Raw genomic sequence first — 72,089 nt, 5'->3', positions numbered from 1 at the left:
GAGAAGAAGTTCTTTAGTCAGGTACCTGCACGCAGCTTTGCAGGACCAATATTTCTATCCCCAGCAGTGACTGAGCACACAAGAACTTGTCAGCTGTTGTGATTCTCCTGCTCTGGGTGGCCCTAATCAGAGTTGCCCAAGAAGCAATTCACAATTTGCAGCATGTCTTGTGGGCTTATCTGTGCTAGTTTTTGACTAGCTTTGCTGTGCACTGGGGTCACAATAGAGTGAAATGCCATACAGGCTATCTGTACAAGTATGTATCTAACAGGTCTGGCTGTTTATAGTCCCCCAGGTTATGCTCTGTGTTGATGCAGCTTTGCATCGAAGGTGAGTCAATGCTAGCTGAGACATGTCTTACAAACTGTGATCACTGCAATGATTCTGTATGCATTCTGAGTACTTGACTATCGAGTGCTGGTTCCATTTCCTATATGTCCAACTGTTGCTGCATGACAGGGTGAAAGCAGGTGGTTGCCAAGTGCAACAAAATATTTAGATACATACAAGCCAGCCAGGATCCATATCCTGTAATTAAAGTTCCATTGCAGTTCCTGACAGTTCCTCTCTGACTTCTCTTTAACCAGTTTTGAAAAAACACCTGTTCCTCTGCTTACATGTCGGTCTTGCATTAAATATTAATCCTCTCTTACCTCAATCCCTTAGGCTCACATTTTATAATATGGGAATGACTACAATGATCTGTAAAATATAAAAAGAGAAAAAACAGGTTATGCAATATGTGAAGAAGGAAATTCCTCTCTTGATTAGGTCTAGCAGAAATTTAGCAGAACTAAAGAGGCAAGGGATCAGAGGCAAGCAATACAAAATAACTGACTTTTGTCTCTTTTCTTCCTGGAATAGAATAAAAAGATTTTGAAGAAGGAAAAAAAAAATCATGATCACATATTATGTAGGATAATAAACAGGTTTCTAAAAATAGATTTTGAAGTATCAGAGAGAGGGAAAGATATCAAAGGAAAATCTTAGTAAGAACAAAGAATAAACTCAAAAATAAAGTGAAATGAAGTAAAGTAAGACACAATCCTGCTCAGAAGGAATGCTCTGCTCTTTCATATCCTGGTAGATTCAGGAAATAAACATATTAAAGCACATTGCAGATTCAAACTTATGTTGAGAGAAGAACGGGTACTTTCTTATATGGGTGAATCTTTGCCATGTTGAAAACAGCTATAAAACAAATTTTGCGAATTGTAAATATGCAAATTGACTCTACCACTGTGATACATACCACTGGAGTCTTCTGAAGAATGGTTTCAGACTACAGTGTGGTTTGTTACAGAATACAGAAAGTATCTAGTGAATAATTCCAGTTAATCACTAAATTATATTTACAAGGCAGTCTGATCCTTATGAGGCTTGAATTGCAATATCAATTACAGGTGAGGTCTTCAGTAGCTGCTGTTGCTCAACAATTCCTTTAATAGTAGGACACACTATGGTTGTGAGTAAAGAGATGAGACTAAAGCGATGGTAAGTTTTGTCTGTATTTTGTTTAGTTAAAGGTACTTTGACCTTTGTCAAGTCACCTTTTCGTAAGTAAAGGTAAAGTAATAAAATATGATATTATTTACTTAAATCATAGACTTTAAGCTGCATTTCAAAGGATTCAGATATTTTTGTGGATGTGTTCCTACAAAGTCTCTCAGGAAAAAAACAAAACAAAACAAAACAAGGAGCCATTGCTCCTTGTCCTATCACTCCACTCCCTGACAAAGAGTCCCTCCCCAGCTTTCCTGTAGGCTCCCTTTAGGTACTGGAAGGCTGCTGTAAGGTCTCGCCAGAGCCTTCTCTTCTCCAGGCTGAACAATCCCAACTCTCTCAGCCTGTCTTCATAGGAGAGTTGCTCCAGCCCCTTGACCATCCTCGTGGCCCCTCCTCTGGACTTGTTCTAATGTGTTCATGTCCTTCTTGTGTTGGAGACCTCAGAGCTGAATGCTGTACTCCAGGTGGGGTCTCATGAATGCAGAGCAGAGGGGGACAATCACCTCCCTTGACCTGCTGGCCATGCTGATTTTGATGCAGCCCAGGATATGGCTGGCTTTCTGGGCTGCAAGCGCATTGCCGGCTCACGTTGAGCTTCTCATCAACCATTACACCTAAGTTCTCAGGGCTGCTCTTAATCCCTTCTCTACCCAGCCTGTTTTTGTGCTTGGGATTGTGCTGACCCAGATGCAGGACCTTGCACTTTGTCTTGCAGACCTTTATGAGGTTCACACAGGCCCACTTCTCAAGCCTGTCAAGGTCCCTCTAGGTGGCCTCTCATCCCTCCAACATTCAACTGCTCCACTCAGCTTGGTGTTATCATCCTGGGAAAGTGCCTGAAACGTCCAGGTTCTTAGTTATGCTGTACTAGACACTGCGGCTAAAAGGTCCTAAGCAGGAGAGAAAGATGGAGGGTCAGTGTATACGAAATTAGATGCCCTGCTGAGAGATATAGATTCAAATTCTCATCCAACAAAATCTTCAGTTTTTAAGGCTCTGAATTATAGTCTATCAGGATGAAAATTTTGTAAAGTTAAATAGTCCAAAGTGGTTTCTGTCAATCTGATCATCAGAGAAGGATGTCCAGATAACAGGAACGAATATTTTGATGACCCATTTCTTCCCCTGGGCTTGATGTTGAAGTTTCTGTTTTGCTTGTTTCCTCCCACATTATGCCACAACTGGACTGCAAGAAACCATCAGTTCTTTTCTGTCACTGTATGCAACCTTTTTGATGCATCTGGTCTAGTCTGTTTAGGAAAATGAAAACTGAAACATTTTTGAACACATTCTGTATTTCTTTCTTTTTATATAATTCTATAATTTCATCCACCTAGCCCCATATTCAGAAAACTATAAGTATGTAGCTGTCATTCCCTAGCAAATACCTAAGCTCCCCAGCTAGATATTGTCCACATGTGAAGATACCAATTATTGGCAGAGTCCTGAGCATTACTGGTGTGTGCTTGTCACATATTTTGAAATTTCTGAAAACAAAAACAAAACCCACCCTGCAATCAACATAACTGGGCTCAATGTGGTAAGGAAGTTTTGATTACCTGCTCTTCCTTCAATTAGTTTTAAAACAAACTATGATTTGACATGTATCTGTTATATCTGTAATATTTGCATTATATGCTCTTCCTGATGTTTGTAATTATCTTGTGCTGATATTTCCTATTTGCTTGCAGTGTTTTGTGTAATTTATAGAATTCACAGTACTGCCTACAATTCTTGTTTCTCTATAGGCCTGTGAGCATGGTATTATACAATTGGTATAATATAGAGCATAAGAATATCTCTTACATCTTTTACGACAGAGAGAACCCTAGAAATATTGTGATAGTCTCCCCCATTCACATGCTAAAAACTACACATCATGTTGCAGTCTATATTCATATATATATATACATGTATAAGTTTGCATTTCATATATGGAAAGAACAGTAAGGTACTAGGTCTCTGGTATTAGTGGCATTCATTAACTACAGCATTAACAAAATACTGTTAGGGTAAAAGTGGAAAGCTATCTACAGTGAGTGGATCTGGATGCTTCATGTGATGATGAAGAAAACACAGGCACAATGAAATACAAGTAATTATGGATGGAAGACATTCTATTACTAAGAAAATAAACTCTTGCTGAGGTACTTAGTTGCAAATAACTTCTTTTATTTACATTGCTGCTCATAACAGCCATATTTTAGAAGTAGGCATTTGTTATGAAATCTACAGGTATCTTGATATTTGTAGCTATAGAAAGGTGACAGATGCAGGAACGCAGGCTTTGGCAGGCAGCTGTCACCAGCTTCGTTTTCACGTGATCTCTACAACATCATGTGAAAGACAGCAAGGCACTTGTTTAAGGTTTAACATACTGAAAGTAACTAGCATTTTTATTTATTTATTTATTTTTAATTTTCAATTCTTCTTGGTAATAAACGTTACAGTTTTATTTCTTTTGTAGAATTTTACTTGCTAATTATAGTCATTCAAACATGGCCTACAAGCATAACTTTCTGTGTAAATAATATACAGTGGATGTCCCTAAAGGATAGGTGTATGCTAATCATGTTTTGATTAGCGCCCTTCTCAAAGGAAACAGTATGCCAGAAATGCTTGTTTAAGACAAACATTATATCGCAGTGATGCAGATATGTAGGTTTGAAAGGTGCTTGCTGTGCAGTGATCCACAGATATTTGGATGGTTCATTCTCTTCATTACATTTGTTTGAAACAAACTGTTGGCATAATAACACCATGCATTTGTGTGGGGTGTTGCTGTAGTAGACTTCTTATTCTTCAAATACACAAACTCACTCTTTGAATGAAAAATTATTAGTGAGTTAGATATTCTCCCTGGTATTCATTCTTCTGTCCTCCAATTGCCTATACAATCCTAGACAGTACCTGCTTATGCTATCCTTGGAGGTAACATGAAGGTGCTCATCATGGTATTCTTCTCTCTAACCACAGTAACCACTGACTTCTCCCCTAAGTGTGACCTAGACTCTTAGTCAGAAAATCCTTCATGCACAGCCCTGGTTGAAATATCCTTGCTACTAGTAAAGCTTTACAGCTGAAAAGAAAACATTAAAATGTTTTATGGTTTGAATGCTACTGCAATGGCTCTCGTTATATTTACTACTACATTTATTTATTTCCTATTTAAAAGTCAAAATTAAAGCTCTACCTTCCATATATTGTCTTGGTAAAATCTTCATGTATCAAATACTTTTAAGTTTATAATGCGTGGAGTTAAATCAACATATATTATAATTCAACTGTATGTCATGCTTTTTCATAAGCAAATTGAAATAATGTACGTATCAATTAAACAGAAATGTAATTTTGGAACACTTCTCTAGATATGTAAACCGTCTTAGAAAAATCAATTTAGTAATTATGTCTTTGTGTTAGGGAGTGAATATTAGAAAAAAAAAACAACAACAACAAACAAACAAACAAAACACAATAATTATTTTTACTTGCTCTAGAGCAGATACTTTAGATGTAACATAGCTCTGTTTAAGCACAATTTAAAGTTCTTTAAATACAAATTAAAACGTAGTTATAATTGCTGGTTTTGAGACCTGGGGTTTGGCAGGTATGCTGTGTTTTGGTCTCACAATGCTAGAGGAACCTGTAAGCACAACTGGTATTTCCCCATTTCTTCCTGAGGCACTTAGAGATAGGGCTGTGTCCTGAAATGATGGATGTAATGTTCTTCCACTTTGGGTATTCTTTAGCCATTTAAAAGCCCCTGTATGTGATCTCCATGTCATACTGATGGTGCTTTTCTCTTCTTTTCCACTTATGTGAAATCACAGAAAACAGGTCATGAAGACCATCATACTTAGATTATTCTTTAGGGAATGTGTCGCTTAACCCTTTCCTGAAAATCCTCATAGTGGAGTGTAAGCAAGCCTAGGGCTGGAACTGCTCACAGACTGGGAGACTGTTAAGGTGGAGGGATCATTTGTGTATGACCGGTTCTGATACTCTTTTCTGCTTATCAGCTGTTTGTCAGTCAGAAGTAGGGTACTGGGCTAGCTAGACCTGACATAGCCCTTCAACTGCTTTGTTTTATATTCTAATTTCCGGAAGGAATATATTCCTTACTGTTAGAAAGATTTTCCTAGTGAGCAACAAGTTATTCCCTACATCCCTACAATAGCCCTATACTGAAGATTTTTACAGCTTTGTTCAGTGTTCCCTTCTCGTAAACAACCTTATTTTTTTTTTTTTTGCAGACCTTTTGTATAGGATCATGTTTCCCGGACTATATTACTTGTTATTCTCTTCAGGATTTTCTCCAGCTAAACCATGTACCAAAATTTGGGCATAGATCTCCCATTAAGACATTATTAGTGCTGAACACAGCAGAATTTCCTTTCAGGTGTCTCTAAGGCTCTGCTCCTCAGCATAGATACCAAGTATGATGTGTGTTTTTTTGGCAATAGCATGACACTGCTGACTGATGCCCAGCTGATGACACGCACAACACCTACATGCGTTCCTGAAAAATTCCTGTCTAGACAGTTATTTCTCAACAAGTTTGTACAGTTAATCAGATCTGCCTAAGTATAATGTCCTATTAATTTTGAGGATTTGTCCCTGTTTATTCTGCAACTTGCCCAAGTATTTTTGAACTCAGCCTGCTATTTCACTTGCTTGTTTCTCAGGTAATTACTGTTTGCAATTTTGATAAGCGTATTCCTAACTCCAGCAGGATAGTAACAAGAACTGAAGCAGTTATGTACCTAGGACAGATATCCAGTTTGAATTTGAACCCTAGGAAAATACTCTCAGGGTGTATTCTTTTGAAGGCAACATTTGCTTACATAAGAACACTTTCACATAGATCATATTTTCCTTACATAATGTTAAATAAATCAGTAGCTAAATCTCTTAATGACTCTGAAGTACATAACCTCTGCTGCTGTTGCTTATCCTCTCCCATTTACAATATAGTAACTGCTATGTAGTAAAAATAACTTCAGAATATTGTTTCTGATTTTTTAGCTTCTTCTGATATGTTTTACCAGCTTAAAAAAAGAAATTACTTTACCTATTACTTCATCAAAGGCTGGTCCACAATTAGTTTCCTCATTCATTAGAAGGGAAATAGTTTTCCCTGCATGACTTCTGATTAAATTTAATGAAACTCTATCCCGATTTAGAAAGTCTAGAAAAAGAATTGTTTGCAAAAAGAATTTCTTGCACTAACATGACAGTTTTATTTTTAACAAATGATAACATATGTCTTATACTGGAATTTAGATTTGTATTTTTAAGTAGTAAGAAACCTACTTTATTTATTGATCTATGGAGAACAAGAGAGTGCCGTACACTAACTATTGGTAAGTTCTTACTTACAGTTGTGGATTTTTGTCTTCTGATTGTAATAATCTGAAACTATTTTTAATGAGAGAAATATTTATATTTAAAAATATAATTTCTGATGCAGTTGATGGTTGTCACAGGTTTCAGAGCTTTGTGTTGAGATAATAGTTACTAGCATGTATTATGACTATATATTCTTTTCATCATGATTCTATCTTTTAGGAGTCTAAGAGCATGCTAATTAAGTTACAGACAGCAGAATAGGTTACAAGAGCAAAAGAGCCTCTCAATACATTTTAAATTTCCTATCTTAAATCACAATGTATTAAGATTCTAGTCTGTGTTTCATACGTAGCTATAGTAACATATTTTTTGCTGCGTTTTATGTTACTTTAATGGAGTTCAGTGCTATAAGACTATTCATTTTATTCCTGTTGTTCAATTACACATAACTCACATGAACGTTTCAGTTGATCCTGAACCTTTTTTTTTTTTTTTTTTTTTTTTTTTTTTTTCAATGAAAATGAATTAAAGTGCATTTGTGCTGACTAAATGTGCTTTTGGTAATTATACTTAGTTTACTGCTGTGTCTAATAAATTACAGGGATAGTTTTAATGGACGTTTAAGCCTATGAGTACCTTCTACTTTGTTGACCCTGTGGAAGTCTCTTTGCATTTGAAAGGATTAGACAAAAGGTGCTTCCATTTATGCTGTATCATTAATCAGTTAGATTAAGTGAATATCTAACTCTAACTTTATAATAACTACATCTTTTTACATTTTTTCCCCCAAGGATTGACATTTAAAAAGAAAGTAGTAAAATGTTATTATTTATTTTAAATACAGAAGAAAACTGATTTTTACAGTATTTTATAAAGCAATACTACCTGTTCTCACCATTCAAGAAATTTCAGGAGAAGAAATACTTATCTGTGATCTATTTCGTGCAGATAGCATATAATTTTGGGAGCTAGATTTTGATGTAACAGCATTTGTGGAATGGAAATTGGGATGTGCTGGCACTGCATTTGGCAAGGACTCAAATAATGGTAAACTGTAGTTTTGTCCTTGTCTTCCTCTCTGCTCAGGCTTTCTGTACCATTATGTCATCACATACAGGAGAAGGCTGACTCTTCTTTCTTTATTCCTTCCACATACCTCAGTCCTCTTGCTCTCCTTTGTAAATCACTAAGGAAGAAGTTCTCAGCTTTTATATATATATATATATATATATATATATATATATATATATATATATATATATATGTATCAGTTTAACATCTTTGATGATGACAAACAGTTGGACTTAGTATGCCCTCATTAAATTCGTGGATGACACCAAGCCAACCATGTCCTGGGCTCCATCAAAAGAAGCATGGCCATCAGGTCAAGGGAGGTGATTTTCCCCCTCTATTCCACTCTCATGAGACCCCATCTGCAGTACTACATTCAGGACTGGGGCCCCCTGTATGAGAAAGACATGGACTTGATAAAGCAGGTGCAGAGGAGGTCCATGAAGATGATCAAAGGGCTGGAACACTTCTTCTGTGAAGACAGGCTGAGAAGAGAAGGCTCCAGGAGAGCCTGGAGAGAAAGGCTGCTATAAGAGAACTTATAGCAGCCTTTCCTAGAGGAAATTCTTCACTGTGAGGTTGGTGAGGCACTGTAACAGGTTGCCCAGAGAAACTGTGAATGCCCCATCCTGGGAGCTGTTCAAGACCATGTTGGATGAGGACCTGAGCAACCTGATCTAGTGTGTGGAACCCCTGTCATGGCAGGGGGGCAGGAATTAGATGGTCTTTAAGGTCCTTTCCAACCCGAGCCATTCTATGATTCTATGATTATGGTTTCTATTACGTAAGCATATATATTGAACTACATGGAATATACACATTTTTTTAAAGCTGCAGTGGAACTACAAGCCAGAGACCTGTAATTTTCCCTGTTAGTGTAACTTCTCAAGGATGATTCTCTTGAATTATGGAATTATTATCATAAAAAAAGTGGTAGTCCTGTGGAACTCCTGCTATGAGCCTGTGGAGTGCCTGTGGCGTCCTGTATAGTGTTTGACTGTCAAGGACTACCTTGTGCATGTGTTTTCCTCTATTTATAAACATAAGTAATTACTGTTCCAAAGCACAAACATATTTTCTGTCTTTTTTTTTTATAAATTAATTAATTAATTAATATTCTTTTTTTTTTTTTTTTTTTTTTTTTTTTTTAATTAAAGAATAGGACTTAGAAAGCTAACCAGTTCTCTTCAGCCTAACCAGTATAGCCAAAGGTCTGTACAGCCATATGTCCCTCCATAGAATAATATATGTTGTGTCTTTCAAACACCCAGGCTTTTACATATTCTTATTTTCCACGAACAAAAGAGAAAAATGGACTGATACTAGCTATCAGGAACTAATATGTAGCCAGAGCCAAATATTACTCCTGCCGGTTCTTTTGGCAATCAATTCATTCACCTCTGTCCTGTTTGGATTTTGTCAGATGAATAAGACTTGTGGATTTTTTCAACTTAACTTGTGGATTTTTTGTATTTTATTTATTTATTTATGTATTTATGTATGTATTTATTTATTTATTTATTTTAACTGAAGGCATCCTTACTGATCTGGAAGCCATAGGTTTTTTTTCTTCACCAAATGGTGCTGTCAGTGATCATCATTCTGAGATAATTTAATCACAGGAATACGTACAGCAGAGTTCACCCAATTAGTAGCCACATTCTGTCAATTAAGAAAACATAAAATAATGTAGTTATCAGAATTTATTTTAATTTCTCAGTTGTTATTAGATACAGTTTTATATTTGTACTTTCTATGGATTTGTTTACAGTATTACTTTCCTACTCTATGTTGAAAAACAGATTATTTGTCTTTTGATTGTATTAGTGATTAACTGACACACTGTCACTTTCAAATCTTATTCTTTGGATTGCATTAAATGGATAAATTTGAGTACTTAGACATAATTATATATTTTGAATATGAGCACTAATAGTAAATATTGAGCACTAATAATGAATAATTCCTACTTGAAAACAAGCTCTTACAGCTTACTGCTTGATGGATGTACTTTGTAGCATAGTATATACTCATGTCAAAATAGCAATTAAAGATACACACACAAAACAAAACAAAACGAAACAACCAAAAAAGAAAACAGCCTAAAATGAGAATAATAACCATATTCCAAGCTACAGGTTACACCTGAGACAGACCAGCAGAGTGCTCATTGCTATTACTTTTCCTAAGTTCTTAGATGCCATGTTTTGAATTACAGTAATTCCTTTTACTTCTATGAAATGAATGATTGTAAAAAGTATAAAAAACAAAACATAATAATATTATATTTCTGTTTCTATCTTTATATAAATATGGTGGAATAAATTTAATTTATTCCCCTAAGACTTCTGTCTATGCTTAACAGTAATTAGGTACTTTGTCCTGTTGATAAGCCCTATTTGCAATTTTACATTTAAGTGTCTCTTCACTGTTTACATGATTCAGACTGTACAGTAAATTCAGATTTTTCAGAACACAACAATTTAAATTAAGACTTCTAATTTCTTCTTCCAGACTTGGTACTGCAAAAACCCAGGGTCCTATATGTCTCTTATTCAAGTGTAATTAAAGAACATTGAAGCTGCATTCAGAATGTATAGGATATTGCACGAGTGGGATTGCAACCTCGAAAGTGGGCTGGCACATGAGAAATGTTATTTTGCAATTTACAGAAAATTACCACACATGGCTGGTTCATCTTGCATTTAACTAGTCTGAAATAAAATCTAGATGAATAGCTGGTCCAATGAATTGTTATATATGCCTCTTTCTGTTAATACTTTTGGTCGTGCATTATATTTCATTTTTGTTTCTTAAGTTGTCTGTCTTAAACCTGACCCTGCTGAACAAGTGACAAAATTCTTGATGTGTATATGAATCCTCTTTCATTTATATTGACTAGTTCAAACTCAGTTACCAAACACACAAAACTGCAACAGGACAGCTGTTAGAAATACTTACCTCATCTTACCACTGTTGGAAATGGGAGTTGTAAAGGAAAAGGGACTTATTTTTCTTTATCCTAGTCATCAATATATTTATCTATATCTAGGTTGTTTTCCAGACACGTGCCATTTGGCAATCATTCTCCAGAATTAATTGCCACTCCAGGCTCCTGTGAGAACTACTGTAGCTCTGTTCAGGTGTAGTCTTGACAATTTACTAGTAAATAAATGAACATGCCTAGGAGTATTCCTGGGTGCTGCAATTAGTCCACATGGCATGGCACATGCCTGAGGAGCTGACTGCATGCACATTCAGTTTTGGGAATTGTTCAGGGGCTGCTAGTCGGAACAGATCTCATTTGTGCCAAATGGTCTAATAACTTTCTAGCTGTTGCAGCTGAACTGTACTGTCTAGGAAAAAGCACTGACATGCTGAGGATGAGAAAAACTAGCTATTTAAGTTGGACACATGGATGAAGTGTCATTTCCTAACGCTGAAAGTTATACATTAAAATTTACCTTTAGTTAAACATGTTTACAAATCCTTCCATCATTTCTAGAGCTTTTTCCTTTCCCAGTTTATACAGAATTTCCCTTTCTTTCCCTTGTTTTTCTACAGCATGGAAAATGAAATTCAAACGTCATCAATATTAGTAGGATTTTGCATTTAATATTTATGCATGGCTTTCAAAATATAAAACTGGATCAGCCCTTGTGATTAATTATGTTTTCTATTAAGTAAACATTTACATTGAACTACATGGAATATATGCATTTTTTAAAGCTGCAGTGGAACTACAAAACCACCACATACATACCACAACCAACACCATGTGTAGGTTTCTACATGTATAAAAACAATGAAGGTACTCATAAAGATATTTGGCAGAATTTAGGGTTAACTTGTCTTTGTGGGTATCTGGGTGAGCTTATTGGCCAGATTTTGCCATTTCAGTCTGGAAAGTATGAAGCTTTGCTTCTGCAGAGATATCACATTGGATGCAATTATGAAACTCCATAGTAATGGCAGAAGTTAAGAGTTTGGCTTTCCAGAAAAGATATCCTTTGGTCCTTGGCTGTAGTTCCAGCATTTTCTGCTAGATCCTCTTAATTTAATGCAAATATGAAAACATTATAATTTTCTTTATATGCAGAATAGAGTTTTGAAGTCATTCACATCTAACAATTAAAATACAACCAGTTTGTATTATCCTTACAGGATCTTGCTGGCACAACTGTGTATTATAATAACATTACAGTAATTCACAAAGTCTTTTGTTAAATTATCTAATTTTATAAGCTGTACATTATGTTTTTCACAATCACAGCTCTCAAGGATGGCCGGTTTTACAGACTGTTTTAAGCTACTTGTTAACTTTTACAATGTACAGTACATAAAATAATGAAGAATAAATCTGTTTGCAGATTATATTTTATTTAAAACCATGTTTTCAAAAATTTTCATCTTAAATATGAGAATGATTATACACATCTTTGACACAGTTGCAATGAATTACATAAGAAATAATTTGTTAATTAAAAACAATCACTCTTCTGTTGTTCTGGATTACCTGTAAACAGTTTAACAGTTTAACTAGTTTGTTTTTTTTTAGCTTGAAAGTTAACAGCTCAAGATGTGATTTTGAAATGAGAGCTGTCCTCATTCCTGCTAAAGGTAAAGTCAGGTAATATGTTTTTTCCTCCCTGATCAGATGGGTGACTGTGGTGGCCCATTTGTGTTAAAAAAAAAAAAAAAAAACACAACAGTCATCAGAGTGCATTACGTTAACTGACGCATTGCCATAAAGTTTTATGAAATGCAGTACAAATATCCAACTACTCTTAGCTCAACAGTGTAGTCAACCAAAGCACTTAAATGTCATCACAGCCAAATTCTAGCCTAATATAGCTGAGTGAGCAGCAGTTCCTTGGGTTTCAGAAGCTAGTTGTTCTTGGCAAAGGATCATACTGCCACTGAAAACACTTATTTTTGCTTACCCAGAATTCACTTCCCATTGACATTTTCTAATATTTACTTAGAGCTTGCTGAATACAAGAACATCAGTATACTCACTGTAAAAGATTTGTGAGCAATACAATTTGTGCAAAAAGTTTCACCTGCAGATAAATAACACAGTGAAAGAAGTTATTTTTGTAGTCTTATCCAGTTGTGTAACTCTTTAATATCTGTAAGATGATACACATATTTAAAAGCTATAATAAGTCTGTTAATGGATTTGGGTTCATAAGATCATTATTTTCCTTCATGCCTTAGAAGCTGATGAGGAATCTAGTTTCAGTGAGTTTTTAGAGCAGAAAATGTCCAACTGAACTCAATGTATTTTTTACTCATTTTATACTATGTTGCTGACATACATTGTCTTTTCTACAATTTGTACAATAATAAAAAAAAAAGACTCCCTTAAATTGGCAGAAACTCTGGTGGAAGATTTCTCATGTCTTTTGCCTGAGACGTTCCTGAGACTGAAATCTCATTCCTCTTCAAGATTAACGAGCACAGTGTTTTATCTAACATTCTAGAAGAATGAATGTGGCTTTATAACTTTGCACTTCTTTTATTGTTTGTTTTACTTTTCAGCTCTGAGTCATGTAACCTTTAATCTTCTTAGGTATAAGAAACCCGTGAATTTCCTTTAACACTTTCCTATTTAGAAGATTTTTGAGAGATGCCATTACTATACCTTTCTTCTTGCCCTGACTGTCTGTACTTTTATTGCAATATTGTTTGGTTGCACACTACCTTAAATAACAATTACAGTAAATAAGTATTTATCTATTATTGTTTATTGTAATAACTAATACCTTTTGCAATAAATAATTGTTTAATGCTTCTTAATGCCCTTATTTTTATTGCTCAAGTGATACAGAATTAACCTTGCTTCTTAGGTGGAGAAAAGTGAAATCAGTTTTGTTCACGTTTATTCAGCAGTTGTGGCCTGGCTGTGAAATAACTATTTCCAAAGTACTATATATTCAGGAAGTAAATTCTTATAACAGTATCATCTCAAGTATGTTTCTGAACTTTTATACTTACAAAGGCCTACGTGGGATAGTTCCACGCTGGTACATAACACCAGAATTGTTCTCAGGCACTGAGGCCATGGCATTGATTATCTCATTATTTAACTGACTTACCTTCCAAAACATGGTGGCCACATTAAAACTGGCTTATCCTGTTTTCTTAACTGTGTTTGTTAGGACAGAGAAATCCTTTTGTCCTGTGCTGGGGAATTGTTCTAAGCAGCTTTTAAGTTTCAGTGTCTTTGGCTGAGATCTGTCACTTTCAAAATGGTTGGTTGCCATCAAGGGGGCTGAGAGACACCTCTGAAAACTGATTTCAAAGGGCCATTGACCAGATCTGTCTTACCCGGTGAAATTGTGCAGATGCTTGGTGTTCTGGGAAATACCCAGAGCTTGCTTAATATGAACAGGAGAAGGATTCATGCAATGAAACTGTGGCAGACACTTTCACCAAAGATGAAGTAGAAAGAAGTATTGATTGTGTGTCTTCTTTACAGAGCAACCTAAAGGTAAAAGCATTGCGCACAGCCTGGGAGACTGATTCAATAATCACTGTCTGAACCACTTCTCAGTTTGAGCGGATTCAGATTTTTTATTTCCGTATAAGGAACCCTGTCCTCTGGCTGTTTTACAGCTAAGTTAATATATAGCATTTAGCAAGAATCTACGAAAATAATGTAAACATTCTGGGGTTGGAGAGAAATGAAGAATGGATCAGTGATCCATAGGCATAAGGGAAACTGGCATCCGGCATCCGCTCAAAAGACCTTTTGATCTAGTTACAATGCACTGTAAAACACATAAATGGTACTTTGAGCAGTTGGATGCTTCTCAGCTCCATTACTGTCCCTGTTAGCTTTGTGGTTAGAGCATTTTACACAGAAAAAAAAAAGAAAGGCAAGTTTAAATTGCCTCAGGCAGGGAGTTAAACTTGGTTCTCTGACTAGGAAAATGTTCCAACACATTGAGCAAGAAAAAGGTTAAGAGGAGGGTTAAACAGGTACCTTTCTGTCTGAAAGGAAGTCCTGTACCTTGCAATGGTTTGGAAAGAGCTTTGGCAGCATTTTGCAGAAAAAAGGTCAAAACCTATCCTAACTGGAAGAAGGCATGTCCATCACATGAACAATGTTCATGTCTGTCCTGAAAACAGCACATCTATCCTCATTGTTAACTTGAGTGCACATGGGGAATTACCTTTTGAGATGCCCACTTACTCAAGAGGAGAGAAGGCTTTAAGCTGATATTTCTATTTATTTATCTGACTATTAGATTTGGGAAAAGTATGAAACACACACTTAGAAGCACACAAGGAAGGCTTGCATGCCTGATAATTTGAATGTTTTTCCAACACTGCAAGCAAAAAAGAAAAAAGAAAAAAAAAAAAAAACAGTTACTATTGTAACCCAGAAAACTTGTATTGCATATGTATTGAGACTACTCTGTCCTTTACAGCACTACAAATGACTCGCTTCTTGATTTCTGTAGGAAACTTAGGAGCCTGGTTCATATGAATTTCATCTTCTAAGACCATGCCCAAAGGACTGTTTAGTCCATGGTGAAATACAAGCTCTTAATAATGAGCAGCATATAATAATCCTAATGTAATAAATGGCTTTTCCATTGATATGTTTTTGTCTTTCTTCACAGGATACATTTCTTTTCAGTTCTGTTCATCAATGGACCTGTAGAATATTGGTTTAGATTAGTTTATTCTATAGCTATAGAGGAAGAAATGGTAAGAAATTAGACAGTGGTCAGTTTTCCTTTTTAGAGAGCAATGTATTACTGCTTGCTCTAGCAATCCCGCCTTACCACAAGAAAATGATGACTGATTTCTTTGAGCCTCATAGGATTGAAAAAATGAGGGAAGAAAAACCTCTATTTCCTGAGGGCAGCTGTGTTTTTTTCAGTATTAAACATTCTCATTTGTCCCTTTGTTTCTGAGGAAATGCGTGACAGTAGAAGTTAGGACACAATGATTTCATTTGCATTTAACTCAGCCAGCTCTGCATTTAAATTCTGGTTCACTAAAAAGCAACTGGCATTTGTCAGGTCAAACACATTAAAAATAGGACAGAATAAAGAAAAGATAGTCAAGATATCACAAAAAATCATCATGAAAGCCTTCCTGTAAAAGGTGAAATTCATAGCCATTTATTGTGAGCTCCTTTATGTTATTCAAAATCATTACAATTTTTGAGAATATGCAACTTGACAGCATGTCTTTAGAACAGTCTTCTTCTGCCACTTCTGGGTTGGAATATTCTTGTTATAGCAACATCAGGGTAACTGCTAATGCTTCCAGACTTGGCCCAGCAGTCATTATTGGTCATTTCAGTGTCTCCCTGGCTATTCAGTTGATCATACAGACAAAAGATTTTAAAAAGACTGTCAGATTTTCATTTCTCTTTTGCTGCCAATACTTGATCATATCTGCAAAAGCACCTTGGGTACTTTACTGTTCCTTTATTAATGGTCTATTTGCTCCATTACAGGCTGAAGATGCTTTATCTCTATGGCTTCCACTTCAGTCCTCATCTGGAGTCCATTAAAGAAATTGATAAAACCTTGAAAGTCTTTTGTGATCTCACTGTCCCAGCTGCTAACATACCAGTTGAATGAAAAGTTTTATGTGTCTTGAGAGATGTTTTTAGCTATTAATGTACTACCACTTTGACAAAGAGCTTTTATGTCACTTTGAGTCTCATTTTTTTTTGTAAAATCTAAACCTAAGATCTTGTTCCTTTGCAATATGATGTAAATTATTTAATTTCTGTGCCTTGACCTGAGTTTTTTAAGATACAGATTATGCCTTTTTCCTTTCAGAGGTTATACTGACACTATGTATATGAAAATGAGTAGAGCCTACATGAGGCCTGCTACTGAATACATTGTCTGTAGCTTTTAATTGAGAAGAATAAGAGCAAATCACAATTGGTAGTATTAAAATTTACATTGTCAGGGAATGAGAGTGTGTAGGAATGGTCTATAATCTACCTAGGTTTGGGATTGAAGTACATGCACCTATCATACATGGTTCACATGAGGTGTGTGCCTGGTAATAACTGGATAATTTAAGAGATCTCTAGCTTATTTTGCTGGGCAGCTCCATTCCTCTGTTCTTTTCTTCCTGGAGCAATGATTTCATGTGATGCCATACCTCCCTTTTCTGGTTTCCTTGTCTTTTCTAATCCCTACTCTGTGTTTGTAACAGCATCAAAACCTATGTTTTTTCAATCAGTAAATACATGATATTTTTGTAGCGATACAATGTGTCTATCATTTTATATTTTATCTCAAGCCTCCCTGAAATTCCTGTGCATGGTTTCATGTTTTGTTGTCTCTTCAGCCAAAAAGATGCTCAAGCCAGGTGGAGTGTTTCATGACAAGATGAAGTAAAACAGATTGAAATTATGCTTGGGGGATTTTTTTTATTTTATTTTTTTTTAAAGAAAAACTTTTTTTTATAAAATGGCAGAAAAAAAAAGTTTTGTTTTTGCATATTTATTTAATTTAGAGTTTGGTTTAAAAGGACATATCCTTCTAAGAATAAGCATATAATTTCAGAAGAAAGCACTCTTTTGCTCAGAATCCTGCCTTCATTACTCACTCTTAAGTCTCATCAAACAAAGCATCTTTTGTTCGTTATCTCTGTTCTAGTGCATTAGGACCATTTGACTGAACCATGGTCTGCCAAGCAAGCACTATTTGCCTGGCATTATGCAATAATACGGGTACCATCTGTTTTGCAGGATATACCTGCCCCATTGCAGAGCTAAATGACACACTGTACTTCACCTCAGTACCTGAGATTTATGTGACAAAACTTCTGTAATAGTGGAAAAGAAGAAAGACATTGAAGACCAAACTCTCTTTTATGATGTTACGGTTTACCACTGATGGGCAGCTCAGCACCACCACAGCTGCTCTCATTCTCCCTTCTCTGTAGGATGGGGAGAAAAGATGATGAAAAAGCTCAAGGGTTGAGATAAGGACAGGGAGATCACTCACCGTTAACTGTCATGGGCAAAACTGACTCAGAATAGGGAGATTAATATGATTTATTGCCTATCACTAGCAGACTAGAACAGTGAGAAACTAAAAGCAAACTAAAAACACCTTCCCTTTTCTACCTCATCCCCCTGAGTGGTGCAGGGGAAGGGGGAATGGAGGCTGTGGTCAGTCTATAGCGCTTTGTCTCCACCGTCTTTCATGGTCTTTCTCTGCCCCTGCTTCACTTGGGGTCCCTGTCAAGGGACGCTGTCCTTCTCCAACTGAGCCCGTGGGGGCTGTCCACAGGCAGCAGCTCTCCAAGCACTGCTCCCACATGGCTCTGTACCACGGGGTCCATCCATCCCCCAGGAGCAAACTGCTCCAGCACGGGTCCCCCACGGGTGGGTGGCAGCTCCCCCCAGACCCCCTGCTCCTGCGTGGGCTCCTCTCCACAGGCTATAGCTCCCACCTCCTGTCCCCTCCTAAGGCAGGTCTGGGCTCAGACCTTTTCCAGCAGGGACTTCTTCACAGCTGCAGGGGAACTTTTGCTCCAGCTCCTGGAGAACCTCCTGCCCATCTTCTGCATTGACTTTGGTGTTTCAGGGCTGTTCCCCAATCCTCTTTCCCAGCTGCTGTTTCTTAGTGTTTTAATGCTTTCCTAAATACGCTCTCACAAAGGCATAATCAATGTTGCTCATCTCTGTCTAGCAGCAGGTCCCTTTTGGAGCTGGCTGCAGCAGGCTCCGCTCTGACGTGGGGCAGCTGCTGGGCTCTGCTCACAGAGGTCACCCCTGCAGCCCTACTGCTACCAAAACAGAGTCACTTAATCCATTCACTGAATCCACAAGGGGTTTTCTGCATGTGAAGGCAGAAATCTGGCCCACATAGATGTTTCATTGGGAAATATTGCAATACATTTATATATCCCAATTTAAAATAGAATGTTAATGTGAAGATTTCCATTTGTTTTCAATGTCATTTATTATTTCCTTGTATCATATAGGTGGAAACATAAGACTTAAGAAAACAAAGATGCAGACCTTTGCAGCAGAAAGTTAAAATCCAAAGTCATGTAAATACAGGATTATATGGAAAGGTTTGGGAGAAGATGGTGTTAAATCTCAGAGGAAAAAAGATGGGGGTGATATATCCAAAGTGTATGTCCTCTACTTAGCAGTCCAGGATAGACACTGCGACACGAGCTATGCATGACGCTATGAGGACAAACAAACCTCACCTCAGTGAACGTGCAGCCACAAAAGTAGAGTAAGGTGAGCACATTGATCTGATGAGGAACTCCTTGTCTAGTGAGACACATTCAGCCCCTGATGAGTTTGCTGTGGTTAAGCTCAGAAGCCTGCCAACACTGAAAGCCAACTGTCCTGACTGTTAGAAATAAAGAGCTGTAGGTGTAAACATGATACATTTGTCATTTCCGATGGCTGAGTAACAGCTATAATCAGCGCTGTTGGGGCTTCATGATTGACTCGGTCAACTCTTTGGGTACAAAAATTAGGCTGACAGATGAGAAAACATGGAACACAAAGAACTCTTCTGTCAAATTAACTCTGCTTTACTAAAACACTAGGTTTTGATAGAATATGAGAATCTTAGGATGATAGCCCTTTGCTACACATAGTAGTTTTATTATTGTAACAGAAACGTACCAAGAAGTGTCAAAAAGTGTCAAAAACATACAAAATCATATATTGAAGCCCTTCAATATTTACGTTTAAGCTAAATTTTATATTCCCGGTTACTTAGTGTCTGTATTTGTCTAGAGCACAAAGGAGCATTTCACAAAAAAAAAAAAAAAAAAAAAAAAAGACCCTGAAAAAATTCAGATAGGTATTTGTAGGATTTTAAAGCGATTTTAAAGCGAGTTTGTCTAACCCTGGCAAAATAGTAATCAAAAGTTGTAAAACCATTAGTTTCCTTCGAGGGCATTCCACACTTCTTGGGTAGAGGAGCATTTCATAATCCGTTTGCAATGTGTGATTTATTCTAATGTGAGGTCAGCTGGGCTGCTTGTGCTTTGCTGGACTGTGTATTTACCCTTGGGCTCTATTTCACTGAATAAGGAAATGTCGTTTTGTGAGGTGGAGGATTTGCATTCTGGTTATCACAACTTCAGTATGTGCAATTTACATTTGCAGATAGTGAAGAATAACTGGAGGGGAATATAAAACATCTCAGTTAAGAATGTAGCTGCTTCCGATGAAAAGCAAACTTTTACCAAGGACTTAGAGAAAGTGGGGAGCCTTGACTTCTGTCGAAAAAGACGGAAGCTAGTTCTGCTACACAAAGCACTGAAACCTGGCTCCTTCGGTTAAATGATCTTGCACGTTCACTGTTTTCACAACGTCCCTGCCTAAATCACTGCTGGTGGGACAGTCGCGAGTGCTCTCTCAACACCGTTTAACCCGAAACTGCTCACGGCCAGCAAGACCCTACGTGATGAAATCTCCGGTAGCCGCGGTTTCCTCACCTGCCGCTAACACAACGAGCAGTTTTGTGCTGCTGGCACCGGGCACCGGGCACCTTCCCGGGGGCTACGGGGCGAGCAGGTGCCGTGCCGTGCCGTGCCCCACCCTCCACCCCCCCTCTCCCCTCGGGCCACCTCGGCGCTTGCTGCCGCTCAGAGCCGCCCCCGTGCCCGCCTCCCTGCGGGGGCACCTGGGCGGAGCGGGGCCCGTCCCGTCCCGTCCCGTCCCGTCCCGTCCCGCCCCGCCGAGGGCACGGCGCAGTGCTGCCGCCAGCCCGGGCCGTGCCGTGCCGTGCCGGGCCGTGCCGTGCCACGGGCAGAGGACGGGGGCGATGGACCCCGACGGGGAGGACCTGTCCCGGCTGCGCGCCCTCTTCCTGTCCTGCGACGCCAACGGCTCGGGCCGCATCGAGCGGGAGGACTTCGCGGCGCTCTGCGCCGAGCTGCGGGTACGGCCGGAGGAGGCCGAGGCCATCTTCCAGCGCCTCGACAGCGACCGCGACGGGGCCATCACCTTCCCGGAGTTCGCTCGCGGCTTCCGCGGCGCAACCCGGAGGCGGCCCGGAGCCGGCCGCGGAGAGCCGCGGGACGGGGGAGACGACGAGGGGGAGACGGCGGCAGCGCGGGCCGCCGCGGGGCTGGAGCAGTCCTGGAGGGACTTCGAGGTCCGGCTGGGGGACGAGGCGAGGTTCATCCCCAGGTAAGGCCCGTCCCGTCGGGCCGCCCGCAGCGCTGCCGTGCGCCGATGATGCCACACAGCACCCCGACGGGCACTGCTTTGCCCCGGTGTCAGCGGGAAGGAAGAAAACCGGGGGTAGATTTGGGTCATTAAAGCTGGGTATCGCGGGTCTGTCAGTACGAAGCCGGTTGCGTTTCACTGATACGTATTCTGGGGGTCAGCAGTAGCCTGCCTGAAACCTGAGGTGCTCCATGTTACAAAAATACTGGCTGTGGAAAGTACAGAGTAATTTTGCTTAATTCAAAAATTGCAACTTGAACTGGAAAACGAGCAATCTGAGATTAAGGGCAGCTAGTTCAGGGGCAACTGAAACAGATACATGACCATATGCAAAGGGGCTTGTGTCAAACTCCAGCACAGCTGTCTGTGAGATCCACAGGCTCTACTTAAAAGCATGTCAGAACCTGTGTAACTTTTCCACCAATCAAGTCATTTGTACAGTTTGTCGCTTTACAGGAACACCAATCATTGGCAAATTTATTATTCTGGTCTTCATGTAACACACCTTAAATTACTCCCAAAACAATAGTTTGGTTCTAGCTACTTTTAAAATCTGTGTGGCTCTTGCAATGACAAATGTCTTCAAAGAGATGTCCCATAGGTTAAAGAGTTTACTATTCATGCCCACAATCAGAGTAGGTTGCTTTTTACTGAACTGAAAAATAAGCCTCTTGTTTGAAAGTCTGCAGAAGCAATCCAGAACTTAACCTAAAGCCAGAGAGATAATCAACAGGGGATGGAAAAATGTGACTCATGAACAGTGATGGCTTGTGAAAGCATCCATCGCCTTTTGGTAATAAGCGTATCGCTGTCTCTTGGTTACTGTGTTTGCAGCAGCAGAGGTTTAAAGAGTGTGGTTGCTGGTCTAAGAGGACAGTAGGATGGGACGGAACTAACCCTCTCGGGTTTGAGTGTCCAGACATGTAATTTAGTTATATTGTTTTGGGATTCTTAGGCATCAAGTTGCAGACAGAACTAAATGCCAATAATTAAATACATGTGTGCCAGGTGGGCAGTTATTTGTTGTAACATTTCCCATTCATGTTTAGCTTTTAAATACCTTTGAACATCCTTCACAGTTGGCTATATTTGTTAGGTGTGTGCCAACGTCAGCTGAAGAACAGTGTGCCCTTTGTTTTTCCTGTTCTTTCTCATTCCTGTGCTGAAGCACTAGAAGCAGGTCTTTGTTACAGCTCAACTTTTTTTTTTTTTTTTTTTTTTTCCCATTTATGACCCATATCTTTTTTTGTTGAAATATATCTCTGATATATATATATATACATATTTATGTCCCACTGGGAACATCTGGACCAATTATGTGAGTGAGCAATGAATATATTTAAAGTGTTAAAGTCTGGGCATGGAAGAGGTTTTAAACAGCAGAATATAACAAAACCATGTAATGTACAAGCTGGTACTTCAAAAAACATGCTTATTTTTTAATTTAAATATTTTTTTTATTTTTAGTTGTTTATTGGTTCATTTTTTTTATCTGCTTTCTAAGAACAGACCTAGGTTGGCACAGACCTGCCTCTTTAATACTATAAAAGAGCCTGTGTTCTCACATTGTGATTTATCACCCTTCATATTTTTGCTGTAACATTTGTGTTGAAAATCATGAGAAAAGCAATTACAAGAAAGAAACTCCTCAAATGGAGATGAATGGAGTTTGTTGTCTGTATTTTTGTTCTCAGTTTTGAGGGATCTTGGGGGTTCAGTCCCTCAAGATTCTGTGCGTTCTGGTCCTGCTCTGGCAAAACACTGTCACATGCGTTGATGCTGTTGTGGTTTGTACAGCAAAAAACAATGTGCAGGAGATTAAAGTAATGAGACAAAAATGTTACTGAAGTAAGGAGAAAATTACCCAGCATCTGTGGTCTGTGTCATTCTTGAGTTTGATCAAACACCCATGGAAATCAAAAGGAAGATTTTCACTGATGTCAGCACATGTGGTTCAGCCTCTTCTTCTACAAATGAAGTTTTAAAAGCCATAAATAGGTCTCCATAATAGCATGGAAAACCCAATAACACTGATCAATATCCTAACTTAATGGAGTAGCAGGCATCAGATGCAACATTGTTTACTGTAAGGTACTGCCTAGTACCAGGTAATAAAATATGCCTGTACTAAAATGAGCATATTTTGAATTTAGTTAATTTTTGAAAATAAATTTTTATTATGGGATGGACCTTGTCTCTGTATTTTGGTGTCTGGGTGGCTCAGTTCTGTTAGCTTAAACATTCAAGTCCATTCTGGAGTTGTATCTCATGTAGTTAAACAAGGGTAGTAACACTGCAAAGTTTCTTTTCAGCCCCACTCCTTCCATCTGAACAGATTTTCAGGGCTGAATTCAGTTAGGTTTCTTTGTAAGGTGGTCACTGTGAGTCAAATTATTGTTTTTCTTAGTCTCCGCATGTACTCAGTGAGCAATTGTGCCTCTAGCACAAAAAAGTGGAGTCTTTCCAGGCTAGTGACCTAGTATAATGTGTGAAGTCAGATTTTAGTGGAATTGCGTAGAGGGTTGGGTATTTTTTTGGCATTCATTTAATTAAAAAATGCAACTACTCCTTCTTTGTTGTTCATGTTCAATCTGCTATAATGAGTAATTAAACACAAAAAGGTTGCTGTACTTTTGGTTTACATGGAGAGAATAGCCAATGGGGGTATATCTGTGTGAGCTTTAGGAGATCTACTTTATTAGAACTCAGACACAGCCATTGGTTAATTCCTCTAAGAAGTATTTGCAGTCATCTAGGAGTAGACAAAAAAAAAAAAAAAAAAAAGGAATTTAGCTATTTGGTGCTCCAGGCAGTGAGTAGTCCAGTGTATTTCTTGCCCTGGGTTTAGCCTGTGGCTGTGTTACTGGTGTTGCATTCCAGTTTAATATGTGGTCTTCCTCAGGTCTGTTTGGATTTCAGTGGTAAGATGAGAACTTTCCCTCCACTCCCTTAACAGGCATGCACTCCTTTAAGTATGTGAGAAGGTCTTGTGATAGCCACACTTCTGCTTTTCTAACTTGGAACAAAGAATGATCCGATGTCCACTGGTGTGTCAGGATAAAACCTATTTTTATGATCCCTGTAGCAGTTATTTCTGTCTGTAAAACATGGGTAAAAACTTCCCGGAAAACATATTCTGAAATTTAAATTTCAAAGATCTTAAATCAGAAGGAGCAAAGACTTGAACTGCATGTATTGTGAGCCTTCTTGCTTATTGCTGGGATAAACTGAATCCCTTTCAACAATAGCAGGCAGTATTTCTGTGATGTTTGGTATAAACTGTTTGAAAAATGAACTAAATTAATTTCATCATGAATGTAGGTGAATCTAGAGAAGAAAGTTTGTATCCCTGTTTAAGTTAATTTGTTCTGCTTCAAACATAAGCCTCTCCACTGCCTTGATTGTTAATCTGGGGATCTGTTTCTTTTGCCTCCTTTCTATGCTGCCATACTGTGAGATTTTATGCATTGTAAAATTACAAAGTTTCCTAATTTAATTGAGATAACAGTTCACTCCTAAATATGTAATCTGGGCCTGTATAGAAAACGTTGGTCCGGTAGACATCATAAAATGAGAAAAGAATGTTGTTTTCAACAGTAGCAACTTAAACTGTAAAGGTGGATGATGCTCATGGCATATGCTGCTGTGCAACATGAGAGGAAGGGGGCTCTTCTGCAGAAAAAAACTAGTTCAGAACTCATTATGCACTTGCTGTCATGAGCCAGAGTGGATTTTGTGCCAAGGTTAACAGAGAACTCAGCTTCAGCTCTTGTCAGGAGATTGTGTTTATTTCCAGGAGATGAAGAGCCCTGATACTAGCAGTGGAATTTCCTTGGAAGTTGATGTGTGTTTCTCAGAGAGGGAGTGAATGCAAAGCCTGAGGAGAAGCAGCTGTTTGGTCCACCTTTATCACAGTACTGGAGAGGGGATCTGTGCTGTAGGATTTTTTCTTGTTTTCTAATACATCTCACAATGAGGGGTTGGCAAATGAACTCTGCTGGAAGAGTGTGGAAGTGTGGAGGATCTTCTGTGAGCTAGAAGTCTTTCAGAGCTACCTTAGGTTTTCCTACCAGTTGTTTCTTTTTTTCCTTTATCAGAACAGCATCTGTACCAAATAACTTAGGCTCTTTTGTTAGGTTCATTTGTTTTACTGAAATTCTTGTGTCTCATTTTCAATAGACCCATCATTTGGAACATTCTGCCTCTCCACAGACTTTATCTTTCCCTCCTTTCCCACAGACTTTTCCACACGTGCCCCACTACTTGCTCCAAGTTGCACGTCTGTCCTTGGAGAGGGAACAGTATTTATTTCTTGGAACACTAGAAGTCCCATCCCTGCAAATCCACTGCCACTCCCTTGCCCAGACTCTCACCTGGGGTTGAGGATTTGTTCTTCTTTTAATGCAGTTCAATTAGTGAAAGGACTTATAAAGAAAAGGTGATACTAAAAGAAACACTGTGGTTAAGAAATACTTCAAAGTTTATTTTGTATGAATGTTTCATGTAACTGTGTTTCTCCTCAAGGCTTTTACTGTAGGAGAAAGTGTTAGACACTCACCTGGGACAGAAGGTTTTCTGAACAGGGTATTTCCCTATTCTTGGTACTACACACAGGTTATTGATCTCCAGTGTAAGGACAGATGTGTGATGCCTAATCTTTCTCTTGCTCTGACCACTCAGCTCAGATCCTCCTGGCTCAGACAACCTTGCATTTCATCCTTTCATACCCACACCAGAACAGAAGTGCTACAGGTGGTAAGAGTGATTTTTGCAAGATCATCTACACTGGGAAAAGACCATTCAAGGACAGACCATTCCAAAGCTTAGAATCAGGGGCATATTATTATCAGCATGCAGACATGTTTAAGTATAGTGGTGATTGTCTTTGCTTCTACCTGCACATACGAAATCAGAAGCTATATTTTTCAGGTGCCTGAAGGATGTCTGGGTCAACAAATCAAAGAGAAATTTTGAAAGTTGGGCAGTTATGGACCTTATAGGGACCTTAAGTCTGCAGGTAGTAACATGGCTAAGAGAGGACAAAAGTAAAGGCAAAGATCAGAAAAGCAGCAATGGATGTTGTGGAAAAGACATATATATATATATATATATATATATATATATATATATATATATATATATAAAGTCTTTTCCTATATATGTCTTTTTCATATACATATATATATATGTAGACAGAAAGACCTCTTTTGAGTTAATGTAAAAGCTCTTGCTGGAGAACAATTTGATCTCATTTTTTTACCTCTCACTGCAGTCCTAGCCCAGTGAGATTCTTTAGCCCACTTCCAGTCCAAGTGGGCTTCTATCTTGTCCTGCTGCATTGTGTTTTCCTGAGTGCTCTGCACAGGTGGGCCCTGAAATTCTGCTGGTACCTTTGTAAGTCTCTACCTTTCTAAAGCAGACCCTGGTAAATATTCACAAAATAGTGGTGGAAAAAACACTGAATCATTACCATGCCAGGGGAAGTGGTATTATAACATCACTGTCAAATCTTTGATTTTTGTCTGTTTTTGTCTGTTTTCCGAAAGCTTATTGCACTTTGCCTTTTACTTGGTGGAGAACTGCACTACAAATGCAGCCCAATCTGTCAGACTAAACAGAACATGTAACATAACAAACTTTCTTTGCAACTAGATAGGGAATACATGTAAGAAACTCAGAGTTACTCTTCTTTGATACATTCTACCAACTTCCTTTGAGCTGCGTTTGGAGTGTGGACTGGTAGGCAAACTGTCATTCAGCCATTTAAAACAATACTGTGAATTGATATGAATTGGTTTAAATAAAATTATGCCATGTAATATCATCTAAGTATCTGGTATCTCTAATCTTTGTTTTATGTTTTTTTTTTTTTTTTCTTTCTTTTTTTTTCCTCTGCTCTTTCTCCATTCTACTTTGGTATTTTAAATCTATCATATTACAGATGGCATTATCATCAGGGCAGATTTATTTTATTTCTGTAATGCAGTAACTCTATGTAATATGGTATTATGTGAAGTTATTAAAACATTAGTTAGTTAATACAATTAATATAGTTAATAATTTTACAGAGAACCTAAACTAGTAAAACCTTTGAGATGAGGTAAGGTAAAGTGAGACCAGTATCTGGTCAGGATAATGTACTTTTTTGTAAGTACGTTGTGCTTATAAGTGCTTATAAGTGCTTTTTGCTTATACTTCATGGTAGATGGTACAAGCATAGAACCAGAGGGTCCAAAGTGACAGTTTCTTTCATGTTGTATTTGAAAATGCTCTTTCTATGCAATTGTGAAGCTTTACAGCTGTGTTTGTGGGGGGTACAGCTTTTAATCTATTTAAAAAGGGATTTCTGGGTTTCAAGAAACACTAATTTTAAAGGACAAACCTGAGCATTTCATATGAATTTTGTTGAAACTGAAGCAAAGGCATTTTAGTTTCCTTTTTTGTTCAGAGCAAAGACTATTCAGTGTTCAGGAGTCAGCTCAGTAAAGTCTATTTGTGAAATCTCCATTGACAAATAATTTTGAGTAACTAATACATTTGCAGAAAGAAATAGCATGTCCAGGAGAACTGGAGATAAACAAATGAATTAGGCAATATCTATAGCAACTAGTTTGTCCTGCTGCAGTGATGTCACTAATGCTTAGCAAAGCATGTAGAGGAGTGATTTAAAATATGGAAAGAGATGATTAAGAACAATTCTTCTCTTAATCATCAAATACTTATTGTTTGCTGATATACAGTGTATGTAACTGCATCCTTCTAAAATCCAGTGAAAGTATAAAATATTATCACAATGTGCTCTATGCTAATCATGGATGCTTGGAGGGATTAAGTCAGTAAGAGTCTTCCCAGTTCATGAAAATGTATTACTGCTTGCTGAAGGTGTAAGTAATCAAGTAGAGTCCCATCAATTTTGTTACATTAATTCATTTCTCCTGCATTTTCCTGTTGCTGCAGTACTTGTTGATTGATGTTTTTAATTGAGATATCCTGTAAGGCTGCCATAGAAGCACACAGGTGAGTGTCACTGAGAATTTCAGTGGACAACTTCTATCTAAAAAAATCTTGCATGTCCTTTCCAAGATTCTGTACAGTGTAGTTTTGTGGATGTAGCTTTTTTGACCTGAAGTTAGCAAATGACGAACCCTGCACAGGATGGGGCAAGAAAGACAGAGTACCAAGATAACCGTATATTCCTTGTGAAAATAAGTCATGTCGGTCCTTAAATATCCTACCATAAATTGGTAGGCTGTGATTTGGAAGAGTCCCAGGTAAACGTTTGCTCAAGTAATGTATGTTTTGTGTTAACATCGAGTAAAAAGTAATTTTGCTACTGTTTGGTTGCTTTCTAGGAAATAAGGTTATTAGTAGGCATTTCCCTGGCAACAATGAAATCTAATGGAAAAAAAGATAATTCCAGAATACAGATCTTGAATTTATATTTCTTATTCCTAAAAGTTATATGCACTGACCTAACTTGAGCTGAATGTATCTGCCTCAGAAGATTGATAACCTCTGTTCATCTTGCTGTGGCTAGTGCCATTTCTGTTTTACATGCCACACTTCTAAAGGGGTATGAATACATTGACACTATGTGAAGAAGTGACATTCTTCAGCAGCTAATTTCAAATATGAACCGTATCTGCTTTTATCTAAAATTTAAGACTGTTCTGTAAGCATTTTTGGTGAGGTGTTTACACCTCTGAAGGACGACTGCTGAAGTGCCAGGAATTTATGAGATGCAGCATATGTTATCATATCCAGCTATCAGACTAAATGGAATTTCAAGTAAAGGGACTACAGAGAGACTGCATTTTGTAATTTTTGAAGTACATGTACAGTCATACTCCAGCTTCAAGGCTAATCAGCAGTAATGGAAGTGTAGTAGGAAATCTGTGAATGGTATCACTTCGGGACACTCAACTTACTGTTTGTCCAGTTGCTGATAGTTGGAATTCAGTGTTTAAATACAACCGATCTGTTGTACACTTGGAATTTAACTGAGACCCGGAGAACCTGAATCATAAACTTATTCTGTGATATGTGCTGTTATCACAAGCATTCTAAATTTCTTTATTGTGCTGTAATCTTTCAGCACAGAAATTTCACATATGTCTGAATGACGTATTAGTACAGAGTGAAAGGAAGGCAGATTTTAAATGATAATTTTTTTTTCCCCGATTTTAGCATTTTTAATGGTGCTATTTTATCTGAGTGTGGTTGCCAAGGAAAATGTCCCTTAACAGTTTCTTAAAGGTACATGTAGAATACTGAGTAAACATAAGTTTGAGGAGTTCTTTAATGATATGTTGCTTTTACATATATTGTGTCATCTGATGATCAGATAAATCTGTATGTTATTGTAACCATAGGTTTTGTGAACCTTGATATTATTCTGTTTAAATGTTATTTAAATGAAATTGTATGCATACATAGTCAGAGTCAAGTTTACTTTAACTTCTGTAGTTACTGAATACACCTAAAACCTAAGGCTTTGTAAATGAGACCGTTTGCAAGACAGAAACATGTAGGTACACAAAAATGCCTCTGGCTTCAGTAAATCTGTATTTTCTGTGATGGTGTTATGTTCCTGTGTATTGAAATAAGTATCTGCATTTCATCTGGAAATTTATTTTATGGTTTCCTGAAATATTTAATTGTTTAAAATGGAAATCTGAGCTAAAGGAGCAATTCTGGTACAGCTGTAATAAAATAAGTTACAATTTCCATGGGAAAATCATAAAGAAGCAGAGTGCTGGAATGTTGATAGTTTAAACTCGGGAAGTACCTCAGGTGGGAAAACCACACTGAATGTTGATATCATGGTTGTAGTGAATGTGTTCATTAGCACTGCCTTTCATAGAAGAGCAGCAGCTCTCTAATAAGGAGGATCATTAAATTAGAGGTTAAGCTTTCCTGTAACAAGAAAAAGAGGACAGGTATTTGTGATATGTTAGATATGGCGTGGGACTAGAAATTGCAAAACATTATTTCTGTTTACATTTCTGCGACTGGTATGATGTATTTCCTCATGACTAGTCTGCTTCCTGCACCTTTGTAGACCTGCTTTTCCGTTTTACTTTCTTTCTTTTTTTTTTTTTTTTAAATCTGTAAATTCTCAAATACCTGCCTATGTTCTGGTATATTGTCTACAGGGCAGTCAGCTTCAGTTGTCCTTGGAATTGCTAAATTCTGATGTTATAGAATTTTCTCTGATATATTATATATATATATAGATGGGTAGGTATCATATAATTGCCTTATGATAATCCAGTTATTAGAACTAAGATGGCTTTTAATACAAACTGTTACCTGACATTAATAATTGTATGACCAGAAATCAGAGCTTTTTACAAACTAATCTGTGTAATAACATTTTGGTGCTTATGCTATTTTGCATCTTGTCAAAATGGTTTGCTTTGACAATTAAAACTGTACACAATCTACAGGAATAAGTCCAGATTAAGTGGGAATCAGAACATTGTATTCCTGCATTGGGGCAGCCATTAAGAAGCAGTATAAATTTCAGGAAGTCTTTTAATAACTTAAAAGATCTACAGAGACTTTTTATTTTTTCTTTATATATTAGTTGTCTTTCACATAAGAGTTATATGTAAAATTAGCTTCTTACAATTTTTTTTTTCTTTTATTTATGTACTGTTTTTGTGGAATAAAACAGGGCTGTCATTGTTAGGGGTGCAGATTTCAGCACAATTTGTTTTAAATGAGAGAGATATATTTTATTTTTCTCTACAAATCTGCCCACTTATACAATATATCTGAAGACTAAATGTCTAACAGATGGGGAGCATCAGACTTTGTACAGGTCGCTGTCTTTGCTTCTTTGCCTCTGTGGGTAGCTTTTTGCTTTTCTGAATTTTGCAGGCCATGCATATTGCCATATTGCTACAAAGATATTGTTACCTTTATTCAGTTTTCAGCCTAGCTAGCAAACCTCTGTCATTTTACTCCCTGTGGTGGTGTCACAGGACATAGGATCAGCCCCTACTGTATCTTAAACATCCATTTTTACTTAGGTGGTTGGTGTACTTACTCACTTTCACATTTTTATGCAGCTTGCTATAGCATTATACCTCTCCACAGATTATAATTAATATTACAGCCACCAGAAATATCGATTTGTATTGTGGATTACTCCAGTGGCATGCTCTTCAATACATCACAAATATAAGTACAAAAAATTGACTAAAACTAAAAAAGATTTTTGTACAGTAGCTATGTTAAAAGAAATGGAAAGAGTAAAAATAATTTAGAATAATACAGACCTATCTTGCTGAACGTTCAATGTCTGTATTTAACTTGTTAAATTTTAAAAATAGGCAATAAAGGGGAATACCTTCATTTGTAATACATTTTTCAAACCTCTTACAGAACATTGTTCCAAGTAAGTCTGTTAAAAAGGTATCTGTCTTTTTCAGGCAAGAGCAAGTCAGTGTTCTGTATCAGAACATACACATAGTGGAACCAGGATTAATCCAGTCATACGAACATGTCATTAAGAACTTCATCCGAGAGATCAAGCTTCAAAGCACAGAGATGGAAACCTTGGCCATTGCTGTCAAAAGGTATATTGAGTTGTGCTTCTAGTTCACTTATGCAGTTACATTTTTCTCTTTCGCACTTTGTTGGATTAAACTACTGGAAGTCAATGCCAAAATATGCCTGAGTGTTTTCATAAACTGAGTTCTAAAGTTAGCTTATATGCACATGTGCATAAACATTCCCTGTTCATACTTTGGATAAATTCTGTCTGTGTTCTTATGTTTAATGTCTTAATGCATTTTGACTCCTCTTCCATGGCTGTACCTTTGAGGTTTAGCGTACTCTCCCATTACAATTTCATTTGAAAAAATGTATTTTTGCTTCTCCGGAGCTAAGAACAGATTTTCCATGTGTCGGTGCTGCAAGTTGCTGCAAGTAGTTATCCTTTCGAAGTCTCATTATAGAATAACCAGAGGGGCCTTTTATCTTTGTAACTTCATTTTCAAAATGTGATGTGATGTCTTTCATATTAATCATCTGCTGTCAGCTGTTATTTAAAATCTAATTTGCCTGTAATTTCAAATTAATTTGTGATTTAGGTTCCCAACCACACCAGTTTCAAGGTCTGGGCAGTGCTCAACTGTTTCCATCTCTGTCTGTCTGATTTGTTTCAGTGGAGGCCGGCAAATTTTTTTCACATAACTTTTTGTCAAGACACAAGGCAAGTCCTAAGAGAGTATTTACTTTTAAATTTTAGAGCTCAGGATAAAGCAGCAGCTCAGCTCAGTGAGCTGGAGGAAGAGATGGAACAACGGATACAGGCTGCAGAGCATAAAGTTAAAAAGGAAGTGAGTATTTTGCATTTACACAATTTCATAATGACCGAACTCTCAGTGAATTTATGCAGGATTGATGGACAGGTGTGTCTTTGATGCTGATCGACTGGCTCAAAGCCAATGAAAGCAGGGCCTGGATGAAAAGAAAATATCCATGAGATGGGAAATGTATTCTCTTAATACTTCCTCAAAGGGGAATGGCTGCTCAGATGTAATAAACGAAGAAAAAAAATCTCTTTTTCTTTGGTAAGAAAATAGTGATGTAAAGCAGTTTATTACTGAGTCCAGTATTGGAAACAGGTTAGAAAAAACGACATTTCTCTGGACAAGAACGGAATTTAGTTCTAGTAACTAATAGATGAATTTATGTAGAAATTAATACTTAAATATTTTGTTCCTAATTTGTACATCTGACTGAAGCAGTGACCTTTCTTTCCCCTGTTGTTACGTTCTGGTGCTGCAGTCTTATTTTAGAGACTTCTAGAGGAGAGAGGGTGTTTGTGATGATATGGTGTGACAGTTGCGACCTCTTGAAGTTGATGGGATATTCTCTGTTTCAGTGTACTCAGGTTTTAGCTTTTGTTTCAGCCCACTTGCAGTCTTGATGGCAAAGTACAAGAACTCTCTTCCCCTTTCTCATTGAAAGATATATTAAAACTGCACGTCTGTGTAATTCTAAGCAGAAAGCAATACAGGAAATCCACCCTACCTGTCTTGTCTGCTTCATGTTGAACTGTTACTAAATTCACATACTTTGTAGTATATGTAATATGAGCTGTTGTTCATGCAAAATATTCTTATGTGGGCATAAGAAATTCACTGATTAAAACATAAACTCTGGTTCTTGTAATTAATTTGGTAGGATGCACCGTATACTGAACCTCTATATATTTGGTATATATTCTTTCTTCAAAGTATTTGCAGGATAAGAAGCAAAAAGTGCAGTCAGCCATCTTGCTGATTTTAAATATCTTTTAGCAAATGATCTGTGAAAGTAAAAGGTGTTCTGACAGATTTGCTTCAAACATTGTCTTTTTCTATAGAGGAAGAAAAATTCCTACTGTGGCATCAAAATCTGTTGTTTTCCTAGTAACAAAATACAATGACATAAAAATGTTATAGTTCCAACAAAATAGTGTATTGTAATATATTTAACAAATTATAATACAGGCCTCAGTACAGAAAAACTTGCCATTTCCAGGGAGAGTATGCATTTATATTTAGATAACAAGTTTGCTTTGGAAAATTTCTGTTCTGCAAAAAGTAGTAAATCACTGGAAGAAGTCCTGAAAAACTTGTTCAGTACTGTAAAAATATGACCAGGGTGTGTGCGTTTGTTCAATTGGAGGACATCCTCAATCACATACTATCTATGTAAAAGTCTGCTATCTATTATGTGAATGTAGTTTATGTTTCAGGTTCTAAAAAGAACCCTTTGTAGTTTGCAGTGCTTATGCTAGATCTGTTCTTTGGATTTAAGTGCCAAAGAAATGGCCAGGCAACATCGCGAAGAAGTCATCAGTGTTAGTTCTCAGTTTGTTGCTGAGTTGCATGGATTGAGGTTTCACCTTTCACACCCTGATATCGAAAATGGGCTCTAACTTGTTTCCCACAACGTTCTTCTCAGTACACTCCTGAATGTTCCCCGTAGCTCATAGCTCTGCATACTCCACCTACTAAAACACCCCGAGAGTAAATGTAAGATATTTACTTTGTGGGATTGTGCTAAGCCATTAATCTTAGAGCCTGTACTCAGGGCTATTGTTTGCCAGTGATCTCACTCATGCCACTGTGACACCTGCCTTTGCACGATAGTATCTGCAGTGTGAGCCTATCCTCTATTTTGTTACTTCAGGGGAAGCAAATAGTTACCAAGCAATACTTAGGAGTCCAGTATAGGTGCCAGCAGTAAGAGAATCCAGCCTAAACTGATTACTTTGACAGATTATCATTTTAGCACACGGATGTTGGCATCTCAGGCAGGAAAGTACTGCATTTTGAGTAAAGTCCACACATGCTTTTTCTGTGTGGAAGCACAGCCTGTCTTCCAAAAAAACCCCACTCACCTTGGTACCTGAGAATGCTGGAGGGGGTGGGGAGGTGGGAGCTGAATGCATGCTCATCTGCATCATTGGGCACATACCATTCTTTTCTCTGTCAATCCCAAACCCTTCCTGGTGAAACTTCCTTTCACTATTTCTTGGAATTAAAATAATATCCCCAATACTGCACTTGATTTAAGACCAAGTACTATGTGAAACTTTAATGACTAAAGATGTTGTCATCAGCATACTTACATCATACATCATACATACTTACATCAGCATTACTTAATGTGGGCCTGTCATATTCAAACACTTGCAAGCAAAAAATTCAAAGAAAGTATGTAAGTAAGTGATGGTGGCACAGTAGTGCTATTACCAGGATGTTGTGTGCAAAACCATGGAAGACTAGTTTGAGAAGGGTTCAGTGCCTTGACTTGCATGTCTGTGTGTGTGTACACACATCTGTATATGTAATACACACCTACATATATGTAAAAGTAAAATTTGAACACTCCTCTTTTGGCTTTACTTAAGCGATTGAAAATGCTTAGCATTGGAGACTGTGAGATGAAAGCAAGCATGGAATTGACACATGACTTCACTTCCAACTCATTGTTTCATTTCTACGAATATTTCATAAGTGGACTGCAATAATAGAATCAGTGTCAGTGGTTTTTATGAAAGGGGTTTTAGACTTAATGGAAAGACAAAATTACACATATTAATCTAATGGGAAAATGTTTGGCTTTCCAAATTGATGGATACATTTTTTAGAAAACATTTGAAACCTATGTCAACAATGTAAGATAACTTATATTACAGGAGAAACGAAAAGCTGAAGAAGCACTAAATGAGTTGAAGCGCCAATATGATACTGAAGTTGGGGATCTCCAGGTGACAATAAAAAAACTTAGAAAGGTAAGTAACTTGTACTCATGGCTAGAATTTTTAAAGTGTTATAAGAGATGCTGACTTTATGAAATGCCTTCCCCAAGATGGTTAATCATGATGTAGTTTTTTTAATTTAATGTGTATAGGTAAATCACAACTTCAAATCATTTTTGGGTTGTGGTTCTATGCTGTTATATACATTTTGTGAAATTTAGTGAAATACTTAGGATAGAGACCAAATTGCCAAATTCCATTGCTGAATAATTTTCTAGGTCTATGAAGATATTAACACTGCAGTTACCTGTCTTGTTTTTGATACATTAGAAACAGGCTAATACACTACCACTAAGTACTTCTAATTAATAGACTTAGATGAAATTGTCAATCCCAATATACTAATTCACTATGGTACTACACTGCTAGTGTAGTAATAACTAGTGGTTTTGTCATCTAGTACATTTCTTTCAAATGTTAAAAATCTTAAAAATCTTAAAAAATCTTATAGAAGACTACAAAATTTTGGAATAATTCTTGGAATAATTCTCCCTACTCATGCAGCTGGCAATGCTATGGGTTTTAAAAACTTCAATAGCTGTAACACACTGTTGGGGTTATTTAACATAATCTCCATTACATTTTACATAGTTTGAATGAGAACAATTAAGAATGTACGTTAATTGAGTGTTTTTTTTTTTTTAAATCATCCTAGCTGGAGGAGCAATCCAGAAGCATAAATCACAGGGAAGATGTGATTGAACTGAAAAAAAGAATACACGATATGTTGCTGGTAAGAAGTGATTATCATTAGGATATTAATTTATTCTCAATTTTTGCTTTTTGCAATAATTGTTTTTTTTTTCTTCCCACATTTAATGCTATTTAATAGAATAATTTAAATTAAATAAATAATGATTAAGCTAAGAGATAAACTTTTAAAGTTGTTGATATGTTTATAGATATCTTTAAATTGCAAAAAAAATTAACAGTTCTAGATTAATGCATGCACATTCTAGGTATTACATTTAGAAATGGCTTGAAATGACATAGTCCCATTTATGTGTGATTGTGAAATCCAAAAATCAAAATTCATTGTGGTTCTTGCTTGTTACTTTACAGATTTCTCTGATGTTTTAAAGTGCTCCTCTTTCTTCCTCTCTGCTGAGATTTCCTAGTGTTTCATTTTTATTTGATTTTGATGGCTTTTATTTAAGCATTACAATATTTCAGCATTTTATGGAGATGATTGTGACAGCTATTATCTCACATCTTCCTTTTTTTTACAGGAAAATCAGAAACTTAAGAAAGATCTCCTAGAAGCACAGACAAATATCGCTTTCCTACAGAGTGAATTAGATAGCTTGAAAAGCGAGTATGCAGATCAGACTTTAAACACGGAGAGGTAAGATTTTTCTACTTCATTATTTTCACCAGGAAAAAAAATATTTTATCTGATACAGTTACTAAGTAAAGTTGGTACCTTATTTTCTAAATTTGCCATAGGCAAAGTTGGCACCATGACTGTTACTCACTTTGCTTATCAGGTCTCTGAGAGAGCAAGTTCTGAACATGATGCAAACTTTGATAATTGTTCAAGGAAACCCATTGATTTTACCAGGACTTCAGTTAGGAGTAAAAGTTTTTTCCTTCATGACTTGCATTCTGATGAGTATCTCTATGAATATTAGGGAAAATAGTTTTGGGAGCCTCCCACATTTATCTCAACTGTTTTTTCCAAGAGCTGCTTCTAGATTTTCAGGGTAATCCAGAGTCTTTATAACAGTGTCATTACACTATTACCTCCATAAAACACAAAAAGTATTTCAGTGAGTCAGCTCATATGATTTCATTGATTTTTTTTTTTTTTTTACTTTTCATTCACAGTCTTTGTTGAGATTTACTTTCATAGATCAATTAAATTATCAAGTTACTTGTTTTGTGTAAAACTGCTTTTAACATAATTCAGCAATGGTGTAAACAGCAAAATTGAATTCAGAATTATCTTTTAGAATTATCTTCCCTCCATCCCCATACTTATTACCTTTATAAATGTTACCTGTTGAGTGTAGGCCTCTGCCAAGGGCAATATAAAAATAAAAAAGGTATTCTGTAAAGCATAATTTCTTTTTTTTTTCTTTTTTCTTTTTTTTTTCAGAGACCTAGAAATAATCCGCGAGTATACTGAAGACAGGGATAATCTGGAAAGACAAATTGAAATGCTTCAGTAAGTCCTCAGTAATTCAGATTTTATTAACAAGCTTTGTCGCAACAGAGTCATCGATAAGCATTTTTGTAGTTCTGAAAAAGACTAGTATGAGATTTGAGAAAAATAGCAAGTAAAAGTACTAAAATGGCCTCAATGCTCATTTAAGGTAGTCTGCTGATCTTTATTATTGCTTAAGTTTGTGTTCCTGTGTTCTCAAGTCAGATAATAATGACAAGATACTGCTATGGCATCTGAGTTTTGTGTTTCTCCTTGACGTTTTTGTTTGATCTCCTAATTCCTCAAACAAAAAAAAGGCCTATCAGATCCCACTTCTTGTATATTCACTTTGAGAAGTCTGAATCCATTTGGAATGGCATTAGTTGCATTCCTGATTCTTATTTTTAGCTTAAAGTAATTGTGCACCAGACAACTTCAATACAATCAAGTTTTTGGTAGCCTACCCATGTTCTGTTTATGTCTTCTAAAACCATCTCTGTTTTTTTTTTCATGCTGCTTGTTTGGAGAGTCATCCTGTGCCATTTGCTTTTAGACTGAGCTCTCCACTGACTCAGGCAGCCAGAAGCCAGGTATTGAACATTTATCCGGCACAGGTGGCAGCTTCTTGAATTTAGTATTTGGTTGTGTGTCACAGTGGAACCACTAATATTTACTGTTTTTTTGTGTTTTTTTTTTAGCCTTGCTGACTTTTTTTTTTTTTTTCTGATAAACTGAATGAGATTTGAAGCGATTCATACTATTCTAAATATCATTACTTTGGCTCCCTTTTCATTGACTTTTCTTCTCCAGTAGCTCCCAGTCTGTAAAGTAGTAAGTGTATGCAGTACTATACGAGGCACACAGAGAGTTTTGCTTTCAAGGAGGATAATAATGAATAGTTTGTTATATCTTTAGTTCATTCTTAATCACATTATTTCTTTCAAGCAGCTGAATATGTCTGTGTTTAAAGTAGTCTCAGCAACACTTAAAGGACAGTTATGTTTTATTTCAGGAATGTCTGTACCAGTTTACTCCCACATCATTTTTTTTGTGTGTGTCTTTCAACCCCTCAGACGACCACAGATCATAACATGGAAGTGAAGCAGAGTTTCCCAGACTGCCACTGGAGGCTGAACTTTACAGTGCTTTTTAATTATCAACAATTATTTGTTTGAGTATCTGACATCACAATTCTGGTCCCACATTACTCCTTGCTGTTCACCTAAAGAAGAAGGAAGCTTTTTTTTTTTTTAAATGTATTTTTTCAAATTTTCTTTGCTATAAGTTATATATATATTTATTTATCTTTGCTATAAGTTATATATATATATTGTTCTTTGCTATACTTCTGCAAGTTAAACTATATTTCCTTGTCAGATCGGCTAACAGAAAACTACATGACAGCAATGATGGTTTAAGAAGTGCACTTGAAAACAGTTTCAGCAAGTTCAACAGGTCATTGGTATGTAATTATAAGTTTGTAATGTTATACTTTTAGCTGTAAGAAATAGCACACCAAATGCAAAATTGTTTGTCCTTCAGTGGGTAGCCAGAAAACTGGTATTTTTTCAGTGGTCTCACTCCGAGGTTATACTCATGTAGTTGGATTTCAGTAGACTTTGATGTGAAATAATGGAGCTTTTGATAAAACACAACCATTTTCTATGTGCTTTAGAAATTAGTGATTTTTTTAATGTGCTTTGGCCAAAAATATCTGATGAGGTGAATAAGTCAATAATTTCTCATGAACTGAAGGAAATGTGTTTGAATTGTATATATTGGAGTACTCTACCACTGAAAACACACTTCAGAAAACTTCCTTCTTTGTCTTAACCTAATTTGAACTTCTGTCCAGGCAAGTCACTAACGGGGACTGCTGATAGTACGCCCTCACTCAGGGCTATTGCAGCTGTAAAGGGATCTTTTATAACAGGTGTAACACAGCATCCTTCAAACCGGAGAATGGAAGGGCTGAAAATCACAAAAAAACTACTCTATATTGCTATTCTGTGGTATGGGGAAACCTTCTATTCTCCAAAACTAGTAATCGGGCAAGCTCTTGCATCACCAAGAAAGCAAGTAACTGTTTTAAAAGAATGAAGCCAGAATAATGGGCCCACAGAGGGAATACTGGCCAGGAAGGGGAAAACTGAACGGGCATTCAATTTGCTGCCATGCCCTAAAACACATGCAAGGGAAGGAAACTACATCTCATCTGGTGACATTTTCCTTCTTATTGTAGTAGTCAATGTGATATTTTCAATACTGAGATCTCAAACATGATGTTTTCAAAATATTGAGATCTCAAAATCTCATAGGTGTAGTTAATGAAATAATCCTCTTGGAAATTCCATTGTCTTGTGATTGAGTGTGGTTAGCAGGTCCAGTATTAAGGCAACAGTGGAGCCTAAATAGTAGATATAGTGGACCTTTTGGCATCCAATCATATTTAAAGGGTGCTGTTATTTAAAAATAAGTGGTTGGATATGCATGAAAATATAGACTACTAATTTTGATGATTTGCGCTTTTATCATGATGAATTATCATGTGTTCATCAAATTTATGCATTTGTTATGTATCTGTCTCAGCGGTTAGCAAACACCTCACCAGGAAGTACCATTTCTAGAAGCAGTCCCAAATGTAGTGGTGGACAGTCTCCTTTAAACCCACGATATGACAGGTAAGCCACGTTTGCTTTTACTAAGTTTAAAAAGGCTGGACATCACAAATGTCTTAGCAAATCAAATATTGTCAAGTAAGAGAGAAAATAATTCTTCCTTATTCAAAACAAATATGTGGTCATAGCATAAGATCCAAAGTACAGTGAAGTCAAGAGGAATATTTTCAGTGTTTTCAGGAAGCTCAGGAAAACTGTTCAGTGGTAATTGTAAATTACAGAAAGTTTAGACAGCCTTTTGTTTAATCTTAGACTATTTTGTTCCCGGTTTTACTCTTAATCTCTCATCCTTGTCTGCAAAAAAAAACATAAAAATCTACTGAGGACCTCTATTACCTGGCCTTCTCGGTACTTAGGACAAAAAATGGTTTTGGTCATATCTTTACCCTATGTGTCTGTTGTTTTTTTTTTTTTTGGTTTTGTTTTGTTTTGTTTTGTTTTGTTTTTTCCTGTAATAATTATTACAAAAGTATATAGGCCTAATTCTTCAGGAGAATAAAAATCCTCATCTCCCACTGACATGCAAGAATAGTGAATGCACTTGGATATTAACAGGATAAAAGCCACAGAGAACAGGAAGTTATCTAAACACAAGTATCTTATTTAGTCAGAGCTTTATTGGTTTTGTACCTAATGAATGCAAGTCATTGATCAGAACTTCTTTTGATCATTGCAGAGACTCTCATTGACATCACTGGGCACTGGGAACAAGTTTGAGTTCTCTAGATCATTTAGATCAACATTAGATATCTATTGATATTAGATCAATAGATAAATCTATTTTATGAAACTTTTTGTTTTGTTTTGTTTTGAAATAGCTGGAATTGCCATGAAAAATGTGTGTCCTTACTCAAATAATAGATTATTTTGTCTTACTGTTCTTTTGGTGTTACTTCAAACCCTACATAGATCTCTGTTAGAGTTCTTAGTAGCCTGTGTTTTATATTTTGCCAGTGGGATGAGTCTTTGGTAGTGATTGTGTTGTCTTCTGCTTCATACTAATAATATCCACATTCATTCAGTACTGTTGCTATGCTGTTTCCATGTGTTTGCAGGCTATAAATTTTTGTTCGTCGCAGAATGATTCCTCCTGCTGAATGCAGATAATACCAATTTCCCTCTGCTGGGGAATTTTGTGAGAGCCAGCTGTTAGTAAGTTGCATATTAGATTGAGTGATCTTCTGAGGTTAGGGAAGAAATAACTAAAATATCTCTGGATGTTAGTGATGTCCTTCTCTGAGAATATTTATTAATAACTGCTACTTGGTGCCATCCTTCCATTTTCATAAAAGTGAGAAATGCAAGCTACTTTAGAAGAAAGTTTATGTGGCAGGAATAAAATTTACTCTTATTATGTATGATTTAATAGTATGAAGGAAGATATAAATGTCCCCAAACCTCTTCATATCCAGTACTTTTTCTCCTGACATCAGGTCAGCATTAAGAGATACTGATTTGCATTCTAAAATGTTCTAAGCAATTTATGCTAGTAAGTGCATTTTTTCCTTTTTAGCTGTATAATATGTCTTGGTCTAACTCACTTGAAGCACATATGAAATTCCCAGCATTGAATCCATGCTTCAGTGAGGCTGAAAATTGACTAATAAAGACCTTTATTTCGGTGGATGTCTGACAAGCTTAACTTTGTTACTGCATGCACCATTTTTGTATGTCAGTAATTTGCTATAGGCTAGCAGGTATGTGAATACAAATTGCAAGGATGCTGTGATATTCCATAGTAAAGATAATGCTTGTTCATGTGGTTATTCAATAGTCTGCAAAGATGGAAATTAAACAGTTCTGCATGTTGTGTGTGACAATGATGACTCTAACACCCCTGTATTTGGGTACATGCATTTGGTTCAGTAACAGCTTCACAATTCCATGATTCTCCCCATTGTGTTCTTCTGCGGTGTGCCATTGTATTGGGAGGTCTCAGCCCCTTTGGCAGAATACCAACTTTACAAGGATTGACGCTTACGCTGTGTGTTGTTGACATTGTCTCTCGTGCTTCACATGCATTCCAATAGCGCAGAACCAAACTGTTTCTGTCTTCTTCACTGTGACTTGGAGATCTTTTCTACCTCGCTTTAATTTGTGCCTGTCCCTATTTTCGTGCAGAGCAGGATAATGATTGTAGCCTTAATAAACTTTTTTAAAAGTTCGATTCTTTTAAGATTTGTTCTATTCATCTTTATTTTCTGTAGCTTCTTTTGCACAAATAAAAAGTAAATCATTTTTGTTCTGTAAGCCATGCTGTCATTACTGCATCCATTTAAGTATTTTTCTATGCTATAACATCCAGAATGAAAATAAAAAAGATGGCCTTTGAAGGAAGGGAGAGAGGAAAGAAAGGGCTTTCATGTAAAGAAAGTTTTGCATGGTCTGCCAAACTGTAACGAAACAGTGTCTTCTTCTTCTACCATCTCTGAGCTTTTGAACTCAGTTGTCCTCTCTTCTGTATTTGTAGTTAGTAATTATTGGCCCATGTATCTCTGTGAGTAAAAGCCTGGATGTATTCGTATAAATAAGATACAGTATACCATGACTATTTTTTGTGTTTTGTTATTGTTTGCTCATATCAAGGCCAAAGTTAGCTAAACCATCAGCAATGTACAGTCATTTTCTGCCTTTGATGTCTTCATATTATGGCAATTTTCAGATTTTTTAACGCAATTATTTTTTCTGCATATAAATAAACTGGGGTTCTTACTGACACTTGGGCAGTAGGTATATGATCTGAGATTCCTGAGAAATGTGATTTTAGAAAAAAATATTTAGAAAGCCAAAGTAGGGCAGTGATATATGTCTTAAACTTTATAGATAGTATTTCTAAGAACTGAACATTCTGGAATGGTTCAGATTTTGCTGGAAAAAAAACAACTGTGAAATAAAATTTGTTTGCTCTGTTGTCTTTCTTTTTCAATACTTGTGTTTTAGATCATCTCATTCTTCATGTGTGGATGAAGATTATGATTCTTTAGCCCTCTGTGACCCCATGCAAAGGACAAACTGTGAAGTTGACAGCCTACCTGAGAGCTGTTTTGATAGTGGTTTGTCTACTCTGAGAGATTCAAATGAGTATGATTCAGAAGTGGAATACAGGCAACAAAGAATTTTTCAAAGGTCTCAGTGTATGCAAGAAGGCTTTGGTGGTGATGCTTCTGATACAGATGTAAGTGCCAGACTAACTGCCTCTCTAAGAAATACTTTTGGTTTGAGAAAAAATCAACTTCCTGTTGTTAAAATGAAACGGATATTTGCCCATTGATGAAACTTAAGTATGTGGCTTACATGTAAGTAGTATTAGTGACAGTTTTTTGCAACATTCTTAAACAGTTTTCTGTTTTAAGAGAAAATGCATGTTTTGACTTTTTCTAGTAGACTTTTGAAGCAATAAATAATTTTTGAGTTACAGAATCACAGAGTTGTGTAGGTTGGAAGGGATCTCTTTAGTGGAGGACTTTTGAGTCCTTCGCAATATATTAGCAATTTTGGGAGGACTCAAAAGTCCTCCGCTAAACCATATTGCTAAGTTCAACATCTAAACGTCTTTTAAAGACCTCCAGGGATGATGACTCCAACACTTCCCTGGGCAGCCCATTCCAATGCCTAACAACCCCTTCAGTAAAGAAGTTCTTCCTAATATCCAACCTAAAACACCTCTGGCGCAACTTTAGCCCATTCCCACTTGTCCTGTCACCAGGCACAGGGGAGAATAGACCAACCCCCACCTCACTACAGCCTCCTTTAAAGTACTTATACAGAGCAATAAGGTCGCCCCTGAGCCTCCTTTTCTCCAGGCTGAACAAGCCCAGCTCCCTCAGCCACTCCTTATAAGACTTGTTCTCCAGGCCCCTCACCAGCTTTGTTGCCCTTCTCTGGACTCAAACCTTGATGCCCGTCTTATAGTGAGGGGCCCAAAACTGAACACAGTACTCAAGGTGTGGCCTCACCAGAGCTGAGTAGAGGGGGGACAATCACTTCCCTAGCCCTGCTGGTCACACTGCTTCTGATACAAGCCAGGATGCCGTTGGCCTTCTTGGCCACCTGAATACACTGCTGGCTAATATTCAGCCGACTATCAAGCAATACTCCCAGGTCCTTCTCTGCCAGGCAGATCTCCAACCACACATCTCCCAGTCTGTAGCTCTGCTTGGGGTTATTGCACCTCAGGTGCAGGACCCGGCACTTGGCCTTGTTGAACTTCATACAGTTGGCCTCAGCCCCTCGGTCCAGCCTATCCAGATCCTCCTGCAGAGCCTTCCTACCCTTGAGCAGATCGACACATGCACATCTAACTTGGTGTCATCTGCAAATTAAATTTAATATTTTTGAAGATTGTTGAACAACCTGGAGAAAGGAGATCTTTTTTTTAAGTATTTAAGAGCAGATACTGTAGAAAGTTTCAGCTTACTTTCTCTTGTGCTATAGCAGTGAACGAAAAAATCACATATATGAGAGCTTGAGTAATAACAGCATAGAGTAATGTCATGTAGAGAAACTTTTTTTTTTTTTTTTTTTTTGTAAAATTAGCTTTGAAATAAAGTATTTGCTAATTGCAGTTATTTTTGAAGTTGAAATTTTCCATTGGGAGATTAATTTGCTTTACCTGGAACCTGTCTTGAAAGCGTGTGTCCCAAATAGCCAACATCCAAGGATGGAATGTTGGCTCTAGTAATCAGCAAATGAAGTTGCTCTAGTGTATGGAACTGCTACAGAAAGTTCTTACAAGATTTCTTCAGAATTTGCTAGTGTTCTCAAGATGGAAAAATTAACACATCAGAGAATACTGAAATGTACTCGCATAGAGTTTTCTCTATTGAAAGACAAAACAAACAAACAAACAAACAAACAAACAAAAAGATTTCAATCAGTCTTAGCAGTGTCATTCCAAAAAAAGAGCATACTTTGTTCACTGAAAGTGACACACAGGCTTATACTTTCAGGTTCCAGAGATCAGGGATGAAGAAACATACAGTCCTGATAATGGCAGTGCAATATTAGATTGGAAGCCCTCAAGACCAGTAAGTCGAAGCAGCTCAGTTGCTTCAACAAGGAAACACATATCTGCTCTGACTCCTCAGGTAACCAGTTCTGTAGGGGGAAAAAAAAGTGTTTGATATAGAAAAATGTATTTTAAATATTTTTATATTTGAATCAAGTGGATCCTTTGTATTTTCAGTCAGGCGCAACTGAATGTACTCCAAAATACCCAAGTTCAGAGAAGGCTTACAAGATTGTTCTTGCTGGAGATGCAGCAGTGGGAAAATCCAGTTTCCTTATGAGACTTTGCAAGAATGAATTTAGAGGCAATACCAGTGCAACCCTAGGTACAGTTGTTCACTTAAAATTCTAAAGTGAATATCACTGCTGTTATGTAAAAGTAGTGGGTGAAAAGATTGCTAGGCTTTCCTGAACACCCACTTGCACTTTCTTAGGCTGTGAGATTTAGTTGAGCACTAAAGCTTAGTAGTATAACTGGTATAACTGAGTTGATAATAGGGCAGTGCTCTGATCTACTTCCTCTTTGTAAAGCACAAAGCCTGTTCCTGAGCAACAGAAAGTACCAAAAAAGGCAGTTTCAGAGTAATGAACATTTACAGTCTTTTTCACATTTTTCATGGCTGTCTGGTTTCCTCCACTCTTTCATCTTTCCTTAGTCTTTCATACTCACCTTTTATTTCTTTAGTACTATTCTTTATCTCCATTTCTCAAAGTGTCATTGAAGCTGGAGAGATTTCTGACTGGCTTGTTGTGTGTATTATTGTAGATGTCAGATAAGAAACTTGTCTCCAAAGACTGAATGTTTGCCTTCCAATCAAACCACAGTTATCTATTTGTTTCATTGTCTGTCTGAGAATTTTTGTCTAATTTGAATTTTTTCTTTTATGGGGGATTTGAAACAAAGTCTGCATTATAAAAAAAATTAAGAAATCTATAAAAGTATTTTGCAAAATGGAGTGTAGAGGGATATTCCTGTTTGTTGATCATAATGAGAAATTTGAACCAGTGCACCTGGGAAAATGTGTGGGAAAAATATGCCTTTAAATGTTTTTTCTAAATACAAATGAAATATGCATTGCCATATTCATGGGATTTTTTGCAGCTCAAGGTGATGTGAATGATTGAAATCAGATAATCTATTACAAGAGATATAGTTTGAAATATGTGCCACATAATATAGCAGTTAACATCCCGTTTTTTGTGGGTTTTTAAAGGTTTTTGATTAGACTACATGTATAATTCTTTTCAGGGGTGGATTTTCAAATGAAAAGACTAATTGTTGATGGAGAACCTACAGTGCTACAGCTGTGGGACACGGCTGGGCAGGAGAGGTTAGTGAAACTTAACACGTAACTTAAGTAATTTCAATGCTTTTTTTTTTTTTCCTAAATTACATTGTACCTTTTTCATCTAGGAAAAAAAATAAAAAAAAAACACAAATAAATATTACATGGATCAATAGTGAATAAGTCATTATGACCATATGTAGATGTCTGTAGACAGATGTGATGTTGCACTGCTGAGACTGCGACAGGTGGAATGTTTATTTGTTAGCTTTGGTGATGCCAAGATAGCCTTTTCTCTCTGCAGAGAGAGCTAGCTGAGGTTCAACACAGTATTAATTAATTACATCCATATGTCCCTCTCTTGCAATACAAAAAGATGGAGTAGATATACATTGTTTCTTCCATTTTTACTCTTTGTCATACAGATCTGTATTTCTGAACAAGTTTATTCTTGAGATTTTACTTACACTTTCCTTGAAATTCCTGACCCCGATTTGCATTGTAGTTAGTGTATGAAAAATCTCTCTTCTCTCCAAAGATTTCAAAAAACACGTGGCAGAATTGTACAAAGTACTGAGTGTGCAAGAAATGTTCTTCAAATTTCTGTGACAGAATTTGACAGAATCCTTTCTTGCAGAGTCATTACTTCATTGGCATCTTATAGCTCATTATGGGTTTAATCTAACACCTTAGAAGTCAGTTTTATCTGTTCCCTGGCAAAGACGTGTATTGAGCTGTATGTGTTTACTTTTGCTAAAAGAGTGTTTATGTCACATAGACAGTCAGAGGCCAAGTCATTCTCCTCCCATGTAATAAGTTTGTGAAGAATATTTTAATATATGTATAAATATCTGTTTGCAGCATGACTGTTAAGTAGACTGTGTTATGATGTCTGTAGATGACTAAACTGATGGATTCATTCCTGCTATAAGTTTATTGGCTTCATATTTTTTCAAACATATCAGAGTAACCCAGTCAAGTTATGAACTTATATGTAAGCAAAAAAGCCATGCTAGATAATAAAAAATACAGTGAGATATTTGTAATAGATACACTGTACGTGGTTTTCATACAAAAGATTCTTTATAAGATTAGGATAGAATCCTATGGATTTTTAAGTACATGTAGAGCTGCATAAGTAGTTTTCCAGAACTAGTTATGAAAAAAGCTAGAGAAAACACATTTTATAATGTGGAGAGAATCTCCATACTCAGTAGTGTAATACTGTAATGCTGTGTCATTAAATCTTAATTATTTTTTTTTTGAAAATGTGACCTTACAGAAGTCTTTTCTTTCTTACTTTTTTTTTTTTTTTTTTTTTTTTTTTTAAGATTCCGAAGTATTGCTAAATCATACTTCAGAAGAGCAGATGGTGTCTTACTGTTATATGATGTAACATGTGAAAAAAGCTTTCTTAATGTGCGGGAGTGGGTGGATATGATTGAGGTAAGGACCTTAATATGCAACTTACAGACTATGTTTTATTGCATTTATTCTCATTGGAAAGCTTATTTTTTTACTTTAGAATTCCAGAGTCCGTTTAGATTGACTTGGCTTGATTTATGAAACTTCAGTAAGGATGGAATTAGCCAAACTGCAATCTCTTGTAAAAGTTCAAGGGCACCTGAAATTCTAAGGCTATTAAAGTGTATTCTGACATAATCAGTGTTAAAACTGATACATCATTAAAATGAAAGAGTATCATGTAATCACACTCTTCCCGTTCACTTCCTTTTGAAATGAACATGAGAGCCCATATCAGATTGTGCCTGAAGTATTCCGTGGAGCCTCTGCATTTTAAATCAGCATATTAAATACTCCAAATTAGCTATAGTCCAAGTGGATTTTTTAGTATTTCTTTCTGTTTCTGTACTTCTTGTTTATTTTAATACAAATTTGTATTTGATGAAAAAGATTTTGCTGGTTAATTGGAGAGAAAGTGTCAGCAAAATATTTAATTTGTCTTCTTAAAGCAAATTATATTTTTTATCATTGTGTAACAGTTGATCACTCTTCCCATAGTATTTTTGTCATAAGGCTTTTAGATATAATAACTGTTTCCATTACTCTAATTTAACACATGAAACTCCTTGCTGTGTAACAGAGCTTATAGATGCACATCTTTGCAGGCTGATACTTAAACTGACTGCTTCAAGTATGGATTGTCATGAAAAGTTCTCAGCATGACTTAGACAATTTTTTGTTTTTTTTTGTGAAATTGCACAAGAATTTTTGTGGGGAAAGAAGGGAGTATGATACAATGATGCTAGTTACCTGTTTACATTCTCAGTGTTCTAGCAATAAAGAAGTAAAATCATTTTTACAGGATGCAACTCATGAGAATATTCCAATTATGATGGTAGGAAACAAAGCAGATCTCCGTCAAACAGTTACAGAACAAGGGCAAAAATGTGTGCCTATAAACTATGGAGAAAAGCTGGCTATGGTAAGATCTATGTCTACCTTTTAAGTATAAAATGGTTTTAATAACTTAATAATCCAAAAACTCTGTGAAAAGCTTGTAAACAAAAATAATTTTCTGGTCATTTATTCAAATCTAGTCATTAGGATTCGTGGATGATTTTAATGAAAGCTGTCCTATTTTGATAGTGTTTGCTGGGCTAAATTTGCACTGAGATGAACTTCATTATATGCTGGGATATTCTCGGTCTTTATAGTCAGAAGTGAGTGGATACTAGGATACTAAGATAGATGCTAGGATACTAGCAGATACTAGGATACTGAGCTTTTCTGCTTCCAGAGAGAAGTTGCCAACGCAATTTTGCCAATGAAATGAAGCACACTAGTGAGCAGTTGAGAATCTTAGCCTGCCTCAGAATTGTAGAATATCCTGAGCTGGAAGGAGCCCACAAGGATCATTGAATTCAACTCTTGGCTCCACACAGGACCACCAAGAATCAGAGCATATGTCTGAGAGTCATCCAAATGCTTCTTGAACTATGTCAGGCTCAGTGCCATGACTGCTTCCTTAGGGAGCCTGTCTCAGTGGCTAACCACCCTCTTGGTGAAAAACCTTTTCCTGATGTCCAACCTGAACCTCCCATGATGCAGTTTCATTCCATTCCCTTGGGTCCTGTCACTGGTTGTCAGAGAGAAAAGATCAGTGCCTGCCCCCCAATCCTCCTTTTGATGAAGCTGCAGGCCGCCATGGGGCCACCCCTCAGCCTCTTCTGTAGGCTAAACAAACCAAGTGACTTCAGCTGCTCCTCATACATGTACATCTTTCCCTCTATACCCTTCACCATCTTTGCAGTCCTTGCTTGGATACTGTCTGATAGTTTTATGTCCTTCTTAAATTGTGGTGCCCAAAACTGCACATAGTAATTGAGCTGCAGAGTAGAGCGGGACAATCCTTTCCCTTAACTGGCTAGCAAGGCTGTGCTTGAGGCACCCCAGGATATGTTTGGCCCTTTTGACTGTCAGGGTACACTGTTGACTCATATTCAACTTGATGTCGACCAGAACCCCCATATCTCTTTCTGTGGGGCTGCTTTACCCTCAGTCCGTATAAATATCCAAGATTGCCTGATATCTGTGATTGTATGATTCTATATCAGGTGCAGAATCTGACAATGCCTTTGTTAGATTTTATACAGTTGGTGATTTTCCAACCCTCTAATCTGTCAAGATAGAATCATAGAATCATTTAGGTTGGAAAAGATCTCTAAGGTCATCAAGTCCAATTGTTAACCTAGTACTGCCAAGTCACTAATCCATGTCCCTGAGCACCACATCTACAAGCCTTTTAAATATTTCTAGGAAGGGTGACTCAGCTACTTCCCTGGGCAGCCTGTTCTAATGCTTCACAGCCCCTTCAGTGAATAAATGTTTTGTAATATCCAAACTAAACCACCCTTGGTGCAACTCAAGGCCATTTCATCTTGTGCTATTGCTTGTTGCTTGAAAGAAAAGATCGACCACCACCCCGCTACAGCCTCCTTTGAGGTAGTTGTAGAGAGTGATAAATTCTCCACTAAGCCATTTTTCTCTATGCTAAATAACCCAAGTTCCCTCAGTCTCTCCTCATACGACTTGTTCTCTATATGCTTCACCAGCTTCATTGCCCTTCTTTGGATGTGCTCCAGCACCTTGAAGTCCTTCTTGTACAATGGGACCAACAAAGAACCCAGTTCTTGAGATATGGCCTCACTAGAGCCAAATACAGGGAGACAATCACTTCCCTAGTCCTGCTTGCCACACTATTTTTGACATAAACCTTCTTGGCCACCTGAGCACACTGCTAGCTCATATTCAGCTGATAATTGACTAATACCCCAAGGTCACTTTTTGATGAAAATCTTTTCAGCCACTCTTCCCCCAGCCTGTAGTGTTACATGGAGCTGTTGTGCACCAAGTTCAGGATCTGGCACTTAGTCTTGTTGAAGCTTATGCTGCTGTCCTCACCTCATCGATCCAGCCTATACAGAACCCTCTGTAAAACCTTTCTACCCTCAAACAGATCAACACTCCTGTCCAATGTGGTGTCATCTGCAAACTTACTGAGGGTGCACTCGATGTCCTTGTCCAGGTAATTGATAAAGATGTTAGAGATCTTTCTGCAAGGCCTCTCTGCCCTTGAGGGATTCAACAGTTCCTCCTAATTTAGTGTCATCTGTGAATTAACATAATATGCATTTGAATCCCATGTCCAGATCATTTACAAAAACATAGAAGAGGACTCACTCCAAAAGGGAACTCTGGGGAACCCCCCTAGTTACTGGCCTCCAGCCTGATGTAAGCACACTTACTATAATCCTTTGAGCCCAACTCATCAGCCATTGCATTATGTATTTATCTAGGCATATGCTGGACATTTTGTCGAACTGTTAGAGATAGACCGAGAATCACTATGAAAAACTTTGCTGAAATCCAAAAAGTTTACCTATACTGGCTTCCTTGGTCAGTTAGGTGGGTAACCTTGTCATAAAAGGAAAGTTCATTTAACAGGATTTTCCTCTTGTGAACCTGTGCTGACTATGACCAATGCCTGCAATGTCTTTCAAGTGTTTGTCACTAACTTGCAGAATAGTCTTCTCCATAATTTTACCATGCACTGAAGTGAGACTGACAATTAGGCCTGTAATTACCAGGATCTTCTTTCTTGCACTTCTTGAAAACCAGGACATTTGCCAGCTTTCAGGTTACTGGTACCTCTCTGGATTCCCAAGACAGTTAAAAGATAATTGTGAGAGGTCTTGTGATGACATAAATGAGCTCTTTGAGTATCCTAAGATGAATTCCATAGGGCCCCACTTGGACGAGATGATCTTCAAAGGCCTCATCCAAACTGAGCCAGGCTGTGATAAACAGATATATGTATCCATATATGGATATATGTATCCAGCAGGAGTAGCAAACATACACAAGTTCAGATTGGCTGGGAGTTTGTCATTCCCACAATCATGGTCCTACAGCTCAGGGCTCCAGGGATTCCACCACTCATCACTGGTGTTGAAGACAGACAAAGAAGGCACTAATTTTTTATGCGTTATATATGTCCCAATTGTTAGGTTTCCACCTCATCAAGTAACAGACTAAGGTCGTCTCTTGTTCTCCTTTTGCTGTTAACATGCTAAAAACCTTTTTTTATTGCATTTGTTCAACTTTCAAATGGAATATTTTCACTTTTGAGGGATTGTTTTGCATTCCTACCATGTCTACAGATAGAAAAATGGAACACTGGAAATAGCATGGACAAGTTTTGTGCATATTTTTTATATGTTCAATAAAGGATGAACATATCCCATGTTTTGCAGAAAAAAAAAGTAGAGTCTGTAGTGTCTTGGGTTGCTGTGTAATTGTGCAATTGATTGATTCGTACATGGGCAGGTAGCATGTCTGTTACTTATGGAATGATATTTCTGGTTAATTTGTAGGTTAAACTAAAATACCAGATGCTGTAGATTATATAGTTTAGTAGCTAACAGACTGTTTCAGTAACCTGACCTAGCAAGTTTTCCTATTTTGCAGTTTTGTGGACAAGATGATTGAGTTCAGACATTGAGCTTACAATGTATTTTTAACTTAATTTGTGAATTCGTTATATACCGAATATAAAAAGTTACAATTAAAAGGCAATTGTTTTTTTTCGAGTACTGAAGTGAAGTCCTGTTGATTTAAATATATGTGTCCCAATTCATTGAGTTACTAAGGAATTATTTTTAATTGAATATAGATATACAGATGAGAACCATTTCGGTTGAGTTGGCTTAACATTTTATTTTTCACTCACAGACTTATAATGCACTATTCTGTGAAACAAGTGCTAAAGATGGATCTAATATTGTAGAAGCAGTTCTTCATCTTGCTCGGTAAGTAGATGTATTTCTAATTTGAAATAAACATATATTCATGAAAACATAGAATGGTTTGAGTTTACAGGGACCTTACAGATCACCCAGTTCCAACCCCCTGCCATAGGCAGGGACACCTCCCACCAGATCAGGTTGCCCAAAGCCCCATAGAGCCTGACCTTGAACACCTCCAGGGATGGGGCATCCACAGCTTCTCTGGGCAACCTGTGTCACTGCCTCACCACCCTCTGAGTAAAGAATGTTTTACTAATCTCTAATCTAAATCTACCCTCTTTTATTTTAAAGCCATTACCCCTTGTCCTATCACTCCATTCCCTAACAAAGAGTCCCCTCTCCCACTTCCCTGTAGGCCCCCTTCAGGTACTGAAAGGCTGCAATGAGATGTCCTCAGAGTCTTTTCTTCTTCAGGCTGAACGACCACAACTACGTCAGCCTGTCTTCGTAGAAGTGCTCCAGCCCCTTTAATCTTCGTTAATTTCCAATGTCCCTCCTCTGGACTTGCTCTAACAGGTCCATATCCTTCTTGTGCAGGGGCCCCAGAGCTGAATGCAGAGCTGAAGTGCTCCAGGTGGGGTCTCACAAGAGCAGAACAGAGGGGGACAATCACCTCACTCGCCCTGCTGGCCATGCTTCTTTTGTTGCAGCCCAGGATGTGGCTGACTTTCTGGGCTGAATATGCATATTTGAATATATTTTATATATGAATGTACATACAAAGTATATACGTATGTACACGTGTACAGATTTAAAATTGTGCCAATGTCAAATCCAACAAATGATATTATAAAAGGAATACCACGTTAAATCTATCAATAATGTAAGGTGGGTTTTATTCTCAGTTTAATCAAGTAACAATTTTGCTTGCTAATGTTACATGGCTTTTTTATTAATATTTAAATTAGAGCTTAGTTATGGACCCCACAATTTTAAAACCTGGTTGGTGAATGAATCATATTTTTAGTGGTATGTGGATTTACTTTCTTAATTTTTTCATATGCATAAATTAATTCAACTTGCATATAATTATGCATATAATTAATACTTAATTCTTCCATATATGTTAATATATATTCAGCTTTATTACTGACCATTCTAATCCCACATATTTTCCTTGATGTCTCTAAATTATTTAAAAGACATAAACTGTGCTTTATATCTATTCAGCAATGTGCTATTTCTGTGATAAAGAGTGAGCCAAATGTTACAGTTTTGCTACCTTTCCAAGCTGGCCTGTGTTACAGTATTATTTTGAAGGGCTGGTAGTATATAAGAGATCCTCAGGCTTGGATTTTTCAGCTTAATATGGGGAACTCAAGGTCAGAATTACAGACCAAATTAATATTTATTCTTTTTTTTAGCAGTTCAATTCAATAATCAAACTTTTTGTCATTTTTTTTTTTTTTTTTTTTTTAATTCAGTGTTAGAACACTATTAATTAATGGGGCTTAAATACAAAATACTGGCTTCCTGGAGAGCATCATTGCTTCTTCACACTGGACTTTCAAGAGCACTTGTATTTCCAGGAAAATGAGTCCATCACAGTTGCAGCAAGAACACAGGCATTTATTTGTCTGTTATTGTCAACAGCTGATTTGTTAAATGACTTATTTCCAGGAACCTGGCCATGAATGCAGCAGTGGATTATAAATCAGAGAACATACATAGCATAGTTCCATAACGTTAATCACAGTTGGAAAATGATCTCTAATGTTTAACCATGATACATTTGTTTAACTGTTTCAAGGATAAAAATGTTTTGGCAGTTGGAGCCTTTCTTTTCAGAATCTCAAAAAAAAAAAAAATATATATATATATTTCTTCATTAGGTTCATTGAATCTTATATGCTTTAGATACTACCCAGAGCCTTGGTCTGGAATGGTTGGCTGCAGTTTCTCCAGTTTGTAATCCTTATTCTTTGAGAAAAGCATTTCATTTTGTAATTTAAATTTCTAAATTAACATTTTATTAGAGCAGATATCGTACAGACTAATGTGTTACTTCTTTGCAGGGTTTCTTTCTGCCACTGTTTTATTGAATAATAGTGTTCTGAGTGGACTTCATATTCTACTGGTACAAGGAGGATTTAAATTATATACGTATATGTGTAATACACACATATGTTAGCAAGAAATTCTAGAACTTGCTTTTGACTTTTCTAGGATGCCCTATGACAGTGGCTGTGTGAGAATACAGAATCAATAATCATTCTTATATACACAATTTTAAAGTTTTTTTTTTATTACAAACCATCCAAAAATATATGTTTTTCCTCTGAGGATAAATACATACCTGAAATTGCAGTTATTTAGTTTTATACTTTCAGCTGTGAACATAGTCATTTCTATGGTAATGTATTGAAGTAAAAAAAAAATGAAAGAAAAATGAGCAAAATAAAAGGACAGGGGAAAAAAAGAATGCTTGTGTGTTCTTACATATCAGAAATTGTATTTCTGACATTAGCAGTGATTTGTATAGAAATACTGATTCAATCCCCCAAATCGAAACTTAAGGGACATGTTGATTCTGTACACTAACAATTGTATTAGTGTTTTAATGGGAGTTAACTAAGTAATGGTGAACTGTGTAAGAGATGCCGGCAGAAACAAAATAGTGAACATGAATGCATGTAGAAATATATTCACTGGCTGTATTTTTATTGTGTTGTTTTTTTTTTTTTTTTTTTTTCCTTCACAGTGAAGTGAGAAAGCGAAGTGATAATCAAGATGATACGAGGTCAATAACCAGCCTGGCTGGGATGCCTGTCAAAAAATCAGCACTCACAAAAAACTGTTGCAACGTTTAAGTGATAAACTCTTGACTTAACTCAGATACATACATGATACAGATACATATATACCTATTAAAAAAAAAAAAAAAAAAAAAGAAAAATGAAGGATTTCAATTATGTATTCTTTTTACTGTGGATTTATACATTTGTGTTTTTAGAAGTTGTACATCATGGAAAAAGTCCAGACTCTGCTTTCTGCTAATTCATTTTTATACATTTGCTTTGTCCTGTAGGCTCTGATTTCACCTTTCTTAAGTATTGTAATTCAATGAAGTGAGCTCTGAATCAATACTGCAGCAGTCAGTGGATGAAATATTGTAAAATATTTTATCTTATTTACCTGCTTGTTTCTTTATGGGCTCAATATTTCTTACATACAGAATATGATAAGATAATGTAATATCACTCATAGCAAAAGAAAAAAATTTGCAACTTTAATTAATCTTTTTTTCTTGTGCCCATGTGCCTAGTTTTTTGAAGGCCTCAAGTTACACCTTCATGAAACACTTCCCAAGAAAACCCCAAGCCATTAAGATGTTTCCTAGTTACAAGTTCAGGGCATGAAGTAGAATGGTCTCTTGGGAGAAGACAGAAGTGGGTGTATGGGGTACTGGTTTAATTTTCACAAAAGTTGGCGAGATAATTTGGGGACTTAAGTTATGATTCAGAACTGAGAAGCAGACTTTATTTCTGATCCTACACAGCTTAAAAGTGAAATTAACATTTGCACAGGCCATTACAGTTCCAAATCCCAGGTAGATATGTAATACCTGTGATATGTAGGGTTACTGGGATTAATTAATGATCCAGTACCTCCCTGTTTAGACTAGATCATTAATAGTGTTACAGAGAGATAGAGATTGTAATTTTTGCTTGTTTTTCAAATGTTTCCCATTTAGACATTAATTGAGTTTTGTAATAGGACAGAGGAGTCTGTTTTGGATATTCTTCAGACATTTTTGAAGTTTTAGGCATGCAGGTGGAAGAATTGCTGCACATGCACAAGCATCTGTGCAAGCTATTCACTGAAAGTCTCTGGAATGAATAGCAACCCCTTGTCTTAATGAGAATACTGTAGCCTGAATTTAAGAAAATTCTGAGATACCAGTGGGTGATAGTTTGAGGTGTCAGGATCTTTAACAGGTGAGTTGTTACTGCTTGTAGTAGTTCCCAACAGTCATATAGTGTAGTAGAAATTGAAGGTATTTCTGTTGTCAATAATCATGGTACAATTCTCAGCTTTCACTAATTTTGATGGGACTAGGTTAGGACCCCTTAAGAGCAAGTGAACTGTTTCAATGTTTTCTGTTTATATATAGAAAATATCTCCAGGCTGAAACCTGCCTCAATAAATCAACCTTGAGTAAAGTTTTATGGACTTAGTGGAAACCCATATGACCAACAGCTGCTACTGTGTTTTATCAGTGCTATATTTGAACACTGTATAGCCTGAGCTATGTTATCAGTAGTATAAAATGTGGAGTTCTTAGAAATAGGAAGGTTCATCATTGTTAAAAAAAAAATACTGTTTTAAAGGAGTGGGAACAGTGTTTTTATGTATCCTTTTGAGCCTCTTGACCCAGAGCAGCTAATCGGCAGTTATATGAAAGCTTGTTCTTAACATGACAAAGAAATCTAATGCCAGAAGAAATAAGACATTTTTATTTCACTTTATTGTACTTCAGCCATAAAAGAAAAGACATGTTTAATGTCCTCTTTGAAATACTGAGGGGAAGCTATTTGGAGTTTCTCTGAGTAGAAAACCATGCCTAGCTGAGCTAACTGATGAGGGCATCTTTCGTTATCGTTGTGTCTAAAACTTCTGTCCAAAGGAATAAGGTGGAAGGAGAGTCAATGAGGGTTGTACTTGCATGTAGTTCTGCAGTAGAGAAGAGAGGTAGAGATGATCTATGCATGATTTCTGAAGTGAGCTTATGCTTACAACATGGTGGAGTTTGCATTTTCTCAAGAAGAAAAGGTCATGATTGTAAGCTTGTTACTGGCATTCCAAAATACTGCTTCTTCAGTGTTACTATCTTCATTTAACTCGCAGAACTGAGACTGGAGCTTGGTGTTCTATGGTCTATTGGGTGAATCACAGTGACCAAGTCTGTGGTCTTGGCCTGCTATAAATAAGGTGAAATACATTTGTGTAAACCTTCTTGACAAGCCCACATCAGCAAAACATTTTGCTTGGGTACAGAAAATTACATAAGTTTGTTTGCAAGAAAGATTTCAGGATGTGTTTTTTCCCAACCTCCCAAGCACTTAAGCAGAGATGGACTATTGCCAGTTGTAGATTAGGTTAGCTGTGGTTTTTACCATCTGCTGCTACCAAGAACAGTTTGGCTGTGGCCTTTGTAACTCTCCTTTCAATAGGTGATTAAATCATTTAATTTTAGTAGCTGTAGTCTATTAGATTATCCTTTATCTTCTCTTCACAAGTATGGTAACAATGTGGAGTACCCCTTTCAAAAGTGGCTTCCAGATCCTTAGTTTGCCACATGTGTGCATGTGCAGTAATTCATTTCACATCTGAGGTGCTTTACTTACAGAGTGCTATGTGAATATCTATTCCTGTAGAGAGAAGCCTGGCTGAAGGACATGAATTCAGGGACCTATTTTTTCTTTTCCTCTGCCAGATTGGGCCCTGGGCATTTTAGGTACCTTTTTCCATTTATTTTAATGAGCAAAATCTCTCCAGTGATATTTGACTAAACTATGCAAACCAAATCACTTTTTTTAAGCTATGTAATTTTTATGTGTGTCAAGTAAAGCAACAGTGTTTTTTTTTTTGTTTGTTTGGTTTTTTTGTTTTTTTAAGTAAGATTCAGGGTTGGAAACTGTTAACAAAGTTTTACCTTGGACTAGTTTTATGATCAATGTATGAATTACTAGAAAAAGTGCTACTGAATGGGGATATAACTATAGCTCTGTTGGAACTGGTTTTAGAAATCAGCTCCACCAAGTCTAAATATTCACATAACACCAGGTAGAATTTGTGTTAAAGCAAGAGAAATTTGAAAAAAATATTTAAATATGAAAACAAAACCATGTGTTTGTAAATGGAAATAATGAATATTTGACGCTTTCCATTGTTTTGCTTTGAAAAGTTACCTTGCCTTCTACCTGAATTGTAAAGTGAAAAACCTCAGCTTTATGCTCTGACATGGTTGCACTATTGTACTTTAAATGTTTTTATGGTTTTGTTTAGTGTGTAAGAGCTATTCATTAAATCATACAAAGCTATTTTTTTAGTTAGTGGATGTGTTCCCTTAATACATATATTTATTCAAAAAGGAAAGACATTTTTATGTTTCTCCTCATGATCTGTAAATATATTATTTTTATTCAGTTGACATGGAAAGTATTATTTTGTCCTGTATTGTGTTTGACCCTAATTGTGGCATAGTGCACATATCTGAGGCAATAATTTTTCTTAGACACCCTGAAAATGTTCTGATAAATCACTATTCTTCTAACCACTTTGTGCCTGTTCAGCATACATTAGTGGCTTAATAAGACATGCTGCAGATTTGGTTAATTGTTCTTAGAAGTACAGTTGTGGCCTAACATGGATTACATGTTTTTCAATGTAGCTATTTTTTTTGTACAGAGTACAGAATCCTCTATTATTTTAGGAAAAATAAATTGCTGTTTTACATCTGTATGCCTGCTAAATTGTATTTCAAGGAAAATATCTATAGCCCACTGCTTCAAGGAGCATCATGTAGATGTGTACGCATGCAGATCCCCAGTTAAGCTAACAGCTTCTGTGCCAGTGCAGGCAATCTGTTAATTTGTATGAATGTTTTCTATTTTACACAACCTACTGTTGTTCAACAATGTTATGTAACATTTTAGAGAAACAAATTTCAGTAAAAGATCCCTGATTCATAAACAGAAGTGAGATATTTATTCATATCATCAAGACACTTTAGGAAGAAACTTACTACCAAAATGTTTCTGACTGTAATAAATAATTAAAAAATAGATCCAATAACTCATCTGCAGTTCAAATGCCTTTTCCCACTGCCTGTGCCAGCTTTGATATAGCATGTGATGCTATCCCTCTTACCCTGTACAGGCTACTTATGGACTGGAGAAACTTTTTACAGCACTAGAGGTTCTAGTATTTCTCTCCCACTGCATTACTATAAGTAATCCTAATCCTTATGGATGTCTGCAGGACTGGTAGCATCATTATTCATCATCATTATTATTATTTTTTTTTTCCACATACCTTGTTTTGTAAGAAAATCCTCCTTAGGGTTAAATAAAATTTGTCCCAGATGTGTGAAATGTAGGTACAAATGCATTACATAATTTGTAAAATGAAGTCTTTTTCCTGTAATTTCTGCCCTTTGAGTTATAGCTATTGATAGTTGAGTTTATGTGAAATTAGTCACTAGTGTGGCTGAGTAACCAATAAACCCAAGCTGTGGAAGTTTCCCAATAAATATAAAGTATTTTAAATAGCAATGTATTTTCATACTAGTATGAAGAAGAAACTCATTGCCAATGGCATGTATCTAATTTTTATAAAGCTCTAAATTGTGAAAACTTCTGAAACTTCAATTTTTACTGTTTACGATTAGAACTGTGGTGTTCATGAAGTTTGTTCCTCCTCCAAATGAGTGATCACTGCATCCACTGTAATTTTGTATATGCATATGCTTAAAAAAAACTACTTTCCCTATATCGCAAATTACTGTACAATAAAATATGTTTCAATAACTACTTTTCTGAACTGTATTTTTTTTTGCCACTGCTTATGGGCTGCAGTCTGACATAGCACTTGTCAGCTTTCTGTGGTTAAGATTCACCAATTTCTGCAGCCAAGAGCATGTAAGAGCGATACTAAGTCGTGGATACTTAGCCTCAATAAGTAGTCATCAGCTTGCATCTCTGTTGAGAGATGTCCATAACTGTGAGCAGCAAACAAGGCTTGCAATTACATAGCTGTATCTTTAGAGGAATATTTTAACCACTTAGTCTCCACATCACTAGTATGTGATATTACTGTGGTAAGAAAGAAAAGAAGGTAACAAAACCAAACAACAAGTCTATTGCACATATACTATATAGGGCTCTAGACCTCGAATCGAAAATGCTTAGGAGTCCATACATCAAAGAAAAAACACCCCCAAATCCAAATTTAAAGCTCCTTCAGATAAAATTAACAACCTTAAATATTGATACAATTTGAACTTAAAAGGATATTATTGTCTGCTCTGTTCTTATAAATATATTCTTAATAAGTACAATACTCAATAAATATGCTTCTTTTAAAGTAAAAGGTAGCTGAGAACAAGCTGAAAGAAATATTGTAGATTTTTAAGTTAGTCCTCAGATTTACTGGCAGAACTACTTTGGTGTATGTTCCTAGGTTTCAGAACAGACGCTGCTTTCCTGAATACTGCTGCCATCTGTACTTCTGTACTTGCAAACTTTTAACAGCTTGACCTCCTTGGTGAGGTGACTTTAGAGTAACATTGGCTGTATTTTTTTTTGGCCTGAAGCCAAACTTTGACCTTCTGCCTTACTTCTCAATGATTTTTATATGTGTTGGAACTGGCTTTAGTACCTGCTCTGAAGTCCACAAAGGCATTATGTTCTCATGCCCATGAACCTCCAATGTAACTGGACTAAGAGCAACAGAAAAAAATGTGGCTAGGGACAGTGAGTATAGTGTGAAAGCAAGTCCTGTACTTCAAAGTTCAAACACAGGTTTCGTAGTGGTTGAATCTGAACCTAAAGTATGAATGCCTGCTTCTCTCCATCCAGCAATGAGTTCTGGAAGAAAGTGGTGGTGGTGGGGTGTGTGTCAGTGTCAACATTTCCTCATGTTGCCCTGCCAGGGATGGTGACTCCACGACTTCCCTGGGCAGCCCATTCCAATGCCTAACAACCCTTTCAGTAAAGAAGTTCTTCCTAATATCCAACCTAAAACACCTCTGGCACAACTTTAGCCCATTCCCACTCGTCCTGTCACCAGGCACAGGGGAGAATAGACCAACCCCCACCTCACTACAGTCTCCTTTAAGGTACCTGTAGAGAGTGATAAGGTCATCCCTGAGCCTCCTTTTCTCCAGGCTGAACAAACCCAGCTCCCTCAGCCGCTCCTCATAAGACTTGTTCTCCAGGTCCCTCACCAGCTTCATTGCCCTTCTCCGGACTCAAACCTTGATGCCCCTCTTGTAGTGAGGGGCCCAAAACTGAACACAGTACTCAAGGTGTGGCCTCACCAGAGCTGAGTAGAGGGCGATAATCACTTCCCTAGACCTGCTGGCCATACTGCTTTTTATACAAGCCAGGATGCTGTTGGCCTTCTTGGCCACCTGAATACACTGCTGGCTCATATTAAGTTGACTATCAACCATCACTCCCAGGTCCTTCTCTGCCAGGCAGCTTTCTAACCACTCATCTCCCAGTCTGTAGCTCTGCTTGGGGTTGTTGTGCCCCAGGTGCAGGACCCGGCACTTGGCCTTGTTGAACTTCATACAGTTGGCCTCAGCCCCTCGGTCCAGCCTATCCAGATCCTCCTGCAGAGCCTTCCTACCCTTGAGCAGATCTACACGCACATCTAACTTGGTGTCATCTGCAAACTTACTGAGGGTGCACTCGATGCCCTCATCCAGATCATCGATAAAGATATTAAAGAGGACTGGCCCCAGTACCAAGTCCTGGGGGACTCCACTAGTGACCGGCCTCCAACTGGATTTGACTCCATTCACCACAACTCTTTGGGCCTGGCTATCCAGCCAGTTTTTAGCCCAATGAAGCATATGCCAGTCCAAACCATTAGCAACCAATTTCTTGAGTAGAATTTTGTGGGAAACAGTGTCAAAAGCCTTGCTGAAATCAAGGTAGACCACATCCACAGCCTTTCCTTCATCTGCTCTTGAAGAGCGCCCAGCCTTCCAGGACTCCTCTGCCCTTCAGAACTGCCTCCCAAGGGACTCTGCCAACCAGCATCCTGAACAGCTCAAAGTCAGCCCTCCAGAAGTCCAATACAGCAGTTTTACTGGTCCCCTTCCTGACTTCACCAAGAATAGAGAACTCTATTATTTCATGGTCACTCTGCCCAAGACAGCTTCCAACCACCACATCTCCCACCAGTCCTTCTCTGTGAAGAGAAGGTCTAGTGGCACACCTCCCCTGGTAGGTTCACTAACCAGCTGTGTCAGGTGGTGCTCTCTTCCACGTTCTCCAGAAACCTCCTAGACTGCTTTCTCTGGGCTGTGTTGTGCTTCCAGGATATGTCAAGGAAGTTGAAGTCCCCCACAAGAACAAGTGCTGATGATTTTGCAACTTTTGTCAGCTGCCTGTAGAACTCCTCATCCGTCTCCTCATCCTGGTTCGGTGGTCTATAACAGACCCCCACCGGGATGCTTGCCTTGTTGGCCTTCCCGCCGATCCTAACCCATAGGGATTCAATGTTATTATTCCCAGCCTCAAGTTCCACAACATCAAAACACTCTCTATTATAGAAAGCCACACCACCACCCCTTCCATGCTGCCTATCCCTTCTGGCCTATAGCCAGTCATTGCAGCACTCCAGTCATGAGAGTGGTCCCACCATGTTTCAATGATGGCAACCAAGTCATAGCCTGCCTGCTGCATGATGGCTTCCAGCTCCTCCTGTTTGTTACCCATGCTGCGTGCATTAGTGTAGATGTACTTCAGTTGGGCCATTGCTTTCTCCCCCAGCCTTGCCATTGTTTCCCCTGGCACAGCTCCAACAAGCCTTATTTCAGTCCCGTCCCCCTTCTTACCTAGTTTAAAGCCCTCTCAATGAGCCCCGCCAGCTCCTGGGCTAGGATCCATTTTCCCCTTAGAGATAGGGACCCATCTGTAGCCATCAGGGTGTGTGCTAAGTAAAGCACCCCACTGTCAAAAAAAAACAAAATTTCTGTGTTGGCAACAGCCTCTGAGCTACATGTTAATCAGGTGGGCTTTCCATGTCCTCTCTGTACCCCTCCCTGCCACCATAGGGATAGATGAAAACACCACCTGTACTTCCACTCCATCCACTAACTGTCCCAGTCCCCTAAAGTCCCGTTTGATAGCCTTCAGGCTTCTCTTTTCAATGTCATCACTGCCCGCCTGGACTATCAAAAGAGAATGATAGTCAAAGGGGCGAACTAGGTTGGGAAGCTTTCTGGCAAAATCCATGACCCTGGCCCCAGGGACGCAGTAGACTTCCCTACGGGTAGGGTCAGGCAGACACATAGGGCCCTCTGTTCCCCTGAGAAGAGTCGCCTACATCAATCACCCTTTCTTTCTTGGTGGAGACAGTCCTGAGGTGTGGAGTTGATTTCCTCATCCTAGGCATCCTCCTGGGTAGAATGTAGTACTTGAGGTGGGGTCTCACAAGAGCAGAGCAGGACAATCACATCCATCACCCCGTTGGCCATGCTTCTTTTGTTGCAGCCCAGAATGTGGCTGGCTTTCTGGACTGCAAGTGCACATTGACAGTTCATGTTGAGCTTCTCATCAACCAACACCCCCAGGTCCCTGACTACAGGGCTGCTCTCAATCCATTCTGTACCCAGCCTGTATTTGTGCTTGGCATTGATCTAGCCCAGGTGCAGGGTCTTGCACTTGGCCTTGTTGAACCTCATGAGACCCACCTCTCAAGCCTGCCAGGGTCCCTCTGGATGGCATCCCTTCCCTCCAGTGTGTTGACCGCACCACACAGCTTGGTGTTGTAAGCAAACTTGCTGAGGTTGCACTCAATGCCACTGTCCATGTCACCAACAAAGATGTTATACAGCTGTGGTCCCAATACTGACCCCTGAGGAACACCGTTTGTTACTGATCTCCACCTGGACACTGAGACATTGATGACAGCTCTTTGAGTGTTACAATCAGCCAATTCCCTACCCATCAATTGGTCCATCCAGCAAATCCATGTCTCTCCAATCTAGAGACAATAATATCATGTGGCGGATATTATTATATTGTGGAAAAGCATTGGAGGTGGAAGGTCTTATGTAGTTCTACAGAACAAGTTGCAGAAACTACTAAAGCAGAAGGTGAATTGAGCCAATTTGCAGAAGCAGTACAGAAAGCAATCCAGCTTCCTTTGGATGTTGCTGAACAAGAAAAGTGACCAATGTTCTGTTTCTGTACAAACTCATGGATGGTGGCAAATGGTTACAGTAATGGAAGCAGAGTAACTAGTCATGCAGTGGCTAAACCCATCTGGGCTGCTGTATTGTGGCAATATATTGCTGCCTGGGTAGAGTTTAATGCTATATGTCAACCCTGCTATAGTTGCTATACGCCATATTAATGGTATTACAGAAAGAATCACACAGATTAATGAGAACTTAATTTTGGAGGAACCAAGCGAAGTGCCTCAGTGATGCAACTTGACAAGCAGTGGTAAAGAAACCAGAAGTGGCTTCAGCATACAATAATCCAACACCACGCACAATCTCTCCTGCCCTGAAGGGCTATTATAACAGATGGAGCCCAAAGTCATATAGTAAATGAACTCAACAGACTAGATGGATTGCCCATCAACTAAGGGAATGAAACCTATGAGTGTATATATCAAAAGACAGGAAAGGTTGTGATTAACTGGGATGAAATGGGAAGTGTGGGTCCTGAGCATGATGTAGACTGTATGGAATAAAGGATAGCTTTGCCCTGTTTTTGGCTGGGATAGAATTAGTTTTCTTCCTTTTTTTCTATCTTCCTAATTTTCTATCTGGTATGGTGCTATGTTTTGGATTTTGTATGAGGATAATGTCAATAACACACTGATGTTTCAGTTGCTGAATGGTGCTTACACTAAGCTGAAGACTTTTCAATTCCTTGTTCTGCCCTGCCAGTGAGGAAGCTGGAGGTGCACAAAGAGCTGTGAGGGGACAGAGCCAGGGCAGTTGACCCAGACTGGACAAAGTGATATCCCATGCTGTATGGTGTCATGTCAAAAAATAAAACTAGGGTAGGTTGGCTGGGGTGGGTTTGGGGTTTGGGTGGGGGTTGCTGCTTCTCAAGGTCTCTCTGGGCATCAGGGTGGTGAGCAATTGCATTTTTCATCACTTGTTTTGTGTTTTTTTTTTTTTTTATTGTAATCATAATAATTATTATTTTCCATTCATTTTCTGTCCTAATAAATGCTCTTTATTTCAACCCATGAGTTTTACACTTTTTCTCCCTCTGATTCTCTCACCTGTCCCACTGGTGGAGCAGGAGTGAGCAAATGGTTGTGTGGTGCTTAGCTGCTTGCTGGGTTAAACCACAGCTAATACAAAGATAGTAGGACCCCAAATTTAATTTTCATGTTTGTTTTCTTCTTTAGGTATTTTTCTCCCTTGTTCCTGCAATGTATTCTTCCTGTGGCCATGGAAGTTGTAAGAATTAAAATGTAATTCTGCATTCTGTATAATTTGTACAAATTAAAAATTAGCATTGAAACAGAAACATTCAGCTGTGTTTAATGCCTGATAATGCCTATGAACATATAATCAGAAACAATTTTTAAGTTCCTTCATTAAGGACCTACCTGTATCTTCCTACTGATACTGTGGTTAATAGGGAATTCTACTTCATTAACTAGTGTTGTAATCAAAGGAAAAAGAGCTTCAAAAGCTGATTTTCTTGCTACAACTAGAAATACTCACGTGGTAGTTTTCTATTTACACATTTCCACTGCTTTGTGCAGATAATGGCTTGCTTTGCTAAGAACTTGCTACCATTTTCCTTTTGCTAAAAGTATTTTTAAATTTTATTTAAATAGGAAAAAAAAAATAGGTATTTTTTAGGCATTTTTAATTTTTATTTAAAAATAGGAAAAAATATCCAAGGAAAAAGTCAATAACAGAGTCCTTAAAAGAATAGAGAAGGTTCTCCTTACAGAGTTTCTTAGTTTCTTGTTTCCACTGCTCTCCAGCTCACACCAGGGTAAAAAAGTAATGGGAATATTTTTGAGGGAGGAAAAGATTAAAAAAAGACCAAAGCTACTATGTTTCGAACAGAATACTGACTACCTCATGCCTTTTTTGATGCTGAAAGTAGCTGTCTTTCTGCTTTTGTCTTTTGTCATTCCTGTAGTCTCTTCTCTTTATCATTCTTAGGGAATTGTTTTGTTCATGTCAGAGAGATATCTTTACAGAGGTAGCTGTTACTGGAGTAGTCAGAGAAAATTGTTATACATTTTGCAGTAAATTTATGAAAAAAAATCTCTTATAAACTGACTAAGTTAAAGTGCCTGAGGTTTGAATTGATTCTAGTGAATAAACTCACCTAGCTTCTATGTAACAAATAGATGCACGTTCTAAGACAAGTAATGGAGCACATTAACGTAAGACATCAAACTCAAACCAGGCTTCTGAGAGCAGATGGTATCATATTTAAAACTATGTGCGTAACTGAAACAAATAAAAATGGAAGGTATCAATTCTTTGAAATGTTTTAGACAGATATAGCCAAACCCTCAAATATAAATCATAATAAGAGCTTGTGAAGTATTCAGTATTTTTAAAATATTTAAATATATATATATTAAAAATATATATATTTATATATTGTATATAATATATATTATATAAATAAAATATGTATTATATTTTTATATATTTATATATTATATATAAATTATATATAATATTTTATATAATATACAATATGTAGTATATATTGTATGTTATATAATATATATTATATATTAAATATTATATATTAAATATGTATATTATATAATATATATTATAATTATAATATATAATATGTATAATATTATATATAAATATATAAATATATAAATATATAAATATAAATTTAATATATATATATATTTATTATATATATTTAATATATAAATATAAATATAAAAATATTTAAAATATTTTCTGCTAGTCTTTGTTTTGCCAAGAAATTGTTCTGGCACTGTCAGAGCTGTAACATTGAACTTGTCTGTAGCCAGAGTTGTGGGAGACACACAACGTAGCTGAACCATACACCACCATTGTCATCTATGTGGCTTTTCCCATTCTTAACTATAATCCTTGATCGAACTGGTAGAAATCTGAAAAAATCTGTGTAAAGAAATTATAGTCAAAGAGACTGTAGCAAATACGTGAAAATACATATACCCTTCTACATTTATTTTGAAGTCATCTGAAGAGACCAAACCTGAGTGATAGTTTAAGGCTAAGCAGTGACTAATAGTCTCTTTTTTACAGAAAAACAACATTCCAAGTCTGGAAAATCAGGTTTCTTGAGGTAATGTTCATTTTATATATGAACATATATATATGTTTGTGTATGTGTGTACTGTGTCTGCACATAGGAAAAAAAACCTGCTATATTTACTTTAAAAAATCAAAATCCTAGATCACAGGAATCTTAGTGGTGTTTATAAGAGGTAACTGTTACATTAGTGTTGTCATCTTTTCCTCTTAGTATAAATTTGCTCTGAATCAAAGGTTGTATCTTGCTGAGCACATACTGGCAACTACTTTTGCCTTGGAAACATGCAGAGCATTTTTATTGCATTGTTGCAAAATACTTTGGGCTACCCTTGTATGTGGAAGGTACTATAGGTACTATAACATCCTTTCACATTCTACTCTATAACTACTTGGGAATGTGCATCAACATTTGAGTACAGAAGTGTCTCAAAATGATACTCTTTCAAAGGTGTGAGTGAATGATTTAGGTTGCAAGGTGGTCCCAAGGAATAAATACTGTCTTTTCAAAAGACTTCATGGACCATTTGAGTAGGATGGCTCCCAAAGAAAAGCTGTGCTTTTTGAAGGGGAACATGAATAACTGGAGCAGTGAAGTGCTGTGATTGGCATGAAATCCGTCTCTCTTAAATGGGGACCATATATGGATCATTTCATGTGTGTAATGTAAAGAGATTTATTTTTTTATATTTTTTATTTTATTTTATTTTTTTACTCTTAAGGACTTGTTGTCGTTGTTGTTTGGTATTTACAAGTGATGAAGTAATGGGGAGAATAGGAGTCATGCAGCCTGTGTGTAGAGGCTTTCCCAGAGAATGTGATTATAAATCAAGCTTTTAAATGAGTTTCAAATAGAATATGACACTCTCAGTGAATGGAACAAATAGGTGATGTGAAGTGTGAAATATTTTTGGTGATTAGTTACTGATAAGATCTTGATGGATAAAAGTATTATTAAATTTATACTTTCAAATAATACATTTGAAGTAAGATAGGGATCTTTAAAATCTCTACCAGCAATGCATGTAAGTACATACGGCACAGGCATAGGCAGGATTAACCTGGGTCTTTTTCTTTAAATGCAAATAGTGTAAATATTTTGTTAAGTCATAATATTTTGTTATGCCCCTCTTTTTTTTCTTCTTCTTACTTTTATCTTAAACTTGAGATTTATGACTTAGCAAACCAAGTAACTTATAAATCAAGACATATGTAATATTTTCTTCCTTAAGGAAAGTGTTATATTCCAGAAAGTTTACCAAATGTCTGAAGGCCAAAAGTCAACCTGCACAGCACATCCAGAAAGGTATACTTTTTCGCTTCCAAGTCCTTGATTTTTCTAGTTCTCATTTCAGTCTTTTTATTTGCAACACTATCCTGTCTCCACCTGTCTATTTGCTCTCCACTCTGTGCATTTCCACTCCCCTCCCATTCATCTGCTTCCAGTTACTCCAGTGTTCTCTATTTTTCCTTCACCAATAACAATTTATTTGCAATCTTCAATAGCTTCTGCTTCACTGTTTTTCTAGTGCATGCCTAGCCTTCTGACACCCCCCATCCTTTCTCTGCTTTGCCTCAGGGTAAACTTTCTCAAACAATCACAACATTTCTTTGGCAACAACAGAACAACCCAGGTAGTGGGTGATTTGCTCTGTGAGTGGGCTGACGTTTGTTTGATTTAAGTTAGGGAAATTTGTGTAGCTGCTTTTTTTACTGATTTTTTATCTATCTATCTATCTATCTATCTATCTATCTATCTATCTATCTATCTATCTATCTACCTATCTATCTATCTATCTATCTATCTATCTATCTAATCTATCTATCTATTTACAGATTTAGAGTGGAGTAGAAAAGCACAGTGCATAAATCTAAAATTGTGCATGTTTGTCTCAAAGGTTGATTATTAGTTAGATAACTGGTATTTAGTGTCCTCCATTCTTCCAGGTTCATTGCAGAGATAAAAGATTGCTAATGACAGGAGGAATAGTTTTGCTAGATTCACAGCAATAGTGAATATCATAGTTGGAGGTTAAAAAACTAGAATGTTTTGTTCTAGCCAGAATGCAAGTGCATGAGAAACTGAAGCCTTTGGCAAACTGGAAATCTGAGAAGGTGGTGTGAATAAGTTATTTCTTTTAATTTAATTAATTTATTTTTTTAATTTATTATTATATTAACCTGATTCAAAAGGTTATTTTATTGAAGAACAAGTTTGTATTGTCAAAAACATTATGGACTCAAGCTTGATTTTGAGATTTTGACCTGTTGGGCCTGGGTATATGCTCTAGACATATTTCCCAGTCCTAAAAGGTTTATTTCTTTTAATCCTTCCTTCCAGGACTAGAAGAAGCTTCCCTGGAGCATCCAAGGAGCATCTGCTGTGTATGGTCTTTATTTGCAGCCTGAGAACTCAGAAAAGGAAGTAGACTGGATTACATAAATGCTCCAATCTACTTAGTCTATAATCTCATTGGGTTAAGGAATGACTTTTAATGTCTTTGTAGTGCCATAAGTACTCATAAATGCTGCCAGAAAACAGACAACATCGTAAACAGTCATTTTTGAACAGAATATTTTTTTTCCTAGTTTGCAGTTGTACTTGAGAAGCAGTAACTTGCTGTATTGGGAAGAAATCCCAGTTCAAGGAAGTTAAATTTGATAAATCATTAGCAATTTCATAAAACAACCATCTCATACTCCAGGAAATTTTGAAAAAAAAAAAAAAAAAAAAGGATTTAGTTTCTCAAGAATGATTATACTAGGAAACATTAAGGGTGCATTAACTCTTTCTGAACTGTAGTAGTTTAACCCAGCTGGCGGCAAAGCACTATTCAGCTGTTCATTCACCTTCCCCCAGTAGGATAGGGGAGAGTATTAAAAAGAAAAAAATAATGAAATGAAAGCTTTTGTTTTGAGATAAACACAGTTTATTAGAGCAGGAAAGAAAGGAAAAGAATAATAGTAATGATAATAGTACTACTACTAATAATGTGTACGAAACAAGTGATGCAAAATACAGTTGCTCACCACCTGCTGATTAATGCCCAGCCTATCCCCAAGCAGCCGGCCCCTCACCCCAGCCAGCCACCCCTATATATTGTTCAGCGTGATATCAGATGGGATGGAATAACCCTTCGGCCAGTCTGAGTCAGCTGTCCTGGGTCTGTCCCTTCCCAGCTCCTGCTGCACCCCCAGCCTGCCCACTGGCAGGACAGTGTGAGAAGCTGAAAAGTCCTTGGCTTAGTGTAAGCACTGCTCTGCAACAATTAAAACATCAGTGTGATTCAACATCATTCTTATTCTAAATCCAAAACACAGCACCATACCAGCTACTAGGAGGAAAATGAACACTATCCTAGCTGAAACTAGGATATAAACCCCTCTCTCACCAACAAACCTACCTAGGTTATGTTGCTAGCTGTAGTAATTTGATTATATTGTTAAAAATAACAATGAAACCTAAACAGGGGACTATGTCTTCAGGATTCATAGAATCATAGAATCATTGGGGTTGGAAAAAAGCTCAAGATCATCTGGCCCAATCACCTCCTTACCACCAATATCACCCACTAAACCATGACACAAAGCACTACATCCCCACAGGGATGGTGATTCCACTACTTCCCTGGGCAACCCATTCCATTGACTCTTTCTGAGAAGAAATTTATCCTAATTTCCAACCTGAACCTCCCCTGGCACAACTTGAGGCCATTCCCTCTAGTCCTACCACTAGTCATCTGTGAGAAGAGACCAGGCCCCAGCTCCCCACAACTTCAAGTAGTTGTAGAGAGCAATAAGGTCTCCCCTGAGCCTCTTCTTCTCCAGAGTGAACAACCCTAGTCATCTCAGCCGTTCCTCATAGGACTTGTGTTCCAGGCCCTTCACTAGCCTTGTAGCTCTTCTCTAGACATGTTCTAGGGCCTCAATGTCTTTCTTGTAGTGAGGGGCCCAAAGCTGAACACAGTACTCAAGGTGCAGCCTCACTAGAGCAGAGTACAGGGGGATGATCACCTCCCTGATCCTGCTGGCTACACTGTTCCTGATACAAGCCAGGATGCCGTTGGCCTTTTTGGCTACCTGGTCATGCTGCTGGCTCATGTTTATGTGAGCGTCAACCGACACCTCTAGATCATTTTCCTCTGCACAGTTTTCCTGCCGCTCTTCCCCCAACCCATAGCAT

The 72,089-nt window shown here is 37.3% G+C and overlaps 1 protein-coding gene across 2 annotated transcripts; it reads left to right on the top strand.

Moving 5' to 3' along the window:
* The first annotated feature begins 20,618 nt into the window (after positions 1-20,618).
* RASEF (RAS and EF-hand domain containing) lies at positions 20,619-55,801 on the top strand. 2 transcript variants are annotated; one of them, XR_011091216.1, is made up of 18 exons: positions 20,619-21,091; positions 31,570-31,716; positions 32,391-32,481; positions 35,337-35,432; positions 36,115-36,192; positions 36,689-36,804; positions 37,558-37,626; positions 38,983-39,067; positions 40,195-40,286; positions 43,224-43,458; positions 45,233-45,370; positions 45,469-45,616; positions 46,540-46,621; positions 47,908-48,022; positions 48,903-49,022; positions 52,832-52,908; positions 53,443-53,733; positions 55,607-55,801. XR_011091216.1 is itself a non-coding variant. In XM_068667192.1 (17 exons), exons 1-17 carry the CDS (start codon positions 20,724-20,726, stop codon positions 55,713-55,715), a joined length of 2,166 nt encoding a protein of 721 aa, XP_068523293.1. In that variant the 5' UTR covers positions 20,619-20,723; the 3' UTR covers positions 55,716-55,801. The 2 variants fall into 2 exon arrangements, 1 of the variants encoding a protein (XP_068523293.1); XM_068667192.1 differs by lacking the exon at positions 53,443-53,733.
* The last annotated feature ends 16,288 nt before the right edge of the window (positions 55,802-72,089 follow it).

Source organism: Anas acuta, chromosome Z, assembly GCF_963932015.1.
Source record: "Anas acuta chromosome Z, bAnaAcu1.1, whole genome shotgun sequence".
NCBI classification, from domain to species: Eukaryota; Metazoa; Chordata; class Aves; order Anseriformes; family Anatidae; genus Anas; species Anas acuta.
This window is presented reverse-complemented; position numbering and strand designations above follow the sequence as displayed.

Coding starts and splice junctions, on each gene's coding strand:
- RASEF (XM_068667192.1), top strand. CDS start 20,724: ATGGACCCCGACGGGGAGGACCTGTCCCGGCTGCGCGCCCTCTTCCTG. Junction 21,092..31,569: donor GAGGCGAGGTTCATCCCCAG/GTAAGGCCCGTC, acceptor TGTCTTTTTCAG/GCAAGAGCAAGTCAGTGTTC. Junction 45,617..46,539: donor CAATACCAGTGCAACCCTAG/GTACAGTTGTTC, acceptor AATTCTTTTCAG/GGGTGGATTTTCAAATGAAA.